Source organism: Phocoena sinus, chromosome 4 (genome assembly GCF_008692025.1).
Source record: "Phocoena sinus isolate mPhoSin1 chromosome 4, mPhoSin1.pri, whole genome shotgun sequence".
In the NCBI taxonomy this organism is placed as follows: domain Eukaryota; kingdom Metazoa; phylum Chordata; class Mammalia; order Artiodactyla; family Phocoenidae; genus Phocoena; species Phocoena sinus.
In genome coordinates, this window is record NC_045766.1 from 98,832,062 (window position 1) to 98,890,570 (window position 58,509).

Consider the following 58,509-nt stretch of genomic DNA (forward strand, 5'->3'; position numbering starts at 1 on the left):
CTAAATGAAACCCAAATCTAAACTACTTTTTGGAACAGCTTTGTACTTAATCACTTTCATGTAAAGGAGGTGTTAATTTATGTGGTGAAAGGGATAAGGATTTTAGTTCCTTTGAACTTTTATTATTGTTCCTATATGTATGCTCTAGAAAGAAAGCAAGTCAATAGCATTTTGAAATTATTTAGTCACTTGTCATCATATCCCACAAGCATTCCTTCTTGTTTGCAAGCGTTCAGTGTATTGTCATCAGACTGGGTAGAGTGAAGCTGTGGGGATGAGAACTTTGGGCATCAGGAGAGTGTATAAAGTTGGTGTAAAAGGAGACTTTGATATTAGAGAAACTGGTTTAGCCCAGTACAGAGGATAGAAAAAGTCAACTCAGTATTTTTCCAAAGCATCCACCTTAAAAAAAAAATAGAATTTTAATCAGGTGAACAGGTGGGACTTCAGGTGGAGTGTTTATTTTTTGTCTATTTATACATCCTTTATAATCACTCAGATCAAAGGGTTTGTATTAGGTGTATTACGCTTATGTATTTGAGCAAATCAATATCTGCAATGAAAATGTTATTAGATTATAGGAAATGCCAAACTGGGTCAGATCTATGATCCATCCATCCTAATTCCACCTGTTTCAGACTGATCCAGGGTTAATGTATGCAATGACCTGCTGATTGCCCTCCAGACAACTTCCTAAGTTTAGGAAGAGCCTATAAACAATGCCAATAACAGTGCCTGGCAAGTGTTTGGCTTAGGAGTGATTAACATTTGCTGAACAAATGAATGAGCCATGAAGTCAACCAACATGTAATTATCTACGTTCCCTTGAAGCTAATCTTAGTTTATGTTACCAACTGTACATGACAGGTTCTTTGTTTTAATTGTCTTATCTTAAAAATTACCTATCTTGAACATCAAGAAAGTCGTCGTCCACCCCCCCCCTCCCCCCCCCCTCCCCCCCCCCACCCCCCACCCCAGCTTTGGTATTTCACGGTTTGGTTTGTTTGGTTTTAAAGCTTAAGGCACAGAAGGAATGCTATACCCTCAAGCTGATGTTCTCCCTGCCTCAGCTGACCCTGTTTCACTCAGAAGTGGAAGAATGCTGGCTTTGGTTATAAACAACATTCCCATAAGAAAACACAATGATTACTAGAGTATTTACAGCATGACCTACCTGAAGGATAAATGTTAATTAGTTGTGACAACTCCTTAACACCAGGGATGTTACAAGATTAAGAGGCTCAGATAAGAAAGAGAAGCATGAATTATAAGTAAGCTGGCAGAAGGGTAATTTCAGGGAGTAAGCTATTATTATGTTGTAATGGTTTATTGCAGTAGACCCTAACAAGGCTTTTATACACATATTCATACCATTTTTTTAAACATCTTTATTGGAGTATAATTGCTTTACAGTGGTGTGTTAGTTTCTGCTTTATAACAAAGTGAATCAGCTATACATATATGTACACACATACCATTTTGAAAAACCTCAGAGGACTAAAAGAAGAAAGAAACAGAAGCTCATTCCTTTGGCCAACAGAAAATTTGTTGACAGAGACACTCACTACCATATTTTCCAGGAACTAGAAACGGTGGATTAGTCACATCTGTTGTGAGTGTACTGGAGTGAAGAGTGGAAACACTTTGCTATATATTGGCTACCCCAGGTTAGACGCTGAATAATTTGACTTATTCTTTTGGGTAGAAACACAATTAAGAGAATAGATCCAACTGGGGTTTTAAAATAAAGAAACATACCAGATAAAGCAGGACACAGTGTAAGATTCTCAGACTGAAGTAGCTCTATGGTAAGACTGTAGAAGTTTGACCCTAATGGCCTTCTGAAGCAATGCTGGGCATTCAAGAGAGAGCTCTAGAGTGACTTCCCCCATTTTAAATCTAGGCGTTTGGTCATGGGTTAAGTATATTCACAGAGTGTTTCTGAATAAAAACCAGTCTTTCATGTATTTAATTACAAAGAATAACAAGTAGCAAACTTTTAGAACTTTTTCTGGCCAACCTTTTCATCTCTGGTAGAGGAGTACATTCTGGAGGTAAGGAATCATGTTAGATTTGTATACTTACACCTATTCCGCACCAAAAACTTTGCATTGTTTTGAGAGTGCATTGGTAGATACCAATTTTCTACCTCTGCCTCTCCTCAGTAGGGATACATTTTCAGCAGATTGAAGATATTAAGAGAATTACTTCAGGAAGTGCTTCAACTAGCAAGGATTGAGATGTTTTCAAAATGCCGTGTATTGGCTTCAAGAGTATTTATTCCCCGGGCTCCCCTCCCTTTGCGGTTGCTTCAAGCTGGCAGCCCTCTCTAGAGATGGTTAGAGAGGGCTGCAAAATGCTCCTCTTTCAGGGGCTGGCAACTGCCCCCTCTCCTCTTCCTTTTGGACATAGATATAAGCTCTGCTGTTACCATCCCAGGCTAGTGCACTAACCCTTGTGATCTCCCTTTATTAAGTCCCCCTTAAATTATACAAATTTTGGGATGCCACCTTTTTCCTCCTGGGATCCTGATACAACACCTAAGATCATGAAAGAATATGACTCATTCTCAGCGCAAAGTGAGAGTTTTGTAAGTAAGAGCAACCTGGGAAAGAGAGAGAGAGACAGAGAAAAAGAAAGAGATTCCACTAATGGATCACCCATCTTGTGATAGAGACACCACCTACTGGCCCAGTGGGACCCACTGCCTGGGAATGGCTTGGTCGGCTGCAGTTGGAAGTCTTCTCTATTTCCAAGTAGGATCATTAAATACTGTTAGCGCTTGGGAATCTACCACAAAACCCCTCTTCTTTGATAACATCACCATCTTTTCAGTCAGGGTTCTTCTCTTTATTCTTCTTAAAATTAACCTAAGGTGTGAGATCATTGTAGCATCCATGCCCTGCTCCCTTGGGAGTTTAGAATCAAAATTATAGGATATCTGTCTGACTTACTAGTTATCTATTTTATATACAGTAGTGTGTATATGTCAATCCCAATCTCCCAATGTATCCCTCCCCGCCCTTTTCCCCCCAGTAACCGTAAGTTTATTTTTTACATCTGTGACTCTATTTCTGTTTTGTAAATATGTTCATTTGTACCATTTTTTTTAGATTCCACATATAAGCAATATCATATGATATTTGTTGTATAGCACAGGGAACTCTATTCAATACTCTGTAATGACCTATATGGGAAAAGAATCTAAAAACGAGTGGATATATGTATATGTATAACTGATCCACTTTGCTGTACAGCAGAAAGCAACACAACACTCTAAATCAACTATGCTCCAATAAAAATTAAAAAACAAACAAAACAAAAGAATCAAATTCGTAGGATTTTCAACTTGTAAGGGTCGTTTGAAGCCATGTAGTACAACTTCCTCTTTTCACACATAAGGGTCTGAGGTTTCTGTAGCCGATGTTGAAGGGCCTCGTGCAAAGACCCACAGCTCGTGGTTCTTGCGAGTGTTAGAGCCCATGAAACCCACAGCCCTGTTTTCCCTGGTCTTATCTTTCTGTCCAGAGACTTTGGACTTAACATGTGATACTATTCAGATTAGAGGCCTGAGGGGCAAAGGCCACTGTGGGGAGTTCTGCAAAATGAATAGGGAGGAGTACAAAAAAGGGAAACTGTTTTTAACTCCTGTGGGAATTTTCTGAGGTATGCTTTGAAGACTGTGCTTTACCAGGAGTCCTACAACAATCCAGCCACCAAAAATTCCTGCCATTTTTTTTTCAATAAGGTGGACGTTTTCAGCAAATAGGGTGATGCATGAGGCAGGTAGTGAGAAAGCAGTTCACTTCCTCCCCTGCCTTGCTTAAGTCATGCCCAGCAAGTGAGGGCTCCAGTGGGACTCAGAGGCTAGTGTGTGCAGGAATGAGCTGGGCTTAAGCTTTGACCTGTTAGTTTCTGGAAATAATCCTCTGAGTGGGGCCAATAAATGTTGTAGGTTTGCTATCATTCCTTGGATCTGAGGGTTATTCATTATAATTAAAATTTATTCTTAGTGTAACATGGATGGTCTCCGACACTAATATTTTACTTTTAAATGTGGCACTCTCAGAGACAGAATAGGCTTGTGACCCCCTTCAGTAAAGAGATGCTTCCTTAACCATTTGGAATAAAAATTGGGAATACAGAAATGGCATTCTTGCCATTTTATCTCATTTGTTTCTTCATTTTGTGGGGTTCTTCTGTACATAAATTTCTACTAACTTCAAAGGGCAGATCCTGAGGTTTGATGAGCTATTAGAAGTTAGCAGAAAAAAGTACAGGACAACAGCTTTTAGTAATTTGCATGTTTGGAGGGACATACTTTCATACACTGTATTTGTTTCCTAGGGCTACCATAACAAAGTACTACAAACTGGGTGGCTTAGACAGAAATTTATTGTCTCATAGATCTGGAGGCCAGAAGCCTGAAAGCAAGTTGTGAGCAGGGCCATGCTCCTGACGTCTCTAGGGAAGGATCTGTTTTGGGGCCTCTATTCTAGTTTTTGGTAGCTTCTGGCATTCCTTGGCTTGTAGATGACCATCTTCTCCCTGTGTCTCTTCACATCATATTCCCTCTGTGTCTGTGTCCAAATTTCCACCTTTTATAACGACATCAGTCGTACTAGAACAAAGCCCACCCTAATGACCCTATTTTAATTTGATTATCTCTGTAAAGACCCTGTGTTCAAATAAGGTCACATTCTAAGGTACTAGGGGTTAAGAAGTCAACGTATCTTTTTGGAGGGCACAATTCAACTCATAACAATACAGTCTGTTGAAACTGAATGGAATTGATACTCAACGTTGCTGAGCTACTCAGACCCAAACATTCTGACCGGGACTTTTCACCAGCTCATCTAAGGCCCACCTTTGCTCGGTGTGCCGCTTACCACAAGTTAGGATCCAACTGTGTGTTTAAAATGAGTGGTCTTGAGATATGTGCTGGTGGGGCTTGCTGTTTTTCTTTCTGCCCTTTCTGAGTTTCATGTGCAAGTGAGACCGCTCAAAAATTGATGACAATGGTGTGCTTGTGTTGTACTCTAAGTCATAAGATCGTGGCTTCAGGCACAGCTGCAAGAGTTGAAAAATCACAAAACAAAAGTGATTGCATGTTTTTGGAAATTTCGTTGTAAAGTAGACAACTTTGTGTTTTGTAATTACTATATTCTTATCCAAAGTTGCTAATAATGTTTTTTCTTTTAGATTAAGCATCCTCCTTTCTTTAAAAATAAGAGCTAAAGATAATTCCTAATTATATATCTTCTAATTATGTGAAAATGTCTACATTTCAAAAAAGGTTTTATATGGCTAAAATGCAAGAGGATACAAAAATTATAGTATTATTTAAGGACTCTGGAGGCATTTTGATCCACTTGGCCATATTCAAATGTATGGAAACATTTGCCTTTTTAGACCTGCAAAATCAGAAACATATGAAGTTGCAAAATGATGCATCTCAATGTAGTTAAAACTCTGTTCACCATTTTATAATTATCACCCAAGCAGCCTCAGTACTACTACTTATACTGCTGCTAATGTTGATACTATTACTAGTAATGATAACAGTTGATGTTTATTGAGCATATATTGTGTGTCAGGCACTGTTCCAAGTTCTTTGCCATGTTTTGATTAATTTCACTTCCACAACAACTCAGTGAGGTAAATACCATTATCTATAATTAAAGAAACTGCAGCCCAGAGCTTAACATTACACAGTAATGGCAAAGCCAGAATTCAAATCTGGACTCAGAGCTCTTCCTCTTAATCATTAAAAAAATCTTCTTGGGCAGAACATTCCAAAGTCTATGCCACAGAACACCGATTTTATTAAAAGCTCCTGAAAAAAAGGAAAACATTTATATAGTTAAATACATGTGGGAAGTGCTGCTATCTATGTAGACTCATAATGTAGTCTATATTAAAAATTGTGAGAGGGCTTCCCTGGTGGCGCAGTGGCTGGGAGTCCGCCTGCCGATGCAGGGTACGCGGGTTCGTGTACCGGTCTGGGAAGATCCCACATGCCGCGGAGCAGCTGGGCCCGTGAGCCATGGCCGCTGAGCCTGCGCATCCGGAGCCTGTCCACAACGGGAGAGGCCACAACAGTGAGAGGCCCGCATACCACATTAAAAAAAAAAAATTGGGAGAATTTTCCCAGAAAAGAAACCTGTATAACAGAATGTAAGATTGAGGTTTCAACTAAGCACAAGATAAAATAAATGTGAAATTCCCAAGGGAGTTGCTAAGTCATCATATACAGACTGTACAAGCATAGTATCTGGGAGCCTAGTCCATAACTTGGATTTTTTTCAGAGAATAGAGAGGTTTTGTAAGATTTTCTTGGGAGAGACTAGTAGCTGTGCTATGGGGCCCCAAACTTTTCCACTTGGGAAAGTTGCTACCTCCTATACCAGCCTAGTGATCAAGGGCTTAATGGGACTACTTGTAGAGTTTAATGTATGTCCCCATATGTTGGGGACACTGCAGGCTAGAATTGCTTCTCTCCTGGGAAATGTGGATGCAAAAGTTGGCACATCATCACTTTGATGCCCACTCTGTATGGAGCCACAGATGTATGGGGACAAAGGTTTCATTGCTTCCCCTGGATCAAGGGTGGGCTGGTGTGGAGTCTCCCAGTTGATGGGCTAGGGGATAAGGGGGGTAGACAACCTGAGGGAATGAGGAGTATCCCTCAAATCTTGACAGTTGATGCTGGAGAGTTCCCCTATGATGGAATGTTCAAAGAACCCCTAACATTGGCCCATATGAGTCACCTTCACCATCTCCCATACCCAAAGAACATGAAGTCATTCAGCAAAGTAAGGACAAAAATCCCCTTACCTTTTCTCCCTGCTTTCACCTACGATTGCTAGATAAAATACAAGGTCTTCAGTTAAATTTGAATTTCAGGTGTACAATGAAAGCTTTTTATTATACATATATCCCATGCAATATTTGGGACATGTTTATATTAAAAAATATTTGCTATTCATCAGAATTTCAAATTTAACTAGGCCTCCCATATTTTTATCTGTTAAATCTGGCAAGCTTATCCCACCCCACCTTTCCCCAAAAAGCTGGGGAGTAGGTGAATGGTGAGAAGAAAGAAAGAAGTTATTATGTTTTTCTGAATTAATGCTCTGATTCGAGATTTAAAGCGCTTCCCCCCAAATAAGTAGAAAAGTCAAGAGACCTGCCAAGGTCTTCAGGCAGGGGCAGGGGACAATTACCGTAACGAATAAATTTGAAAAGATTAGAGAAGAATAAAAAATAAAAATTATATTTTGAGTACACCACAAATCTTCTTTGTTAGAGGATCCAGGTCTATTTTACTGACTTTATTGAGCTGTTCCTCTCCAGGACCACAATAACTATTAGCTTTGCCTGGAATTTGTGCTCTTTGGAACACATTTTGGGAAATTCTACTTTGTTTTATAACTTTGTGGTGTAATTAACTAAAGTGGCATACTGGAGAATTCTGGCAAAACCTCTGGGGCAACTTTGAGATCTTTTAAGGTTTCGAAGAAAACCCAAATCAAATGGGCTTAAAACAACAAGAGAAGACAACAAACGGGCTTAGGATCAGGTGACTGGAAAGTCCAGATGTAGGGAGGAGTTAGGGTTCATTGATCTAGCAGCTTGGCCATGCCAGTAAGAACTCAGTTTTTAAACGGGCTGCAAGTTTCAATAGTGCCCGGATGGGAGAGAGCAATGCTGAGCCGGCGTTCTGAATAGCCTGGTTGGCTGGTCACATGCTCACCCTGTGGTGACTGTGGCCAGGGGGTGGAAGGTACTGAGGACCTGAAGTCTGTGAAGGCTTTTCCATGGGGCTGAGAGTGGGGTCAACTTTTACCAAAACACATGAGCTGTGCTTTGGGAAGAGGCAGATAGATGACTGCCTGGGGGTGGGAGTAAAGCTCGTGAATGGATGCTGGCTCAATCAACAAATGTCCAGTACAGCTGAGAATTTAAGTTTCTGTTGTTGACTGCAGGCAGGGGTGATGCTCAAAACTATTTAACAACCTATACCCTCGTGGGCACCACTTCTGTCTGTGCGGGAGCCTGTCTCCCAAAGCCCTCCTGCTTACAAAGTGTTAACCCTTGAGTTGGTTGATGTTGAAGGGTCCAGGAGCTCCTAGAGAAGGTGACAGAAGGCCATGATAGGTGAGCACTCAGAGTACTCAGGGCAGTGGCCACTGACCACCTGGAACTGAAATATTTCACTATCTTAACAGCATTTATAATTGTACCCATGTGTACAGGCTCAATGAGATTTTAAAAAGCGCAAAGGATTTTTGCTTCTGAATAAGACCCTTCACTTAATTTCCTCATTTGAAAAATGAGTGGGTTGAAGTAGATGATTTACAACTCCTTTGAAAGAAATGTTTGTGTTATATTCTATAAAAAATTATATAAATAAGCCTTTAATTCGATCTATCATGCACATTGTGATATGTCTGTATTAAACAGAATATTATAAATTTTATAATTATAAACAGAATGTTATAAATTTTAAAATGCAGAGAACCAAATTTCCTTTTGAAATTTGGCACATGAAATTTAACTGACTTTGAGTCTGAATTTAACTAGATTTTTACCTTGAAAATTTCAAATACATTATTTCTAAAGGTCATGCTTTCATCGTTTCTCACTTCTGTGTTTTGCAGTAAAGCAAGGGAAAAAACCACTTAACATGTTAAAAAACTCATGTTTTTTAACATGTTAAAACTCCTAGAGGAAAACATAGGCAGACAAAAATAGCAGCAATATCTTTTTTTGAAGTCTCCTAAAGGAAAAGATACAAAAGCAAAAATAAACAAATGAGACCTAATTAAACTTAAAAGCTTTTGCACATCAAAGGAAACCATTGACAAAACAAAAAGACAGCCTACTGAATGGGAGAAAATATTTGCAAATGATATGACTGATAAGAGGTTAATATGCAACATATATGAACAGTTCATACAACTCAACATCAAAAAGAAAAAAAACCCGATTAAAAAATGGGCAGAAGAACTGAATAAACATTTTTCCAAAGAGGAAACGCAGATGGCCAACAGGCACATGAAAGATGCTCAGCATCACTAATCATCAGGGAAGTGCAAATCAAAACCACAAGGAGATATCACCTCACATCTGTCAGAATGGCTATCATCAAAAAGAAGACAAATAACAAATGTCAAAGATGTGGAGAAAAGGGAACCCTTGTATACTCTTGGTGGGAATGTAAATTGGCTCAGCCACTGTGGAAAACAGTATGGAGGTTTCTTAAAAAACTAAAAATAGAGCTACCATATGACCCAGCAATTCCACTCCTGGGTATATATCTGAAAAAAACAAAAACATTAATTTGAAAAGATCATGCAACCCAATGTTCTTTGCAGCATTATTTATAATTGCCAAGGTATGGGCACAACCTAAGTGTCTATCAACAGATGAATGGATTAAAGTGAAATAAGTCAGACAGAGAAAGACAAATATATATCACTTATATGTGGATCTAAAAAATATAACAAACTGGTGAATAAAACAACAAAGAAGCAAACTCACCGATATAGAGAGCAAACTAGTGGTTACTAGTGAGGCGAGGGAAGGGGAGAGGGGCAAGATAGGGGTAAGGAGGAACAAAAAGGGTTATTATGGGATTATATGAAATCATGTGTGTGAAACTTTTGAAAATTGTAAAGCACTATAGAATTTAAAGCATCTTTCATTCAGTTAAAAAAATTAGTGCTGTTTTGAATTTAATGGAAAGCAGAGAGGCACAAAAACAGAAATGACTGAAGAAAAATTAGAGTTAAAACGGAAGCCACGCATTCATGTGAAGATGGTTCAGTGGCTGAAGTAATCCAATCACGGCAGCTGCTGTTGGCAGGGTTTGCCAATGGTGGAGGATAGGGAGGGAGTGGTGGCCACGAGATCATTCCCCTCTCCCACTGGGTCAGTGTACTCACAGTGCAGAGCTGAAGTGCAGTTGGGGAACATGAATTTTTCTCCCAGGCTTCACGTGCCTGTTCTAACTCTCCCTGAGAAGCCTTCCCAACAGCTTAGGTTCTCAGCTGGCTAGTCATTTTAGATATAAAAAAACCACAAGGGAAGAAATTTTTCCCTAAAATAAATGGAAAATCAGCAACAATGATGACGCTATCTCCCATTTCCTTACATGTCCCTCTGCCAACCCCACCCCTGCCCCAAAACAGAGTTGATTTTTCCAGAGGGCAGTGTTGTAGGCACCACAATTATAGACAAGTGGGAAAAATATTATATCTATTTCTTATTTTTTCTACATAGAGAAATAAATAAAATGTTTGTGATATTTTGATCTTTGATGGAGCATTTTAAACGTTTGCAGATCTGTATTTGTAGATTTTTCTGCACTTTAAGTTATCAAAAATGTCAAAGTCAAGGCTTTGACTTTCAAAGAGAGAATTTCTTGCCTATAGCTAGTGCTTTCTCCTATCTTCAGAGCAAAACCGTGGCTTGGTAGATCCTTAAGTCCGTCCCTCCCTCTTTATATATAATTTCTGATAGAGTTACAGGTATACACACACAGCTGTGTTAATTAACCCAGCTGAAAAACTTTACTTACAGAGACTTCTAAGGAAAGACATAGAGTCACACGGATAAGGACTGATTGTCTTATCTCTTTAAAGATATTTTCTGTTATAGCACTAGCTAGAACTAAATAATAAATGTCTTATAATGCTTTGAACAAAAATAGTTCTCAAACATAATTGATAAAACTTGCTGTCCAAGAGCTAAAATAAATTTATTATTTAATAAATTTAAATAATTTATTTAAAGAGTAAATGAGGATGCTGCTTTTTTGGGTCTGCATATTTAGGTATGTATATATTATGCCTAATTTATAGAGTTATATGTAGTTTATATATACTTCAACAACAACTAGATAAATTTTAAGTCCTCACAATTAAATTGCTTTAAATTAGTTAAAATATATATTTGTGTTTATGCATATAGGATTAATAAAGAATATAAAACCAAAACAGACATTACTGTGACCTACCTCAACAACTCCATGGAAAACAGTGTTATTTAACAGGTTAGAAACTGAGGCAGAGAAGGTCAGTAACTTGTGCTTTGTTGTTATGGTTTCCAACTCAAATTTTTCTGATTCTAAAGCCTTTATGTTTCCCACTACGTCACATTATAGTTTTGTAGTTATGCCATTATTTTAAGACCACTCTTCCTTTAAATTTTCCAGGGAAGTGGGAGAAAGGTGCAAATAAACTCTAATAATAGCTACAATATTACTCATCATTATAGTGCTAAGAACTATTACCTATTACCTAAGGTGTCATCCAGGGCTTTTCTTAAGCCAGCTAATCAAGATACTTCTCAGAGGCACGCTTTTACAATTCTCTGCTTTATATATGACTTTAGCAGTATGAAAACGTATAAAATGCTTGTTATCCCACTGTGTAGAATGCTGCATTTTGACATGTCTGAAGGAAAGCATTTCCCAAAAGAATTCTTGAACCCTCCGAAAGTTTATATTCTCTCAGAGAAAAAAAAAACTTTTCTTCACGTGTTAGTTCCAGTTTGCAGAGAAGCAGCCCTCATGACAAGAGTAGGCAAGAGATTTACTGGGAGATGGAGGTAGAGAAGCTGGGGAGAGACCCTAGGACTGAGATGGAGGTCTGACCCCTATGGGAAAAGAGATGGAAGGAAGGTGGACTGGATTAAATTAAATGTGATAATACATGTTAACCACTTAAAAGTTCCTTGGTACCAAATGAATACTCAGTAAACAGATTTCATTCTTAATCTCCATTTTTAAAAAGTCATTGCAATGAGAATTATAGATATTTATTACAAGTCATCTTCCCTGTGCATTTTTCTTGCTAATAGAGCTGTACCGTTACAGTGGAAAACTGACATCAGGCCAGTGGTTCTCCTTCCTCGAGAGCTTCGTAAGCAATCTTTTGACGTCTTCGATACTAGAAAACTTTCTAGGTAAATCCGAGTGAAAGAGAAAAATGTTAAAAGTCAACATTCATCCTCGTAAGACTGCTCAAATAAAAAGTTCATTACTTTAGAAGATTTTCACTTGGAAATATTTGCACTTTTCCGGAAATATCATATTATTTTCAAATGTTTTAGAAGAGAGCATTTGGAATAAGTTGGTAAGTCCCAATTTATTCCAAATGCTATCATTCTATTGAACCAATTCTAATTTGTACTTAATTGAAATGTTTAAATATTTAAAAATAACATAAAAACTGCATCTACGTACTCAAAGTAGGCTGACATTTGACTTAATGGGCAAGTCAATTTAGTAAAAGTAAATTGGAATCTTTGAACTAAACAATGACTTGCTGCATTTGATATGAGAACAAATACGATTTGATTGAGATTTAATTTGATAAGGCTTTGTCCAAAATTAAATCATCCCAAAGTTATAGATATGAAATTTAAAATTGTATATGACATTTAAAAAATCCCTATTTTGCCTTTAGAGGAAGAGGCAAAGTTGTACTGAAATATTAATATGTGTTGTATGCCACACGTGACATTTATTCCAGCACCCTTTATTTTAAAGTTTAAAAAAGAAATACATATTCATTATAGGAAATGTAAAGTATTCATAAAAATGTAAAGAAAAATAAATTAAAATGAAAAAGTGAATTTGTTCTTATTTCTACTGTCTAAAAAAACCATTATTAACATTTTAATATATTCCCTAAATAAAGTGAGCTGAGGTAATTATTCTTTGCTGTTAAAAAATAAATGTTTTAATACTCGAGTACCATGCTCTCTTATTCTTAAATATTATGTTTTCTTTTCTCCTTGATTGTGGGCCAGTAATTTTTAACCTTATTATCATTTTACTTCCTAACATTCTTGACTCTGCCTCCTAAAAATGCTGGATGGTAAATATTATTTCTTATTTAATGTAAATTTCAATCAAGTTTTTACGTTATGTTTGGGGCAGTTTATACTGTTCCTAATCTGAGAAACTCCTGTGCTTCTCAAAACTACATTTGGGAGTCCCTACTAAAATTAGGAAGTCATTTGTACAAACATACGCCCTGAAAAGTGTAAACAAAGTCCCTGAAAGACAGGAGAACTGGCTACTGAATGTTTTCTGCACACAGACCAGTGCAGCTTCTTGGCATAACAAATAGCACTTAATAAGAAAGATGGTGAAACTTTAAACCTCTGGACCGGTTTAGGCTGCATTGCCCAGAGACACACAGCCTATAGTGTGAGTTTTGGCATTAGATTTACTTTTTCTTCTTGCTGTGGGTATATTCTAAGAAATCAGGGACTAGAAAAATTTTCAGGGATAGAGAAAATGAGACTCTGATTCTTACTTAGTACATATATGCTCTTGAAAAAAAGATATTTTCCTGTGAGAGCCACTGTCATAAGTGCTACTATCTTTTAATGAGGGGTTGGGTGTGAGGGGGAGTAAAATAAATAACTGTCCATTTCTTACATGAGCACATATTTGTTTTTCTAGATAAGTATTTTAGTGACTATTGGATGGAATATGCCATTTCGGATAGGTCAAAATTAAGAGATCATGGTAAACATGTTACAAGAAAACGTTTTTCTTTTAAAAAGAAAAGTATTTTTGGGACTTCCCTGGTGGCGCAGTGGTTGAGAGTCTGCCTGCTGATGCAGGGGACATGGGTTCATGCCCCGGTCCAGGAGGGTCCCACATTCCGCGGAGCGGCTGGGCCCATGACCCATGGTCGCTGAGCCTGCGCGTCTGGAGCCTGTGCTCTGCAACGGGAGAGGTCACAACAATGAGAGGCCTGCGTACCGCAAAAAAAAATATATTTTTAATAAAATGGGCTTCCTCCCCCCTCAAGTAATGTTAGTCATGAATAGGCAAAGGGTTTGGTGATTTGAGATATTTGCATTGGAAAAAATAAGAAATATAGTTTGAATTTGAGAAATTATTATATAGAGAGAATAAACTAAACCAAGAGAAGGTTGTGATGTTGAGTCTATTAAAGAGCCTGGGAATCAGAGAAAAAAAATATGGTGATGTGGAAAAAGCATGAGCTTTGGAATTGCATAGACAATTTTAAATACTTTTAATTGAAATCAGGTTTCATTTTTGGTTCAGTCCATTAACAATTATGTGAAATTTGATTTCTTTGAATTCTATTTTCTCCATCTCTAAAATGGAGTTATTTCTCAGCTATCACTTATCAAGCTCTTAATATGTACCAGTCACTTTTGCAAACAATGCTGCAGTAAAAATGCATGTATGTATATCTTTGCACTTGGCCATAATTACATTCCAGGGTAAAGTCCTAGAAGTGGATTTCTTTTCAAAGATGTTTCTAAATATCCTCTAGAAAGCTTAATCAAATTATTCTCAATCAATAGTCCAAGAAGTCTTGCCCACACTCCACACCTCTTATCCTGCCCAGCTTCAGTATTTAATGTTTAAATCTTTGCCAATTTAATAGGTAAAATTATATATATACATATATATATATATATATATTTTTTTTTTTTTTTTTTTTTCCCCGCGGCATGTGGGATCTTCCCGGACCGGGACACGAACTCGTGTCCCCTGCATCGGCAGGCAGACTCTCAACCACTGTGCCACCAGGGAAGCCCAATATTTTGAAATTTTAATTTGGCCATCTTTGATTATTTATTTTGCTAAATATTTTCATAAATTTACTGTCAGTATTTTTTCTCTGTTTGAATTATATAAGTGAAGTTACTGTAATTTGAAATCCTAAAGATTGTGTAAATTATGCAGGTTTGCATTGACTTTTTTTCAATTCTTTACTAATTTTAAACTATTTTTTATTAATGCATACAAGTCAAGTTTGCATTGCATTACTTTAAACTCCTCTGAATCTTTTTTTTTGTTTTTTTTTTTTTTTTTTTTGCTTTAAACATGAAACCACGGGCAAGTTTCGTTTCTCGTTTACCACCTCTCCACCTGAGTTGTCAGTTTTGCTTTTGGTCTAAACTGAGGGTAAGCAAGAGGGCATCTCATTAAATCACAGTCTTTGGGCAAGGTTAGAGTAATCTACTTTGCATATCCTTTTTAGTTGTTTGAAAATAAATTTAAAGCTGATACTGTTCAGTTGTGTTCTTATGTTTAAAACACACTTTTACACCTAAAAATCTTTAAGGGCAATAAAAGTATTTTCATTTGGGGTTGCCAGTGTTGGGGGCACACATTGTACATTCCTTTAAGAAAATGCAACGATATTTAGGAAATAGCCCTATCAAAATGGTAGCTACCTGAAGTGACTTGTGTATGGACAAATATGGGCTTTTCCCTGAACATTGGAAAAGATCAAAGAAAGTGATTTGGTTTGTTCTTGGGGGCCGTACTTCATTCTTTGATTCAAAAAATAACTCGGGGCTTGTAAACTCCATGAGGAAACAAATTCCATTTCTACCTCTTTAAATCCTCCAGAGACTAATAGTGCCGTATATATAGTAGTTGATTGTAGGAATGGGCTACTTGTTCAATTTTAATAGGATATTTTCATCCATTTATGTTTTTATTGTAATTGTTGATATTTTTATATATGCCATTTTATTTTGTATTTTCTATTTACTATATATATATTTTTATTTTAAAATAAATTTATTTATTTATTTATTTTTTTGGCTGTGTTGGGTCTTCGTTTCTGTGCAAAGGCTTTCTCTAGTTGTGGCGAGCGGGGGCCACTCTTCATTGCGGTGCCCGGGCCTCTCACTGTCGCGGCCTCTCTTGCTGCGGAGCACAGGCTCCAGACGCGCAGGCTCAGTAGTTGTGGCTCACGGGCCCAGTTGCTCCGCGGCATGTGGGATCTTCCCGGACCAGGGCTCGAACCCGTGTCCGCTGCATTGGTAGGCAGACTCTCAACCACCGCACCACCAGGGAAGCCCTACTATATGTTTTCTTTGCTTTATTTTCTCCTTTATTGCATTCTATCAAGTACTTTAAACTGAATATTAGCAACAAGAGTCAATAGATGCTTATCAGCTGTGTTTGTACATTGTGTTTGTGAGACAGAGAAAGGGAGAGACAGAGGTGGAGATGTGGGATCGAGGGGAGGGGAGAGAGAGAGAGAGAGAGAGAGAGAGAGAGAGAGAAGTTTTGTGAGCGAGTGACTGCAATACGCCTGCTTCAGAATCCAGTTATAATAAGGAACCCATCAGTCATAATAACAAATTTGTGGCTGACATAGCGCATTGTGTACGACAAACACTTTGCATTCACAGTTTGATGTTTGAGATATTGAATATTTTCAAGGAACTCCACTGGTCTAGGCATAAGAGTCACAAAATTAAACCATTAATCTACGATGGGATGAGTAATGACTGACTTAACTAGCAGGTCAGGCCAAACACCTAGGGTTGACACCTCAATTCTGTTTTATTTTCTACACATCATGCAGTGTCTCTGAGGAGGTTAAACTTTACGAAATTCATGTGGAGTAAATTATATGCTACACTTGAATTTGCAGATTTAAGAATTTGTGAAAGTTTTACAGTAGACAGTTTTTACATATGTCTATAAGGAAAAGAGCAGAGTTGCTGGCTGAAATTTTCTACCACAGAAAAGTTTTTAAAAATTAAAAATAGTCTTTAGCCACACATAATTTTTGATGCATAAAATTTTATTTGATTTAAGAACATCAAAATTTAGAACATCAGATTTAAGAACCTATATCTTCTGCAAATATAAAGTATTCTAGCAAGAAGAACTTTTTATATTTCATTTTGAACTAATAGTAGTAAGGAAATGAAATCTTGCTAATCAGAATTGATAGAGGCTAGCAGATAAAAATTCTAAATTTCCCATCAGTGTTGACAAACATAAAGTACTCATAGATGAAGCCTAACTCTTGTTAATATGGGAGTGATAGTAAACTAGCTAATTATTAAATCTTCTTAATTAGAAAATGAGAAAATCACTGAATAATGTCAGATTGATGATACCCTTTACTCAGTCTGCAGAGCGTTATAAAAATGATATGAACATTGTATCATATATCCTTTACATGGGCCACTTGCCTAAATTAGCCACGGTTCAACTTAACCACATGTGGCCAACCCAGAAACAGTTCCACTGTAATTTTTTTTTTTCCACTGTAATTTTAAAGTGCCTTTGGATCTTAGAAATTTGGTACTCATATACATAAGCCAAGAATTTTTTAGTTTAATAACGTCTGCCAACTAACAGAGTACCTCCTTCCACTTTTAGATTAATAAATGGACATTTCGTGTGAGTTTATATTTGATTTAACTTATCATAAGAACTTTCACTTTATTAACAGTTTGGCACATTGGATATTTAAAGTGGTTTTTTTTTTGGTTGGTTTGTTTATTTGTTTTAATGCTGTAGGTTAATCAATCTTAGGATGAAATTCCCACTTATCCAATACATTTAGGAAATGTAGCTTTATTAAGAAAATGATAAAGGTAACAAGAGACAAGAGGAACTAATCCTAAGGTGGATTTTTGCATCTGAAATTTAAAGTCAAGTTGCTGGAACTATTTTTTCCTGTACACTGGTATGTAAAGTCTTGTCATAACTGCTTATTCATAGAGTTGATAAAAGCAAAGAATGTTGACTGAGAGAAAAGAACTTAAAATAAGAAAAGACATTTGCAATGGATAAATCCAACCCACAAGCTCTGCGGGAAGCAAAACCCACTACCCATTTCTGGTAGTTAGCATTATGTTCCTGCTTTTTCTCTGGACAGCACTGCTCTCATGGGGCTGGAGGCATCATCTTGCTAGCAGGCCACACCAGGGGCTCTTTTAGAAATAAATTTGTAATTCTTTTATTATTGTTTGACTTTTGTGAATGAGCCCTGCAGGAAAACTGAGGCTCGCTGTTCTCTGTGGCATGCACATTTGACAAGTCATTTCTCACTTCTGAGATGTCTTGGGGGAATAGAGAATGATTTGAGGAGTCAAGATGAATCAGAGGAAGATTTCTTTTACTCAGCTTCCCATCATACTGTGCATTTCTTTGTCTATTTAAAAATTAACTCATGACCCCTAGTAACCGTCCCCTCTCAGTCACGCACATAGCTTCCTTTAAGACTGTTCTTACTTAGTGTTGTTCTCACTCAGAGGTGATTTTGACTCGTTAGAATGGATGAATTGTGGGGCTCCCAGGAATATCAGGTTAGTTTTCTTCTTTCCATATGGCCCAAATGGACTAAATGTGTGTTTGTGACTGTGTGCCTTAATTTTAAAATTAATTATAAGTTAACAGACAACTTCTCACCCAGGCTTTAATGAAGAGCTTTTCTGTGGTAAGTTCTCATAGTAACATAACACTAATCACATTTTGAATTTTTTTCTGTCAGCGTTATGCTATCTGTAAAATTATGCCTATTTTTCCTTTCCTCACTGGTACCTTATGAATATAAAATATACCAAGATCTTCATAAGGCACACAAGTAGTATATCTACTTAAAGTATTAAAAAGTGTAACAGTATGTTTTTCTTCCATGTTAAAACGAAAAAATGAAAGGGGTGAAACAGAAGTAGGATAGATTCTAATATTCGTTAAATGAGAATGATTAAGTGTCATTTGATAATCTAGTTTGGAAACTTTTATGTAACATTCAATAATTAATGATAGAAACAGAATTGTTTCATATAACTTTTTATTCAATATTAAAAAAAACCTTTTACTTATATTTATTACCCTTACAATATCTTTGAGGATTCTATAGACATAGATATTACCAATGACATCTAGGTATGAAAGATTAAAATGACTTGTTCAATGTCCCAACATTGAGGGTGAAACTAAACCAATTAACCTAGGTTTTCTCATTTTCTCACAAATACCTTAGCTGATTGACTGGGCTATTTTTTAAAGGTAGCATTTCTCAAAGGCTCTGATTTTGTGATTAGTTACAGTGCTTTTGTTGATTTGTTTTAAAAAAGTGAATGTCTTCTATTTTCTGTATTTTTGCTTTTTTTAACCTTTGGAGATCTATTTAATTATATTGAATTCATTTTTGAAGTTTTCCCAGAAACTTTATTTCTTATGATTTACACAGTCTTTTTTTTCTATATCTATGATAAATTATTAAATGTCTGTTAGAATATCAGTATTAATTGATATGTTAATAGAAATTAATACAACATAGAAGAATACTTTTATAACAAAATTATATTTTTATTTAATAAAAGTTTAAGAGAAAGTAATAAATTTACCAATTTATAAAACCAAAAACTTCTGAATAGACTATAAGAAGATGCACAATATTTGAGATTTCTCTTAATATGAAAGATACATAGGATGAACTTGAATTACCTAGTCTCTGAAAAGATTCTAAGCTTTCTCTGATTTTCAAATCTAATATTTAAAAATAAAGCAATAATTCATTTGTGTAAATAGTGGGGGTAAAAACATAACCTACTTTATCTTGAACCAAAAGATATATTACAATAGTATGTTTGCTGCTGCGAAGCCTTTCGTGGTTGCTGCTAGTTACATTTTCCACTTCAAATTCTTTAAAAGGAATATAGGTACAAATTGACTCAGTAAATATTTATCAGGTAAGGAAGTCCAGAAGGTCTCTGAGTTTCAAAAAATGTAAGTAAAATACCAGTAACATCTTTGTTATGGATTTTTCCCTTCAGCTGAATACAGAGCATCCTGTCTTCCTATGTTATTGGATCAAATCATGAAATTACATACACCAAGCAAATGATGCTACAGGGAATGTGTAGCACTAACACTTTAATTAAAATACAAAATGATAATCTGCACGAGGGTGTTGCTAAGCATTTGATGACCTCTAATTACAGTAGTAGTAGCAGTTTTATTTTATAACTAGATAACTAGGTAATTAAAAACATGTAATTAAAGCCATATCCTAATTTGTAAAGGCAGTGAAAACAAAGAGTACAGTAAAACCCCATTGAAAAGTAGTTACTACATCATTATAATAAGATACATTTTAACCGACATATCGTATAAGGAAAATAAAAGTCAAACCTTGTCCTATGCTTTCTTGTTAAAATACTCTTGAAGACCAAATGGTAAAGTCCCAAATCATACACACAATACAAAATAATTTTATCCCAGTGAGCTTTCGCCAGTCCAAAGTTATTGTGAATGGTATAGGGTGAAAGATAATGTTGGAAGATGGTGTAGGATTACCATATAAAGTTTTAAAGATTAAGGCCAGAACCTCACTTCATTACTCAGGAATAATTAATTACTGAGCACAGGTATATTACATTTTTTACTACCTGCATTGTCACCACGTTTCTCACCAGATACAAGTGAGCAGAATCCTTTAAATGTTGTCCACTTTGGAGCTCGGTATGAAGGGTCGTGTGGATCTAGGTTCCTGAGAGAGGAAAAGGCTTGAATGTTCATTAACAACCATGAAGGAAGGAACTGGCCCAAGCAGGAGCCTTTATCTTAGAGTTCACAGACGTAAGAGTTGTATTTTGCCTGGTAAACTTGATTGGCAAGGGTCAAATAAGGCCACTCAGCTAAGAAAAAAACCAAAACAAAACAGCATATGGCCTAATTACATCCATGAACACAGAGACTTTCTAGATGCCTCTTTAAAAATGAACACTTCCTTGTGTTCATGAAGCAATATTACCACTAGCAATACTTTTCTTCTTTTCTTGTCTCAGACACAAATGAACCCTCCGATCCACCAACAGAGCTTGAAATGTTACTGTCCCTTTCAGAGTGACACAGACCTCTTCCTCCTTCTGGCAAAATCCTCTGCCTGAATGAAGTTGGAGAGAGCCTTAGTGAGGTCTGAGGTCTCAGTGCTGCTCCCAAAGTCATACTTCTTCAGGCAAGGGCACAAGCAGTGCACGATGGCTCGGCGGATGTAGCTGTCAAAGATATAGTAAATGAAAGGGCTGATGCCGCTGTTGGCAAAGGCCAAGGGCCCACTCACCTCCATGCCCCACTGGAGAAAAGCTGAAGGAAAGTAGAGGTCTTGCTGCAGCCCAGAGACAATAGCCAGGAGCTTGAAAGTATTAAAGGGCAGCCAGGAGAAGACAAAGGCTGCCACAACGATAAGGATGACCTTTATGGATTTCCTCAGCTTTCTGTTGTGCTTTCCCGACTGCTGGTAACGGACACACAGCTTCCTTGTGATACAACAGTAGCAGGTCACAATGCTCACCAAAGGGGCAAAAAATGTAAAAATTAAGGCCACCAGGCCCCAAGTCAGTTTAACTGGAGTGGCCCTCTTCTCTGCACAGTATGGCTTACCATCAATCAGGGTGAGCTCCCGGGACAGAAGAGTAGGCAACCCCAGGAGGCAGGAGATAAACCAGACACTGGCACAGACTCCATACGCGCAGTCTCTATTTCTGATTTTCCTGGATACGGCCGGACACATGATGGCCAGGTAGCGGTCAACACTCATGCAGGTGAGCAAGAAGACATTGCAGTGCATGTTGACTGAGATCACGTAGGAGCTGCCTTTGCACAGGAAAGAGCCTGTCCTCCACAGTCCTAAAGATGCTTCTTTATCCACCCAGAGAGGCAACGTGATGATGAAGATGAAGTCAGAGGCAGCCAGGTTGATGATAAAAATGTCAATCAGTCTTCGGCTGCCCCTTTTGAAATGCAATGCACTCATGAGGATGACGTTCCCCAACGCTCCAGTCAGGAACACCACTGTGTAAAAGACTGGAAGGAAGACTGATGTATAAGGAACGTGGGAGTGGGTCTCGTCAATATCAGGATTTTGGCTTGTAACATAGAAATATTCCAAGTAAACTGCGGTTGCTTCTGGGTCCATCACTGGGTCCAGCAGGTGCCAAATCTGGTAAATTTTCTTACCTAAGAAGTTTTTGTATGAATTTTAGAATTCTCAAGGCAGCTTCTTTTATACAGTGCCTGCCTCTTCTCCCTGCCCCACCCCCTTCCTTAGAAGATCTTGGGACACGCATTAAAAACAGAGATTAAAAAATACAGTTTCTACCAATCCTCAGAAAGGCCCACAAGGAACACCACCCTGATTGGTATTGGGTAGTTGTGGTTATGGTTTTCTTTATTTGCATTTGCCCAGGAAACTGAGGTGCTTTTTAACTTTTTTCTTCAAGACCTTCAATTTGTTTCTTTAAATCTCCAGAGATTAGGAAATGAATTAACTTTTTCTCCTTACCTACCTTAAAGATATCTTTGCTTTTCTGACACTGAGAATCTTTTCGATCTAGCCTCCTGTTTCACATACAGTATACTGTTTTACTTTTAGAATTTTAAGGTGGTGATGTTGAAGATACTGTTTTCATTTACATCATTGGTGAAATGTGAAGAGAATAGTCTTCCATTGCATAAAGAGTAAATTTCCCCAAATCATACCAGTCCACATCTATGGCAAACATAATGATTCCAATTAGGGTACTAGTTTCTTCTCATTTATTTCGCTCTTTCAGTTCATGCATAATTGATCCTGTCTTGTTCAGTAAGTTTAAAAAAATACCCAGGGCTTCCCTGGTGGCACAGTGGTTGAGAGTCCTCCTGCCAATGCAGGGTACACGGGTTCGTGCCCCGGTCTGGGAAGATCCCACATGCTGCGGAGCGGCTGGGCCCGTGAGCCATGGCCGCTGGCCCTGCGTGTCCGGAGCCTGTGCTCCGCAAACGGAGGGGCCACAGCAGTGAGAGGCCCGCGTACAGCAAAAAAAAAAAAAAAACCCAAAATGCTGGGACCATGTCTTGTGCTTTTATCATTATTAAAAAAAAAGTTTTCACTACAATTAGCTCAGAACCTTGCATGTAGTAAGTGCTTTGGAAATGTTACTCATGATCCAGTATAATTTAGCAAGGATGAATTCATTGGGGTTTAACTGTGGGCATTGCTGTTATTTATGCAGCTTACAAACACAGGTTTAAAAGTCACAAACTGCTCTTTTTCCGCTATTACCTGTTATTATAATTCAACCAATTAAGTTCCCTTTTGTTAGTGTTAATATCCTTGAGCAGGAGATTTTCTCCCTACTAACCCTCAAATAACTATCCTTCATCAATCTCTAGATCCCCTCTGATCTTTTCTTCTTTACGCCTCACCTTGATAGCAGTGATTTTTTAGCTTTTTTTTTTTTTTTTTTTTTTGCGGTACGCGGGCCTCTCACTGTTGTGGCCTCTCCCGCTGCGGAGCACAGGCTCCGGACGCACAGGCTCAGCGGCCATGGCTCACGGGCCCAGCCGCTCTGCGGCATGGGGGATCTTCCCGGACCGGGGCAAGAACCCGTGTCCCCTGCATCGGCAGGCAGACTTTCAACCACTGCGCCACCAGGGAAGGCCCGATTTTTTAGCTTTTGAGCTCTGACTTTTCAGTAAGTGCCTGCACACATCAGTGAACTTCACTTTTGGAATTACTGACTTGGCAACAGGCAGAGCTATACTAGGTGACATTACAAAGGAGTGGCCAGTATAGGCACTATAAAAGGAAGATTTTTGGTTCATTCAAAACACTTGAGAAACAGGCTAATATCAAAAAGATTCTATCATATTTTTCTCTCATCTGTTCCCTTTTATTTATTTATATTTTACCATAGTAAAATACAACAAATTCTGAAACTGACTCCTTTTATTTCAATTCTTTACTGGCCAAAGTGGCTCAAGCCTCCTTCATACCCTTCTGCCCTTACTTTCCCTCCATCTCATTTCTTCGTCAAAATTACAGTTTCAGGTTGATACTACTATTGCATAGATGAAAATATAATTGTTAAACATTTGAAGTCCTTTCTACTGAATTATTTCTCCTGTAATTAATATACTGAAAAGAATGATCCTGCCTGCTGTGCTCCTTCCTTCTGTCTTCTTCCTGATGTGTTCTATTGCCACCTCAGTCTCAGGCATTTAGTCTGGGTCAGGGGAGGATGAGGGCTACCCTGATCTGGGGCAGCCCCAGAAAGTCACTCGGGAGTTAATTTACGGGCCTGCGTCTACCTTCTTTTGTGTCCTAGGCTGCTCTGTGTTGTTCCTGGAGAGGGAGTGGGAGGGTATATTCTTCACTAAGTATAGGCTGCAGAGGAGATAAACTAATTAACTTTTTGACATTTCTTGGATAGAAATCTTTCTCACTGGGTAAGCCTTAACTATTTAATAGAATATTTCATTTTGTCAAATAGTTTGAAGTAGGACAATGTTTACTTGAAAAGGACTGATGGGGTAAACATGGAAATTTTAAATATTTAAACACTATATGTATGTGTGTGTGTGTGTGTGTGTGTGTGTGCATTAAAGAAGCAATTATATGTATATATTTTTAAATTTCTTTGTAATTGTATTAATTGTATTATTACATTTAATTGTATTATTGTATAATACAATTGTATTCTTTAATTGTATTATTAGAGTTTTGCATTCTGCAGCCAGAAGTTCTTCTGGTATTTGAAAAGATAAGGTTGATTCTGGGGCTAAGATACTGAAAAAAAATTTTTTAGATATGTCTCAAGAATTCCACATAAAATAATTATAAAATGGAAAAGAGTTCATGCTCATACTCTAGAGGAAAACATCTGTCTGCACATTTATTCTGTAGGTCTTAAATTTTCTTTCAGCATTCCAAAGCTGTTAGCCTACTGATGTAAACGATCTCAAATCTGACTTCCTCAGTAAATTTTGAAGCAGCTGTAGACAAAATGATTTGCTTTATCATATATAGTCACTTTGGATTATGGTAATTAGTGGTGGAATGCTGCAGTATGAGAATATCCATCATGGATCAACAGTATCTTGGGACCCAAGTTAGAAAATAAATTAAGTGTTTTAAGCCAAAGAAGGGAACACACAGCATAGTACTGGTCTTTTAATAGCTCAAAGAGTACAGAGCTATTATGAGACAGAACCCACAATAAAAGCTAACTAGATAGAGTAGGGGAGGTCATAGTTCTAAATAAATTAGGAACTACAATCATTTTTAATTTTGAATGCTCTTTGAAATAAACATGAGGAAACTAACAGTAAAATAACCAGCTACGCACAGACCAAAACTCAAAAACAACACTGGACACCATAAGCATATGAAATGGCAGTATGAACAAGGTGATGACCAAAAAAAAAGAGTAAACCATAAATATCAGTAACTGAATTACAGGACACATGTCACCTCTTAAGAATTGTTTTTTCAGAAAAAAAAAAAAAAAAACACGCTCAGCTTTCCTCCTTCATTCCTGGCAGAGATCATTGTTTTCAGCTTTGTGTTCTCTAAGAACTTTTACAACACTGCTTCTAAAGTACTTATTATCTCATTTTACACGGTAAGTTGTTTTGGCGTCTGACCTCCTGAGCTGATCATGAGCAGCTTGAAGGCAGAGACCATCGATAACTTTCCACCGGCCTCTAGCTTATAGTATTTTTCTAACTAAAGTCTTTTTTGGCCTCTTAATGTCATTGTTTTGAACCTGTGGGTGCCAGACCACATTACCCACGTTAGAGTCACCTGGGATGCCTACTAAACCGTAGCTTTCTGAAGCTGGTCCCAGATCTATTGAATCAGAGTTGTTAGGAGTAGAGTCTAGGACTTTATATTTAATAAGCCCTCAAAATGATTCTTTTTTGTGTGTGTGTGTGTGGTACGCGGGCCTCTCACTGTTGTGGCCTCTCCCGTTGCGGAGCACAGGCTCCGGACGCGCAGGCTCAGTGGCCATGGCTCACGGGCCTAGCCGCTCCGCGGCATGTGGGATCTTCCGCGGCATGTGGGCTCTTTCCTTTTAGTAATTCCTGTCAAATGTTACACAGAGCAACAAACTATAGTTGTTCAGATGTCCATGCTTCCGAAAGACAGAGAATGGACCATACATAGATGAGAATTTTAAATTTAAATTGTCCTTTATTTTAAAATCATCAATGTGAATCTTTGGTAGATGATCTTTTTCTGGGCCCCAGTGTCCTCATTAGTAAAATGGTTGTACTAGATGATCGCTAATGTCATTTAAATCTCTAAAATTTTACGACTTATACTTCTGCTGGAAGAAGAATAATGTAGCTCTGAAATATGGTTGTCATAGGTCCACAGCATTAAAGTTTTGTTGGGTAATTCATGTATCCTACACCTCCAGCCAAGGCAATATGCAAGAAGACAGAGATAGTGGGAAATGCAGATGGACAAAGAAAAAGGAGGAAGGCTATATACATTCTGATTAGAAAAGATGCAGCAACTCAGACCTTTGCTGTTTCAAAAAAAACAGTAATCATGGAAAATAGAAGCTGTTGGAGAAGTTTGTGAAAAGTCCTTATTCATTGCAAATGGCTCAAAACTCAAGCATAATTCAGTCCAGATCTACAAACATTTATTGATCACCTATTGTATGCCAGACACTGTGCTGGGTACACTGACCACCTATTGTATGCCAGACACTGTGCTGGGTATGAGGGACACCAATATAAATAAATACAATTTTTGCTGTACACCACCTAAATCCAGATGAAATCAACTATTATGAAGAAGCCTGAAGTGTGCCTAAAATACTAATATCACTGCTGTTTACATAAATATGAGGTACCAAGGGAAATAATCCAACAAATAAAGTGGGGGAGAACACTGATAATAGCAAATAGGTTCCACTTAATTTGGCATGATATATTGCACTAAACTCTCCAAGTTACTGTCAGAATAAAAAAAAAATCACTAACTCTTAGACTATAAACAGAGCTCTCAAACTGGACTATTTAAATGGTTATACATGTTATGATACTCAAGTAAGAGTGTTTCTAACAAATGAATATATAATCACTCTGATTGATAAGATTTATGAAAAACATATAGTTTGCTTCATGATCTTTGCCTTTTATTCTGGGACATATCAGTAGACCATGTACGAACAGAGGTTTCTTTCTGCTGTGCTATCTGCTACCTAATCTAATGAATCCTTTCTAATATGGGGTGAGAGTGGTTGATAGAGAAAAAAAAGAAGTAATATATCATAGTGCTAGTTGGGGTGGCTGTATTCACACAAAACCTTCAATCCACCTGTGCAGCAGGGGCTTGTAGTCACAGCTTTGGCTGAATGATGATAGTATATCCACTTGAGCAGGTGCCTCAGTGGACAAAAACTTACTCTCTCCTCATTTTCAACATTTCAGCCAATTCTGAACGTATCTCAGGAATTGGGACACAGAATAAGAGAGGGTTCAGAAGTCTAAATTAATTCCTAAAAATTTCTGAGATCCAGGCCAGAAGACTTCTAAGAAGTTCAAATTTAGAGGTGATTTTTAAACTTTTTTAAAAGTTAGCCAAAATAATAACAAAGCATAATGTATAAAGTTGGTTAAGATGTATAAATTAGAACAGGGACTCTAAACTTTAGTGTGTTTAAGAATCACTTTGGGGCTTCCCTGGTGGCGCAGTGGTTGAGAGTCTGCCTGCCGATGCAGGGGTCACAGGTTCGTGTCCCGGTCCGGGAGGATCCCACGTGCCGCGGAGCGGCTGGGCCCGTGGGCCATGGCCACTGGGCCTGCACGTCTGGAACCTGTGCTCCACGGCGGGGGAGGCCACAGCAGTGAGAGGCCTGCGTACCGCAAACAAAACAAAACAAAACAAAACAAAAACAAAGCTATATGAGAAAAATATAACGTAGATACCGCAAACAAAACAAAACAAAACAAAAACAAAGCTATATGAGAAAAATATAATGTAGATATATCTTGCTAAACATAATTTTTAATTTCTAAAAAAAGTACAATTAAAAATAATATGTAAATATATTAGGGAATTTGGTATTGAAGGGAATTCTTGCATAAAGAGTTGTTTTGTAAGCACATAATATAAACAAGTTATAATACCTGCATATCTAGATTTTCAGTTATTTGGTTTATTTAAAGTATAGTGTAATTATAACACCTTCTTGCTGAAACTAGAACCATCCTTAACAAATTAAGCCAGAGGTCTAGTTCAACTTTGCCTTTAAATCTAAATTTTGTAATCTGTATTTGGTTGTACTAAATCATCTTTAATATTTGTGAAAATATGTCAGGCAGCTACTGTTTCCCAAACAGTGCAGTAAGAAATGGAAACAGACATTTAACTCCATTAATTCATTAAGGATTTATTTTGCCTATCCACACGACCAGCTGCACAAATAGAAGACAGAAACACCCAAGATGTAGAGATAAATCAGAAATACCATTGTGTGCTTAGTGGTACTGGGTATGACGAGATGGTTCACGTCCTCTGGGCTGAGTGGGCCGGATGGTCACAACCTCAAGCATGCAGACACTTCCAGGTCCATACCAAATTGCTGATTGAAATGTGTCTTGTGCGTTTCCTAGGCATTCTGCAGACTTAATGGATGGAAGTGTCATCGTTGTTTGCAGGTCTCCCCAGGAACATCCATCTTCTGAATCATGAGGACTTACGTATGCTATGAGCCCAGCCTGGGAATCTCCTGAGCGGAGGTAAGGATGCCTGAAATCTGGTCCTGGAAAGTCTTTCCTAGTCATTTGGCAGTTAGTCCAGAGGTTCATAAACCTCCTCATGTGAGCAGGGACCAAGATAAATGGCTTACTTCCAGCCTCCAGGGGAATTAAGAGCTTTAAAAAGGTGTTTATACAGTACTGATCCTACTCAAAGATTACAGGTGTTGAACAAATATTTGCAAACACTAATAATTTAACAATTGCTTACTACGCTCCAGGCTCTGGGCTGGGTATTTTATGTGTATTTTCTCATTTAATCCTTACAATGATCACGCAGGATAGGTGCTACTGTCAACATCATAATTAAGAGAAAAGTAAACTGAGACTTAAAAGAGGCTAAGTAAATTGTCTAACGTCACAAAGCTAGTCAGCTCGCCCCAGTATTCAAGCTTGAAGTCAGTTATTCCCTGGGCTCAGTTCCCTTGTTTGTGAACTGAGGTGCTGTCTTCCTCTTCCTTTTTTAAACTTCTCTTTAACCTGGTTTTATTTACCATGTCACTTCACTGGAGAGATAGTTCCACTCCACTGGAGAGAGAAGGTAGGGGATTTCTAATGAAGCCAATGGATGAAAACATTTCCTGGTGAATACACGCATTGAGGAGTCTTACTGCATATTAACAATTTGCCTGGGCACCTCCTCCATTTTCTCTAGTTGGTGTCTCTGACAAACTTCTCCTATGACCAGATATTCTACATGAAAATTCAGTCATATTTGAATATTATATTCGGCTATTACTTTATTTTAATTAGGTACTGGATGTGAATATCAGTTCAGCCATTCAGGCAAAAGAACTATAGCTAAAAGTAGAGAAACAAATGATATGCCTTCAGTCTGTCAGGGGGGTAGGAATTTAGTATCCACTTGGGCCTCCCACCTTTCTCCTGTGCTGTGGCCAAATTCTAAGGCATTTGGGGGACGAGGAAGGGTTTGAGAGCCCCTCTGTTCCTTCAGTTGGCTGCCTCTGTAGGTATCTGTTGAGAAACCTGTCATTTGCTGGTCTCAGAGCACATTCATGAGTCCACACACATCACTAAAAAGATGTCCCTGCTTCCTGCCTGTGGATTTCTATGCAGTACTTGAAGGCTTAGAATCATTTTGTTGCCTCTGTGCCATACAGTCATCTGCAATCTCTGAGGTTGTCCATGACCTTATCTGCTTAAGGCAATATTCTCCAAATTTCAGTCTTTTTCATACTACATAAATTTCTTTATTCACTTTTTTGACATATCTGGGACCCTCAGTATTAACTTAATATTTTTCTTCAACAAATTGTAATTTATTTTAAAATTAATTTATTTTAATATTTTTCTTCAACAAATTGTAATTTATTTTAAAAATAAATTATTATTTTGTAATTTATTTTATTTTTATTGACTGCAATAAAGAGAAAACTAATATCACTTGCCACAAAGAGAAAGCAGCCACAAACAAAAACTATCTGAAACCCGAAGAATGTCATTACATTCTAGCTGGATACCTTCTGTCAGGTTACATCCTTCTTAGTCTAAACGTAAACAGTAAAACCAGAAAGACTATCTGCTGCAATGGGAGTGAGGTTGTGGGAGAGAAAATCAATGCGTTAATATTTTAAAAGTACAATCACATTGCTGTTCATAAGCAGGGTGGTGGTAGGGACAGCACAGGACTGGAAAAATCTGAGTCATATTCGTCACAATTAATGACTAGTAGTGACCGGAAATAGGTCGCCTTACTCGGCGGACCTTCGTCCCTTCCTTAGTAAAATATTAAGAATCCATCTGCTCAGACTTCGCTTTTGCTCACCTAGGGAGCGGAACTACATCTCCCACAATGCGCCGCGCGGCACCGAGAATGCCGTCCACCGCCTCTCGCAGCTTTTCCTCTGTCCCTCCTACAACTCCCACAAGCCCCCTCGGCGCCGGGGCCAGGCCGGGCTCGGGGAGGAGGCGGAGGCGCAGGAGTTATGGAGGGGGCGGGCTCTGCAGGGAAGTGCGTCAGAGAAGGCGCGGGGAGAGTAGGGTGCTGTGGTTTGAGCTTGAGGGTGAAGCTGGAGGAGCAGGAGGATGGGCGGTGAGTGAGCGGGGCCGACGTCGCCGGGCGGGGGTCGCGTAGCCGTTCGGTGTTTCCATCCGTTTGAAGAGGGGCCCCATCCCCGGGCGCGGCCGGGGCTGTGCGGGTTCTGCGCGGGGGCCTGGGGCGGGGCTTTTCCCTTGGCCGAGTGGTCCGGGGAGGGGCCTGCTCGGGTACCTGAGGCCCCTGGCCGGGGACCGCGGAGGGCTGCCCCGCCGCAGCTCCGCCTGGTCTCGACCACCCCCGACCCCAGGGTGCGCCGCGCGAGGTGACAGAGCCAGGCGTCCGGCCTGGGCGAAACGCCGCTCCCGGTGTTCGGGACCTTTTAAGGTCATTTGAGAGCCACCGGGAGGAAAAAGGATTAAAAAGAATAAAAATACAAACCCAACTTCTGGAGTTATCGTTAATTATTGTAATTGCTCTGATCTCTCCTGAGTCACTTGCCATTTCCCAAACTCAGCAACTCCAGTTTGCGAGCCCGTTTTCGTGCTCCTTTTTAAGGTGTTTGGCGCGGTCATGGTATATACTTGCAGTATTTGACTAAGCTTGATCCGCCTTGAGTCATTTTACTGCGGCCATTTACTACTGCCAGTGAGCCCTGTCCACGCCTTGGGAGTGTTAATATTTACCTAATCCAGAGTTTTCTTTCTGACTGAGGAGGGATCATTTAGTTTGCAGATGAGGAGGTTCAGAAGTATAAGGAATGGGTAGAGTAGATAGGAGTGAAGACTTTGGCAGCGTAAAAGAGCTTGGCTTAGCTTTAATGGATTAGGGGCAGATTAGAATCTAGCATTATTATATGTTGTTATTCTCTTTGCTATGCCGTGCGCCTGGAACAACCTTTCTTTCTGGGTTAACAAACATTTTCACCTGTCTTTTAAATAGCTCCTTACTCGTAACCTTGTTTTAGAAGGTTTCCCTATGCAGAGGAAACTGGGAGGAGCCGATTTCCTCTGCTTCCTTTTCCTATGCTTTTTTCACACTCAGACCCAGAACACTTAATGCTCTGCAGTCTGTCATTAAAAATGTATGCAAGGTACATTGCTGACTCTGGGCATGTCTATTGTTTGTATCTGTAATGTGTATGTCCATTTCAGTGTTGTCTGTTTTAGTGTGCAGGTGATAGACTAGAGAACAAGACCTCTGTCTCCGTAGCATCCTGGGTATGTGAGCATTCAATAAGTACTTTTGTGATAATGAGTTTTGTTTTGAACTTAATTAAAAAATGCTTGCTTCCTTTTTTTTTTTAAATTCATTAATGATTATACATTACTTTAAAGAGCCTTGGGAGGGGGAATAGGGTAAAGGGTGATTTTGACATAATTCCTTTCAAAATCTGTGTTTGTCCTTGAAGTCTAACTTTTGTTCTTTCTTCAACTTTTAAACAGAGCAGTCTGAATGCCAGAATGGATAACCGTTTTGCTACAGCATTTGTAATTGCTTGTGTGCTTAGCCTCATTTCTACCATCTACATGGCGGCCTCAATTGGCACAGACTTCTGGTATGAGTATCGAAGTCCAGTTCAAGAAAATTCCAGCGATTTGAACAAAAGTATCTGGACTGACTTTGCTAGTGATGAGGCAGATGAAAAGACTTATAATGATGCACTTTTCCGAAATAACGGCACAGTGGGATTGTGGAGACGGTGTATCACTATACCCCAAAACACATACTGGTATAGTCCACCAGAAAGGACAGGTATTTCTCTTATTTTAAGTTTTGTCTCCTTTACCTACTCTATAATAGAGAAAGTGATGTGATGATGGCCCAGTTATGTATAAGCAGGTTTGTGGGTTCTTTCTCTCCCCAAAAAAAGAAATCTTATGTATTTCTTTTCTCCCCGTCACTTCCCTCCCCAGCTTCCATGAATTACCATCATACTCATTAATATTGGTTGGATGAGTAACTGTCCTTATCTTGGGAAAATCATTGTAAATCTTTGTACTTATTTACCCACTCATTAAAATATTTGTATTAAACTCACATGTCATGAGAAAATAATTGGAAAAGAACACTGGAAGATTTCAAATACTTAGTGACTGGTAAAAAGAACTAGTATCCAAAATGAAGTCAACACATATGAATTGATAGTCATTTTATATGTAGCTGTGTTTTAGTTGATATTATCATTTGCCCACTAAATCTTAGAGGGTATAATTCCACCAGTTCTGTGTTTAAGTCTGCATATTTGAGACTGTTTTACAACAATCTTGATGGAGTTTTTAGGTTAAAAATATCCATTACAGAAGTAAAAAAAAAAAAAAAAATCTAAGAAACTGCCTCTCAGGTTTATTTTGTAAGCATTCTTAACATTTAAAATTTTTAATTTCCAGTTATTAAGATGGAAGCTTTAGAGTTCTCTGTAAGGAACAGCTTTATAATTGTTTCTGTTTATGCCTACTTCTGTTGGGCTCTTGGTGGGAAGCACTATATTCAAATCACAGCACAACAGGCTTGAGTTACCATACATCGGAAGGCTGATAGTTGTGATTTTGTATGGAAAAAAGAAAGTAGTTTGGAAAGAGGTGAAAGTTGGTTGAATTTTATTTAAAATGTTCAATTCTATTTATGAAAGCATAGGAGCACTTGATATTTGAATCTTAGCAATCGTTTATTATTCAGTCAACAAATATTAGTGCATTCTTTCATGTTCCACGGCCTAGGATCTTGGAGTACATTAGGGGAAAAAACAAATAAAAATCCCTACTCCTGGGGAGCTAATATTCTTTTTTTAAAGCTCCAGTTAACACTATTGCTCTGCTGCTTTTTTTTTAATTTAATTAATTAATTAATTAATTAATTTTTGGCTGTGTTGGGTCTTCGTTTCTGTGCGAGGGCTTTCTCTAGTTGCGGCGAGCAGGGGCCACTCTTCATCACAGTGCGCGGGCCTCTCACTGTCGCGGCCTCTCTTGTTGCGGAGCACAGGCTCCAGACGCGCAGGCTCAGTAGGTGTGGCTCACGGGCCCAGTTGCTCCGCGACATGTGGGATCTTTCCAGACCAGGGCTCGAACCCGTGTCCCCTGAATTGGCAGGCAGATTCTCAACCACTGCGCTATCAGGGAAGCCCCCGAGGGGAGCTAACATTCTGATAAGGACTGACAGGCAATAAACAATAAGTATAATAGTATAAACAGAATAAGTAATAAGATAGTAGAAGATGACATGTGCTATGAAAAATACAGCACAATAAAGGGGGTTTGGAAATACATAGGGAAGGGGATGTTTGTGGGCATAAGTTATGCTATGGAATAATAAAGGCAAGATACGCTGCAACAGGAAAATACCACTTGAGGAAAGACTTGATAAAGGTGAAGGAGTTGACCATATGGGTAGTTGTGGAGGCAGGGAGAATCATTTAGGTTGGAAGGAACAACTGCAAGGGCCCTGTGGTGGGAGCATGCTTGAAGTATTCCAGAACCAGCAAGGAATTCCCTGGGCTGGAAGGAGGGGGCTGGGGGAAGAGTTGGGTATGTGTCAGAGACACATCCTGGGAGAGGGAGTAGGGCAAATCACGCAGGATTCTCTAGGTGTGACGAGGGCTTTGGTTTTTACTCTGAGTGTGATGGAGCCACTGGGGAGCTTTGTGCAGAGGAAAGATAATCTGGTCACCTAGGAAGATGTGCTGAAAACAGACAGGTGGCTGGCCAAGACAGAAGCCAGGAGACTTAGGAGGCTATTGCACCAATTCAGGTGAGAGATGATTATGACTCAAGACCAGGATGGTAGTACTGAGCAGTGCCTGATTCTGGATATATTTTGAAGGTAGAGCCTCTGGGATTTCCTGATGGAATTGCATATGGGCAAGAATGACTATAAAGTTTCTGGTCTGAGGAACAAGAAGAATGGAATTGTCATTACCTGAAATGGGGAACATGGCTGATGGAGTAGGTTTGGGGGAGAAGATCAAAGTTTCTTTGTCCACTGCTTCTTCCTAGTCTTCTTACTACCTATTCTAATTCATTTTACTGCTCCTCCCTGAACCCATGTCTTAAGCCTGCTGCTGAGAACCGTTGGTCCTTTGGGCATTGGTGAAGCCTGTGTGTCACTCAGGACCAAAGAGGTTGCTGTCTCCCCTGAGAACATTTTTCCATATCACTTTTTATTTCAGAGAATAATTACTAAAAGAGATTTTTGTTAAATGTTTAAAATTAAAACAACAAGCAATCATTGTTATTCTCGTTCCAGAGTCATTTGATATGGTCACAAAATGTATCAGTTTCACGCTAAATGAGCAGTTCGAGGAGAAATTTGTTGATCCTGGAAACCACAATAGTGGGATCGATCTGCTTCGGACCTGTGAGTAGTTTGAACGCAGCAAGACAATTGGGAAAAAAAGAAAATAATTTTATTTCCCTTTCGTTGAACTCTTTTTGGAACAGGATGACATTGTACATTGTGTCAACTTGAAATAAGGTCTTTAACATTATCCCAACAAACTCTGTTCTGTTGATAACACATTTTAGAAGTTAGATACATACTTACCAAATCACAACTATGAAGTTGAGCAGCTAATACATTGGGTGACAGAATCCAGACCATCCAAAAGATGTTATTAATGGGCCCATTTAAAGAGGAAGTTTAACAGGGATAAATGATACATTTTTATATTTAAGTTAAACACTTCATTTATCTGAGTTCAGATCGGGATATGTGAAAAAAGTTGACTGCAGGCTTTATATGAGTCAACAAGTATCAGGCCTGCTGAAGTACTGATCCAGTCTTAGGTGGTAGTAACCAAGGTGTAGATGTCAAAAACAAATGAAAATAATTATTACGAGCATTCTACTCCTTGATGGTCAGGCGGCCTAGGAAATGCTGTCTTCATATTTGGACCTAGTTTCTAGGCTATATAGAGGGTTACTGGAGCTTGCCTGGAAGAATGACCACGTCATGAGAAGGAACATTGAATAAATGACAAGTATTCAATTTTGCATTGTAAATGCATAGGAAGAAGTTTATTACTAACAGAGTTTGAAGGGAAGTTAGAGAAAAGACTTTTATATAGTTCCAGAAAGTAAAACTAGCACTAAAAGGTAAAGTTTGGTTTGAAGTTGATGTTACTACATTGATAATAATTAAAATAATTTGAAAATGTAATGGGATGCTTTGTAAAGTCATCAGCTTTTTTTCCCATGTTGTTGAGGGAATTTATGATAATTAAAACTGTGATTTATTGAGTGCTTGGTATATACCAGATCCTCTGCTTTGTGCTTTATGTATATTTGTTTAACAGGTCTTTTATAATCTCTATTCATTTGCTTGTTATTCCTGTCTTAAGATCCTATGAGGACTTAAATTTGTTTGTATGTAGAGCCAGAATGTTTTGCTTCAAATCTGGTTCTACCACTTATTGTGTTACCTTGTACAAGTTATTTATACCTCCTGTTTCAGTTTCCTCATTTATAATATGGAGATTATAGTAATAGTACCTACTTCATAGAGATTTTGGGGGTTTAATACACAAAGCATGTATAGAACAGTGCCTGACACACAGGAAGCCCTCAGTAACAGTTAATTGTTAGTGTCCTTTTACTTTTATCAGGAGAAAGTTAGCATTGTTTTGAATAATGTGCTTTAGGAAAAAACCTCAATGTTAGCATACTTTATTCTCACTTTTTGAGAAAAGTTCTAATTAGAATATGAAAGAAATTGCCATTATGAGAAAACTGAAATCATGGTAACATTTCTTTTTTCTCTCTCTCTTTTTTAAAATCAGATCTTTGGCGTTGCCAGTTCCTTTTACCTTTTGTTAGTCTAGGTTTGATGTGCTTTGGGGCTTTGATTGGACTTTGTGCTTGTATCTGCCGAAGCTTGTACCCCACCATTGCCACAGGCATTCTCCATCTCCTTGCAGGTGGGTCTTGTCATCACACTTAGTTTTACCTACTTCTTGTCTCCTTAGGGATCCCATATTACTGCCCTGTTGTGTTGCCTGGAAAGCTCTTACCATGATCTTATCTAGCTATGTTTTTTTGTTTTTGTTTTTTTCTAAATTTTCCTCCAAGGTCTGTGTACACTGGGCTCAGTGAGCTGTTACGTTGCTGGAATCGAACTACTCCACCAGAAACTAGAGCTGCCTGAGAATGTGTCTGGCGAATTTGGATGGTCCTTCTGCCTGGCTTGTGTCTCAGCTCCCTTACAGTTCATGGCTTCTGCTCTCTTCATCTGGGCCGCTCATACCAACCGGAAAGAGTACACCTTAATGAAGGCATATCGTGTGGCATGAGTGGGAAGCTGCCTGCTTTACAATTGCCATTTTTATGATTTTTTGATATTAATATTTTCCCTTATCTGCCCCCCAGTTGTTTTTAATTTAACTCTTTTTTAAATTTTCATTTTATCCTGAAAATCCATTTTATTTATTCACACAGACAGTTGTTTCTTAATACCACTAAAATTTATATGGAACCTGAGTGATTCCATCTTTCAGTCAAACTAATCTAGGTTCAGAGTCCAGACAAAAAAATTGGGTAAACTCTTGGCACAAATTTGTGAAAGAAAATTGGTAGTAGGAGGCTGACCCAAAGCAAGTTCTGCTGAGGTCTGTTGGATAAAGTATCTGTTTAACTGGAAACTCTAGTTTGTTTGGGAAACAATCATTGTCAAAACTTACGTTCACTTTGCTGTTGTAGATAGCCAGTCAGCCAGGCTATTTTCAAGGACTTAGGCTATCTAAAATAAGGAAATTATCTAAGATCTTTTTCTCTAAATATTGGCATATAACTTCATCTGAGGTGAAATATCTTCAGTTGTTTATCTGTACTGTGTCTGTTTACAAGAAAGGAAGTGTTTACGTGGAATTTTAACTTTGTAACTGCAAGAATTCCAGTTCAGCCAGAGAAGGGGATTAACCTTATTTTACTTTTTAAAAAAAACTCTCCTTAATACGTCAATAGGATTTTTAGTATCGCCAGACTGTTTTGGATTTTTGTTCCTTCCCTCCTCACACACCAGACTTACTAAAAGAGTGCTTTTTTTAAACACTACGTTGGGGTCACAGAGTAAAATTCTCCAACTGCCATACGTTTATTTCAGCTAAGTACCATAAAGAAGGTTACAGCATAATGACCCTCTGGAGCTAGGAAAACTACCACAAGATCTAAAGCTTTGGCTGGTCATTAACTTCCAACTATGGTCTTTATTTCTTGTGGTGAAATGATGTGCCTTTCCTTGCCTAATCCCTTCCTGGTGTGTATCAACATTATTTAATGTCTTCTAATTCAGTCATTTTTTTATAAATATGTCTGTAAACATTGAACTTTAAAAAATCTTATTTATTTATTCCATTACTGTAGTACTTGACAGATTTTAAAAAAATGTAACTTAGTAATAATTTCTTACAAAATCCTAGATCTGTCTTTTTTTAAAAAATAAAAAAATGAGAAGAGACTCAGAATTGTGTATAGTGTCTGAGTTGATTAAATCTCAGTACCTTAGGATAAAGAAGTACAGGATTCTGAATGAGGATTTTGTGATTTTCTGTGGGAAATGCATTGTTGCTCTATAGGCCTACTTTATGTCCAGTGTTTGGGTCTCTGTTTTATCATCCAGAAAATGTGGGAACCCCTTGCTCCCATTAGAAAATAAGAGACTATTTCTTATGCTTCAGCGTTTTAAAGCATGTTTTCAAAGTAGTTTTGTGATCATTGTGTATCATACTTAACATGGCTAGTTTTTCATAAAGTCATTTAATGGCTGTGGGTGTTTATGTTGTGTATTAATCAAGTGGGCTTCTGACTTACAACAAAGCCAGTATTACTCTGCAGCCGATTATTGCCTGTGAAATGGCTAGTTACTCAGTTTTCTACCTCCTCCTAACTCTTGAAGTTTCATTGCCTTTCAGCACCTTTTGTGGAAGGTAGAAAAGCTAAGTGAACAAAACACAGCACACTTTGGGGAATGAGATTTTAAAATTATTGACCAACATGACATTTTTGGATTTGGAAGTTATTTATTTTATCCCTGCCTCTTATCACCCCAGAATTACATGTGACTTACTCTAACACCCGTGTTTAGTGTGCATTGAGGAAGCTTAGTCAGGATCTGACTTTTGAGCCTCACCAGTAGCACCCTTAAATATGGAAAGCTAGCACCATAAGCCCTGGTGCTGAGTATGTGTTGTTTAAGCACATTTCAGAGTAGCTGAGGTCATTCTCTCCTGCAAAGATTTTTTGGAATACAGAGGCTTGCATTGTTTCACTTGATGTGTAAATATTACGGTTTTTCATCTGTCTAATGATTCTAGTCAAGTAGAACCATATGAAATTACTGACATTTGACCATTTTTGATTAATACATAAAATCAGTGGCAAGGAAAGTGCTATTCTCTTTTCACATAATCTTTGAAAGCAACCCCCGAAGTGTAAAAAAATAATTTTCAGATTTTTCAGAATGTGAGTTTTATGGCAACTTAAGAAACATGTTTTAAGATCTTAATTTTTTGGTTCCTGATCTCATTTCATGATGTGAATAAATGTCTTCTATATCCTTTTTAGCAAAGACTCATTTTAGAAAATTTCTTAAGGATAGCCATAAACACAGTAAAAGTTAATACAATAAAAAAGGCAGAATTTATTTGTTCAATTAATATTGTGTGCCTGCTGTCTAGGTCATAATATACTAGGGTCTCGGGAATTTAATTGTAATGTGTTAAAAGTTTTACCTGGTCTAAGTATTGGGGTGTGTGTGTGTGTGTGTGTGTGTGTGTGTGTGTGTGTGTGTGTGTGTTGGGGGGGCGGAGGCAATGGATAGAGTTAAGTCACAGGTGAACTGATTGGTGACCCCAGTGAGAAGGAGTTGACCATACAACAAATCAATTTAGAGTTTGTTTTTCCATTCCAGAGACATCGCTGAATTGCAGACTAGCACTGTTAAAACTTATGTAATATATATCCAGTCATTTTCAATTATTGTAAAGCAGTGTGAGGGCATTTTACAATTTAACACTTATGTAAGCTTTCACCAGAAATGAAAACAACCTGTTGATTTAACCTGATTTTTGCCAGTTGCAACACTTTGAAAAGTTTCCCAGCAGCTAAAGGAGCAGGTAATGTGTATAGTGTTGAAGATGCAAATTGTTACTTCACAAGCTCCACCCAGCTCTGTCCTGGCACAGATGGGTGAAGTCTCTTGTCCTCCTTTCAGCCCTCTTCTCTTAAGGGAGTAATGATTCAGACTTGAGAGAATAAAACAAGGAAACACATCTGTGTATAGGAATTCTTTTTCTTTTGCTCATCAGGTGTTCCAACACACTATTGTAATGAGATATATTTTTCCCTTGGATCAAATTATGATATATGCCAGTGTCCTGCAAATTCATTATGTGAAAAGAATAAATTAGAGTACTTATTTGCTCTCTAGAAGAAGAGATTTAAATCCTCTTCAGTGTTAAAATTTCTGTTAGCAAAATTAATACATTGACATACTAACACTTGCACACTTTCAGCAAACTTGTATAAAGCAAGATCCAATTTATATTACTTTTTACCTTTGCAGAGTTCTAAAAAGATGGAATAAGGGGAGAGAGAATTCTCTTTTGTCTTCACCTTTTAAAATATTTGAGTTATGGGGTCATGTGTCACCTTTCATCTTCAGACTGTCTCAGGATGTGAAATTTACCTCACGTCTCCTACAGCCTTCCAGCCCCTCCTAGTCTTCTAGCCTGTGTTCTTGTTTTTCTCTGCTCAGCTTGTATTGTCACTGGGACGTACACAAGCAGCTTTGAGTCTCGTTTGCATAATCTCCCATGGCACCTTCCTTCACAGTCCTTAGTCTTATCTTCACAGCAGAACTATGCCATCCAGTTTTCCTATTCTCAGTCTCAGGGTACCAAAGAGGGCTGCTCAAAACTATTCAGCTGATTCTGTTTAAAAAATTGCTGTTTGACTTTAGTTGCTTGACAATTAACCCCCACTGCCTGTTGATTTAGTACCCTGTAACACACATGTTTTTCAAATCGCTACAAATGTTAGTTGTTGGAAACTTGTATTCTTTTTCTTCAACTTCCGCAGATGGGGTTTATGCTCTCTTTAAGGAGCACATATTGGAATGAACTCTTCCAGTTTCTCCAACACTTGTATGTTTCTCCCTACAAAAGAAGAAGAACGTATTAACTGATTGGAGAGATTGCTGGGAGCATGGCAACCACAAAAAGCAGCAAAGTGTATAGTGGTTCAGTATCCAGCTCAGGAGAGACAGCATACTAAATTTGTAATCCCAGGTCTGTCACTTAGCCTTTCCAAGTCCCACTTTTCCCATCTGTGAAATGCTATGATTATCATACCTGCCTCACAGAGTTGTAATGAGGATATTGCTCAGCATAAAGTAGCCACTCAGAAGTGCTTGACTGGCTGCATTAAGAGTGGATGGGGTTACCCCTAGTGACCTGGCCACCCCGTGGGGTGGTTCTCAGTCTATGCTGCGTATTGGAATTGCCTAGAGAACTTCAGAAAATACTTGTGCGCTAGAGATTCCGGTTCAGTCCGTCTGGGGTGTAGCTAGGTCACTGATATTTTTAAACCTTTCCAAGTGATTCCAGTGAGTAGCTATGTTTGAAAACTGTTTGAAAGCTACATTTAAAAGCAAGAAACAGTATTCTCTCTCTTCTTGGCAGATTGTTAGAAAGAGACAGTGGGCTCTGTAGAGTAAACAGACCTGGCATGCTGCCTGCCTTCTAGAAGCTATTTCTTTCCTGTGCTTTCAGGCACTCTCTTCTGCTGACATCTGGCTCTTTGAGATGGGCCCCAATCCATCACACCACTGCTAGCTGGAGCTGTACCAAGAGTCTACCTGCAGCCCAGGACACTCCAGTGGCTGGTCCTAAGGTTCAGATTTGGCCGGAGGTAATAGAAAGCTTCGTTTGTTTTGGCTTCAATTCCAAATTACTTTAATTCAGTACTTTCAGGGACCCTGTAGTCGGGGGGTGGGGGGGGGAGTGACTAGGCCTCCATAAAAAAGGTGAGTACTGTGATCCTTGTCTGTTTACCAGTTCATTGCATTACTTCTCTTTTGATTAGAACCAGAAAGGACAGAGGTATGAGTAACTGACATTAACCTCTACACAAGCCAGAAATGCTTGAGAATGAACATATAAAATGAAGATGAACTAGTACTTGCCTTGATAGGTTGTTGTGAGGGTTAGATAAGAAGGTACATAGATCCTGAAACATCAGAGGTCAGTAAATACTAGGTATTGTTAGGAGACGAAGGCAGCACGGGGAGGAGGTCAGCCTTTGCCCGGCCTGTGTGGTCAGTCTGTGCAGGAGCTGGAGCTGCTGTGGCTTGTCCTGTGGCTGCACTCCAGCAGGGCTTAGCGCTGGGCTGGGGGCTACAGTATCAGGGAGAATCTAGTTTCCTGTTAATGTTCACTTCAAAACAGGTAGAGCTTCAGTACAGACAGGCTCTTTAACCATTCTTGCATGTCAAAATGGAAGGATTTTTTAAAAGATTGTGTTGTTATCCTTTTTCCCAAACAGGTCTGTACCAGTGTGGGATTTTTTGGTCTTTCAATGATTTTGCTAAGCATCGGTTGGTGAGTTAAGGTTAGCTGCATCAAAAATCTGTCTTTATCTTGTTTAAATTAGATCCAGGTCCACTGAGAGAACAAGAGGAACTTGGATTCCTGTGGCTTGTTCTCACGCTCCTGAAATGAACTACTACCACATGCAATACAATTTGGTTTGGACAGTTCATTTTAAGTGCTGAGGGTGGCAGTGGATTTCAGGGACACACACCATAGGGCCAGACACTGAGCGTTATTCATGAACACTTATAATAAGTTGCAAAGTGGCACTTTTCTTGCCCTGCCTGGACTTAAAGGAGCATTCAAAGGTATGAAAGATAAGAAATTATCTAAAAAATATCTAGAAAGAATTCAAACACTCGGGGCTAAGACTTCTTCCAGGACTTGTTTAGGGACAGCAGCATCCACTTTTATTATCATAACTATCCAACCATCCCCCATGGCAGTGGTCCCTTTCTCTTCCCATTTGAAATAAAAAGATGACAGGAGGAAGGAAAGGGAGGAAAAGGCCTTGAGTCTTTGCGTGGAGGGTGCTGCGGCCCTTCTCTACCTCCACCAGAAAAGGTGGGTACGGATCCCACCGCCCAACTACTAGACAGCCTCCTAGGTGGACAAGCAGAGCTACTCTCTTGTTAACCCATGACTTTCACATCTAAATCACATGCTTCGGATTTAGACATTTGCTTATAACTCCAGCTCTTCTTTTACTGCGTCAGAACCTTTGGGAAAATTCTAACACTTCTGATGTCTCAGTGGGATAATAAAGTCCACTTTTCATGTTTGTTGTGAGGCTTAAATAACATAATACATGTAAAGCACTCAGCGTGGTGTCCAGCGCATCTCAATAAATGATAATCATAATTGATCAGCAGATGATTTCAGGTTCCCAGCCCTGCCTTCTCTCCTATGCTTTAGGTTTAAATTTCTAACTGCCTTCAAGGCAGCTCCATTTGAATCTTTCCATGGTACCTAAAACTTAATATGTCCAGATTTGAACTCATTTTTCTTTTTTTTTTACATCTTTATTGGAGTATAATTGCTCTACAATGGTGTGTTAGTTTCTGCTTTATAACAAAGTGAATCAGTTATACATATACATATGTTCCCATATCTCTTCCCTCTTGCATCTCCCTCCCTCCCACCCTCCCTATCCCACCCCTCCAGGCGGTCACAAAGCACCGAGCTGATCTCCCTGTGCTATGCGGCTGAACTCATTTTTCTTTTCATCGTTTCTCCAATTCCCATTTTCTTTGTTTTCCCTATCAGCTAGACTTTCAGTGGTGACATCATCTTTGATTCCTCCTGTTCCCTTGCCTTAACCAAGACTTTCTGATTCTATGTAATGTCTATCTCACTAAACCCCTGCTATCCTACCCTGGTTCAGGCTACTGGATGATGACAGTAGCATTGCTGCCAGCTCTCTCTGTAATCCATTTTACATATCCTGCTAGTCTGATTTGCAAAAGCATAGATCTGATCACATCAACCTTTTGCTAAAAAACATTCAATGACTCCTCATTGCTTATAAAGCAATGATTCTAGAAGCAATCTGGAATTGTCTAAATTTAGTCTCACACCCAAGATCTAGCATTAGCTAGTTCCATCTTTGAAACATTTCCTGTTCCCATTCTTTTACTTCAGTCAAACTCACTATTAATTGTACCCAGTTTGCACTTTCTTAGATCAATGCTTCTTGTTATATTGTTACTGGAATACTGTTCTCCACATACTCAAAACTTGTCCATATCACTTTGTTGAAATTATGTCGTTTCAAAAATCATGACCATTTATTTACCAAATAGAATAAAGTTCACCTCAAATGTATTATTCTTTTGAATACTTATAGCACTCTGAGTAACGCACCCGCCCCCGTAGCTTTTGTCACTTTCTACCTTGTTTAACACTGATTACTATATATATTCTCTTCCCTACTAGATCTTACTGCCTATTTATTTAATCTTTGTATCTTGCAACATCTCCCACATAGCCTTGCAAAGACTCGTTTCTCAGGAAATCAGAGGGAAGTTTTTGAGTGAATAACCCTTGAAATTATTAGAAAGCCCTACTGTAAAGTGTATACATGAAATTAGATTATCTAGGAAAGAATTTGAACTGATAGACAAGAGCTTAAGTTTAATATTATGTTGCTACTTTGGAGGGAAAGCTCTGCAACAGTCCTTCAAGGTAACTTTGAGATTTATAGATACAACATTTTCCCCCCGAGCTAGCAGAGGAAGAGGGTTCATTTTTTTGTCAGTTGGGATGCCACGTGTACAATTTAACTCAATCACTTAGGCTTTTGTGATTTTTGCTCATTTCATATGAAGTGCTATACCAGAAAATAAAAGTTTTCTGTTGCCTTGGTTAGGATAACGCCTATTTATTTTTCTAGTCAAAGCTTAATATTTATTTCTTCAGCACAGTTTTTCCTGACCATCTGTCTTGAGTTAGCTCTCCCTCTTATGTGTCCACAGTGCTCTGAAGTTCTTGAATATGGGAAACAGTAAAGTCCAAGTTTGAAAGTGACTCTGTTTAAACTCCATGGATCTGTTCTTCCCGTACCTCAGTAAAATCTCGGGTAAGGGGGCTTCCCTGGTGGCGCAGTGGTTGAGAGTCCGCCGGCTGACGCAGGGGACATGGATTCGTGCCCTGGTCCGGGAAGATCCCACATGCCGCGGAGCGGCTGGGTCCGTGAGCCATGGCCGCTGAGCCTGCGCGTCCGGAGCCTGTGCTCCGCAAGGGGAGAGGCCACAACAGTGGAGAGGCCTGTGTACCAGGGGGGAAAAAAAAATCTCGGGTAGGCCGTGGGGTTACTTAAGAAAGTAGTTCTTTCTGACAGCAACATGAAAGAGTTCAGTCCCGTCTGATAATCACATTCCAGGCCAGTTAGTGAAATATTAAAACTAAAACACCAAAGTTAAAACTCCATTCTCTCTTGGCTTAGTTTTGCCTCCAGCTGGGAGGTCTGAAACTTGAACAGCTTCTTCTCTCTGTCCTCAGTCACTTTTTCCTGAGACAGTGACTCCGCTATGGTCAAAACCTGGGAAGAGTAGATTAGGAACAAGTACGGTTTTGTGTGGCTGTACCAGTTGTCCTCTGACCTTGGGGCTGCAGAGGCCCATGCATGTTGCTGCTCTTTCTCTCCTAGGGGCCACTTCGGGGGAGTTTCTCAGAGACCCCCCCGACCCTCTGCAGACTTTCAGACTGCAGTTCTTTTAGCATGAGAAGTCAATGTCTCTCCTTCAGCTGTCTGCTTACCCCTTCCCCCTCAGTGCCTGTGTTGCTGGCAGGCTGGCTCGTCTCCGTTGGGGTCCTAGTGATCTCAGGTTGTTCAGGAGTTCTCATTTACTAGGATCCCAGGTCAGCTCCTTCTGGGGGGAGGACATCTAGTCCCCAGGAAACAAGAAGAGCTAATGAATAAATACTTGGATGGTGGGAATGCAGGTCTCCCCCAACTCAAACTGGGGTCTCGTTGCTTTGCCGCATCAGTCCCATCCAGCCAAGCCCTTACAGCTTTTAGCTTTTCAAGGGTGAGTCAGATATTCTTCCATAGGTTTCTCAAGCTCCAGTGGGCACTTGCCCAGCTCCCTGAGTAAAGCCCCTCTCAAGTGACTAAGCCCAGTGAGGGGGAGGCAAGCCCCTCCCACCACAACGGGTGGGACTAGGGGAAGCCCAGAGCCTTCAGCTTGTCTCTCCAGAGATGTCTGTCTTCTATTTCTCCAAACTCTCATGAATCCCCGAGGCTCTTATAAATCTTTGAGGGGAGTCATGAGCTAAAAGTCACAAGATCTGTTTTTAGACCATCCCCTGCAAATCCTCACAGGGGTCCAACATCTCAATTTGGAACGTGGAGCTTCTGATAAAACTAAACTGAGGTAACAGTATACATTACATTTGAATCCTGTTAAACAGTATTAAATTTTAATAATTTTGTTTAACATCTTCCTTCCTTGGACAACTTAAAACCCATGAGAGCAGAAATCTTGTCAGACTTAACTCATAGAACCCAGTGCTTGGCACAGTGCCTAGAATATAATAAGATGCTCAATAAATACTTAGTGAATGATGCATGAATCAATAAATAAAATTCTTATCTTTCTTGAAAGATACGAACTAATCTTGTAAGTCTGGTGAGCCACAATACTCATTTTTCAGAGGTGAGTGCATAGAGGTACACACAATTATTAAATTTTGAGACTCGTGTTTCCTTTAATCAGTCCTCAAGTAAGAGTTACTTTCTTGGTGTGTTATTTCCTCAGGAGGAGAGTAATAAATCTATTTCAAAAATTATTATCTCCCTCTAAGTAGAGGCTACATATTTAAATATGGTTAGTTAAGTAGAAGAAAAAATTGAGAGGGAGAAGGATTGTGAAGAATGAAGTTCTACTTAGTTTAATATTAGTCAATTATATTAGCCAGTTAATGTTAATTATAGTTAATATTAGTCAATTTATACACTATAAATAGGCTGTACCATTTTCTTTCCTTTTTTAATGTCCTGCATTTGATAAATTTCGGAGGAGCAGGGATTGTGCCTGTGTAATTCTTTTTACTGTGTGTTGCCCTATATCATTTCCCACTCTAAGAGGAAGTAAACTCAGTACATACTTTCCTGATGATGACAGGAAGAGACGACACACTTTACAGGAGGGGATGAAGAGGAGAGAGTGGAGAGTGTAACGAAGGACAGCCCTCAGGTTGCTGAGGAAACTCTGCCAAAGCTGTCATCTCTTTGGTGCTCATAGCTTGCCCCTGCAAGGATTCTTGTCATGATAAATTTCAGGCTTACGTTTTTCTTGTGACAATGTAAGACTAAGAGAACATTCGGGTGATGCATTCTCTGGGGAGTCGCACTCCTAGTTCAGCCAACATAGCACCGAGAAGATAACTTGTCTCATGGCCTTTCTCCCTGCCACATCTAGCTGTGATTCTTCCAGTGCAGCCTGGCTTCCTCAGGCTGCCCTGGCCTTCCAGGAACCACATTTAGGGCATCATCTTGCCTTCGGTGTGTGAGAGTAATGGCTTCCTAGAATTGTGCCTCATTCTTCTGGGCTGCTTCCTGCTGAATAGCTGGTAAAGTAGCGATTGAATTGATTTATGCTACTGAGATAATGAGTCACACCTTCCAGGTAAGTTATTTCCATTTCAATACCTGGACTTTCAATACCATAATCCTAATTTTTTGCTTCTGTCCTTCTCCCTTTCTTCCTGCTTTTCTTTCTTAATATAATTTTTGAGCACCTCACCTGCCGCCAGGCATTGGAGTAGGCCCTGGGGATGCAGACTGCACCCCTACTTTCATGGCAGTCATGTGGAACATAGGCTACCACTAAACTATGGAAGCATAATATATTTCATTTTTGAATCCATGAACAGTGTCCCCAACCATTCAATCATGCTCTTACTTGCTCATCTGGCAGGAAAGATAAAATCTATTCACCATGTTTGTCTCAACAGTCTAATGGTGGAATATGTTGTTGCTATGGAGATGAAGAAATATTTTGACTAGGAGAATAGTTTAGAGCCCCTCAAATTACATTTCTTGGCCTACCCGTAGAGCTAGTCTCTACATAGCTGTCTTCCAGGGATGAATAATCCAGTTTGCCCTGTCCTGTTGTCTCTAGCTGTGATAACCTCAAGCAACTCTTTTAGAGTATGTTCCACATTTATTGCAAATATGCTAAATGTATGTCCCCCACCCTCCACTTTGTAGATGACATACTAGGAAGCTTAAGTACCTGGGCTTAGATGCCCTAACCTGCCCATCAGAATGTCTCAGTGTGTTCCCTCTCATTTACCCTCTCTGGTTTTATGAAGAACTAGTTCCACACAAAGGCATATCTCTCCATGAAATCATGTTTTTTAAATTTCTCAGAAATTTTTTCTTTTAACAGAAAGTTTTGGATTTTTATTTCATTTTTAAAATTTCATATATATTCTTTTATCCTTATCTTCTAAAGGGAGTATCAAAGAAAATAGATCTGTAAGTAATATCAGGATGCAATGACTCATTTCTCCAAAACTAGCATACTAATTTGAGAATACACTCTTTCCCACATTAGCATTTGGCTTTCCTTCCTGTATAAAAGGGAGTTTACTTTCCTGTTAACACATGAAACAGGACTAACTGTTTTTTTGTTTTTTCTGTTCCCTGGGATTGATATTGATTCACCAACAAAAACTAAACATAAAATTATAATAAAAAGAGATGAATATCATTTAAGTAAAGTAGTAAGTTCGTCTTTAATAAAAAGATAACATACACTTGCTTAAAATGAATTATATTGACTATTATTCCATCATATTTCTATCAAGTTCATACTTAAACTCCTGCCCAATAAAAATTTATTTTTAAAAAAGAAATTACAGCTCAACAGTTATCTACTGTATAAGATTTTCCTTTTAAAAACTGAATTAATGTATTTAGCTTATTTATTGTTGGTTATTTTGCTTTTTAAATAACCATTATATATATGACTATATATTAATTAACCAATGAATTAATAAATTACCCCTTCTGGGCCTTTTTGCTCATTTCTCTTCTATTTAACATTTTCACTATAAAAGGTGACCTGAAACAGTGAGAAATTGTTCAAATCAGTATATTTTATAGTTTATAATAGCAAGTTGGTAAATGTTTTTACTACAAGTATGGAAATAGTGAAGTATAATGAGAGGCAGTATTTTGAAATGCAAGTTACACAGTCAAATATTCAGAGAGGCCAGGCAGGTGGCACAAAAAGAACTAATTGTTGCCAGATATCCCAGTTTTTCAAGAGCAGCTGTAATTTGCTTTTATAAATTTTCTCCTGATTTTTGAATCTTGGAAATTAATGTTAAAAAATACTGTGCTGTTCTGCACTGCCAACAGTTCTAAACTGTTCTGTGCAACCCTCTGGATGATCTGTTGTGACTTATGTGATAGTTGAGAATGTGGGTTTTGTAGTTGGCTTGGGGTTCAGAACACAAATACTACTGTGGGACCCCGAGCAAATGACTCGCCATACTGCACTTCATTTTCTTACCTGTCACATGGGGGTAATAACTGTATCTCTCTCATAGTATTTTGGCTTATTGGGAGCATGGGAGTTAGGGGACATGTGAGGCACTCCAAGTCTGAAAAGCTGAATTCTCTTGGAGTTCACTGCTTTGTTCTTTGTTTCACAACAGCCCTCTTAACATTTACCCAGGGGAAAACAAATTTTATGAAGAATAAGTGAGCTAAGCTGTCCTTAACATTCTCCCTTCAAACTCAGCCCTTGAGGTACCCTCAGCCCTGCCTTACCATCTTTCTCAACTCTTCTAAATTGTTCTGGCCAACACAGTATATCTCAGTCCACAAGCTCTTCTTCTTTTTTAAAAATAAATGTATTTATTTACTTTTGGCTGTGTTGGGTCTTCGTTGCTGTGCGCAGGCTTCCTCTAGTTGCGGTGAGCGGGGGCTACTCTTCGTTGCGGTGCACGGACTTTTCATTGTTGTGGCTTCTTGTTGTGGAGCACAGGCTCTAGGCGTACAGGCTTCAGTAGTTGTGGCACGTGGGCTCAGTAGTTGTGGCTCACGGGCTCTAGAGGACAGGCTCAGTAGTTGTGGTGCACAGGCTTAGTTGCTTGGCGGCATGTGGGATCTTCCCGGGCCAGGGCTCGAACCTGTGTCCCTTGCATTGGCAGGCGGCTTCTTAACCACTGCGCCACCAGGGAAGCCCCACAAGCTCTCCTTACAGTGTAGTGTTGACACTCTTCCCATCAACTGTTCTATGTTTCCTCTCCTTAAATGAGAGTAAAATGTAGTGACTGCCTACAGCAGCCATGCTGTAAGGAAACCCAGGTGTATTTGTTTCCTGGCACTGCCATAACAAAGTACCACAGAAAGGTACCTTAAAACAACAGAATTTTATCATCTAACAGACCTGGAGGCTGGAAGTTTGTAATCAAGGTGTTGGCAGGGCCACACTCCTGCCGGAATCATTCGTTGCCTCTTTCTGTCTCCTGGTGGTTTGCTAGCACTCCTTGACATTCCTGACTTAGGTGTATCACTCCAATCCTCCATCTTCACAAGGCATTCTCCCTGTGTCTCTCTGCATTGTCTTCCCTCTGCATATCTGTCTCTGTGTCCCCTTTTTATAAAGGACACTAGTCATATTGGATTGGGGTCCATCCGAATGACCTCATTTTAACTTGATTACTTCTGTAAAGATCTTATTTCCCAAAATTCGACTTTTAGCACCAGATCACAAGGAGAGGCCACATGTTGGCTTAGGTCTCATCTGACAACCAGTATCAATGGCCAGTCACACAAGCGAAGGAGCCTTTGAGACGACTCTGGTCCCAGCCACCATGTAACTGCAACAAGATGATAAATATTGAGCAAGAACTTGCCTAGATAAGCACAGGCAACCCCCCAAACCATGATAGATGATAATATAGTGATTTTTTTGTTGCCGTAAGTCATTGAGTTTTGGGACCATGCAACAATAAATAACCGGAGCATAAGTCACGGTGAGATGGCAAAATTTTGTCCCCACAGGGGCCCAATATACCCCACGGTTACAAAGCTCTTTTAGGACCTGTGGCTGCATCAGGCCAGCTCTGCTTCTTGTCTAGGCCTGCTCTGGCATTTTTCAAAGTCTTACCATTTTTAGATGCCTAAAGCCTCATTTTTCACCTTTGGCCAACAATTCTCTCATTCCTTGTAAGCAGCAATCAATATGCACCTTTCCTTTAGGTCCTTGCTTGGCATTTATGGTGTATAGTTGATTTACAGTGCTGTGTTAATTTCTGCTGTACAGCAAAGTGATTCAGTTGTATGTATATACATTCTTTTTCATATTCTTTTCCATTATGGTTTATCAAAGGATATTGAATAAAGTTCCCCGTGCTATACAGTAGGACCTTGTTTTTTATCCATTCTATATATAATAGTTTGCATCTGCTGGTCCCAAACTCCCAATCCATCCTTCCCCAACACTCCTTCCCCCTTGGCAACCGTTAAGTCTGTTCTCTATGTCTGTGAGTCTGTTTCTGTTTTGTAGATAAGTTCTTTTGTGTCATATTTTAGATTCCACATGTAAGTGATAGAATATAGTATTTGTCTTTCTTTTTCTGGCTTACTTCACTTAGTTTGATAATCTCTAGTTCCATCCATGTTGCTGCAAATGGGACACAGAGACCGAAAACAGCTTGGAATTTCAAATGTTTGGAACTAACGTACCCTTCCTCAAAAATGCTAACTTAGTTTTCTACTATAAATGCTGGAAGTGGAAAGGAGCAAAAGTTCAAGCTTAACATAATGTTATCAATGTTTTAAAATTCATATTTTCTTTTTATCAGTGTAATTTGCAGAATTTTGGAAGTCAGATAATTTTAAATGGCTTAAAATGAAAAATAGCATCTGTACCTTCACCCCAATTTCTGCCCTCTCCAACCCTCAACCATTTTCAACTCTCCTAATTTTTTTTCTGGATTCACTTTTATATTTCTAAGTGATGTGGTTATACTGCTATTTTATAGTTTCTTAGTTATAGATGTTTCTGTAGAGGAGTATATAGCTCTCTCACTATACAACAGCGCTCCTCAGAGAATACTCTTTCACTCCCCTTACCCACTCAATAAAATTAAATCACCATTTTGGTTAAATCAGTAGTCATTATTTCTATTCATATGGATATGTATTTATTGCTCATAGTTATGCCATGTAATGGACTATGATATCACCTTTTTCTTATTCAAAAAATTTCCCCTTAGGTTAATAAGGCCTTTTTTTCCTACCATTTTGACACAAAATTGTTTGCCAGAAGTATAATCAACTAATTAATTAATTCTAACATTTTTATTAAATAAATTCGACATGTAACATCGTGTAAGTTTAAGATGTATAGTGTATTCAGTATATTTATATATTGTAATATAATTGCCATTGTTACAATATTTATCACATTACATAATTATACTACAATATTATTGTGTATATTCATTATACTGTGCATTAGGGCTCTATATGCATTAGATCTCTATTTGTTACAAGTCTGTGGCCTTAAACACCATCACTGCCCCCCACTCCCACGCCAACCCCCTGGTAACCACCATCTTACTCTCTGTTTTTTACAAGATTGATTTTTTTGGGGGGTTCCGCATATAAGTGATAATATTTGTCTTTGTCTGACTTATCTCACTTAGCATAATGTACTCAAGGTCCATCCATATTGTTGCAAATGGCAGGATATCTTCCTTTCTTATGACAATGGAATCCATTGTGTATATATACCACATCTTTTTTTATCCATTCATCCGTTGATGGGTATTTGGGTTGTTTCCATATCTTGGCTATTGTGAATAAAACTGTAATAAACGTTGCATTGCAGAGCAGGTATCTTATCAAAATCCTGTTTTCATTCCCTTTGGATATATATGCAGAAGTAGAATTGCTGGGTTGGTAAATCTACTTTTAATTTTTTGAGGAACTTCCATATTGTTTTCCACAGTGGTTGGACCAATTTACATTTCTATCAACAATGTAAAAGGGTTCCCTTTTCACTACATCCATTCCAGCACCTGTTGTCTCCTGTGTTCTTGATGACAGCCATTCCAACAGATGTGAGGTGATATCTTGCTGTGTTGTGTTTTTTTGTTTTGTTTCGTTTTGTTGTTTTATTTATTTAGTTATTTATTTTTTGCCGTACGCGGGCTTCTCACTGTTGTGGCCTCTCCCGTTGCGGAGCACAGGCTCCAGATGCGCAGGCTCAGCGGCCATGGCTCACGGGCCCAGCCGCTTCGTGGCATGTGGGATATTCCCGGACCGGGGCACAAACCCGTGTACACTGCATCAGCAGGCGGACTCTCAACCACTGTGCTACCAGGGAAGCCCCTTGCTATGGTTTTGATTTGCATTTCCCTGAATGATCAGTGATGTTGAGCATCTTTTTAAAACCTTCAGCACATAAAAGAGGCAATTAACAAGATGAAAAGACAACCTACAGAATGGGAAAACATTTTTGCAAACCATATATCCAGTAAGGGCTTAATGCCTAAAATATATAAAGAACTTGTAAAACTTAATAACAAAAAACAATCTGATTTTAAAATGGGCTGAAAAACTAAATAGGCATTTTTTTTTTTCCAAAGAGGATATCAGAATGGCCAACAGCAACATTAAATATTTAAATCAAAACACTTCTCTGGAGCTCTCTCACTCTACTCCAGTTTTAATCATTGTTTTCTTTTGTCTTAAGATTTCACTTCACAATTATCCTGGGAATTCATCTTGTATTTATTAATACATAAATATTTTCCAAGAAGGAATTATTTCTATGATAATTTTTTTCATATTATTTGATAGGATAATGATAACTCTTATTATTTGAATGTTGGAGCTCCTGAATATAAACTGCTGGTCTTTTTTTCTTTAATTTTCAATCATTTTGTTCCACTTTCTAAAATATTAGGCCAGCTTTACCTTTAAACTCAATTGACTTTTAAAAATTTCTGCTATTATAATTTATATTTTACATATAATATATTTATAATATATAATATATATAATCTATTTATAAATATATATAAAATATATTTATATTTTACTGAATGAATACAAAAAATAGAATTTCTGTTAAATAGCTTCTCTTCTACTTTGGATGCCATATCTTTTAAATTTGCCATGAATTATAATTTTATTGAAATTTTATTTTCTTACCTGATTTGTTCCTTTCTTTAAAGTTTTTTTTTCTTTATTGGAGTATAATTGCCTTAAAATGGTGTGTTAGTTTCTGCTTTATAACAAAGTGAATCAGTTATACACATATATATGTTCGCATATCTCTTTCCTCTTGTGTTTCCCTCCCTCCCACCCTCCCTATCCAACCCCTCCAGGCGGTCACAAAGCATGGAGCTTATCTCCCTGTGTTATGCGGCTGCTTCCCACTAGCTATCTACCTTACGTTTGGTATTGTATATATGTCCATGCCTCTCTCTCGCTTTGTCACAGCTTACCCTTCCCCTCCCCATATTCTCAAGTCCATTCTCTAGAAGGTCTGTGTCTTTATTCCTGTCTTACCCCTAGGTTCTTCATGACATATTTTTCCCTTAAATTCCATATATATGTGTTAGCATACGGTATTTGTCTTTCTCTTTCTGACTTACTTCACTCTGTATGACAGACTCTAGGTCTAGCCACCTCATTACAAATAGCTCAATTTCGTTTCTTTTTATGGCAGAGTAATATTCCATTGTATATATGTGCCACATCTTCTTTATCCATTCATCCGATGATTGACACTTAGGTTGTGTTTCCATCTCTGGGCTATTGTAAATAGAGCTGCAATGAATATTTTGGTACATGATTCTTTTTGAATTATGGTTTTCTCAGGGTATATGCCCAGTAGAGGGATTGCTGGGTCATATGGTAGTTCTATTTGTAGTTTTTTAAGGAGCCTCCATACTGTTCTCCATAGTGGCTGTATCAATTTACATTCCCACAAACAGTGCAAGAGGGTTCCCTTTTCTCCACACCCTCTCCAGGATTTATTATTTCTAGATTTTTTGATGATGGCCATTCTGACTGGTGTGAGATGATATCTCATTGTAGTTTTGATTTGCATTTCTCTAATGATTAATGATGTTGAGCATTCTTTCATGTGTTTGTTGGCAGTCTGTATATCTTCTTTGGAGAAATGTCTATTTAGGTCTTCTGCCCATTTTTGGATTGGGTTGTTGGTTTTTTGTTATTGAGCTGCATGAGCTGCTTATAAATTTTGGAGATGAATCCTTTGTCAGTTGCTTCATTTGCAAATATTTTCTCCCATTCTTAGGGTTGTCTTTTGGTCTTGTTTATGGTTTCCTTTGCTGTGCAAAAGCTTTGAAGTTTCATTAGGTCCCATTTGTTTATTTTTGTTTTTATTTCCATTTCTCTAGGAGGTGGATCAAAAAGGATCTTGCTGTGATTTCTGTCATAGAGTGTTCTGCCTATGTTTTCCTCTAAGAGTTTGATAGTTTCTGGCCTTACATTTAGGTGTTTAATCCATTTTGAGCTTGTTTTTGTGTATGGTGTTAGGGAGTGATCTAATCTCATACTTTTACATGTACCTGTCCAGTTCTCCCAGCACCACTTATTGAAGAGGCTGTCCTTTCTCCACTGTACATTCCTGCCTCCTTTATCAAAGATAAGGTGACCATATGTGCATGGGTTTCTCTCTGGGCTTTCTCTCCTGTTCCATTGATCTATCTTTCTGTTTTTGTGCCAGTACCATACTGTCTTGATTACTGTAGCTTTGTAGTATAGTCTGAAGTCAGGGAGCCTGATTCCTCCAGGTCCGTATTTTGTTCTCAAGACTGCTTTGGCTATTCGGGGTCTTTTGTGCTTCCATACAAATTGTGAAATTTTTTGTTCTAGTTTTGTGAAAAATGTCAGTGGTAGTTTGATAGGGATTGCATTGAATCTGTAGATTGCTTTGGGTAGTAGAGTCATTTTCACAATGTTGACTCTTCCAATTCAAGAACATGGTATATCTCTCCATCTATTTGGATCATCTTTAATTTCTTTCATCAGTGTCTTATAATTTTCTGCATACAGGCCTTTTGTCTCCTTAGGTAGGTTTATTCCTAGATATTTTATTCTTTTTGTTGCAGTGGTAAATGGGAGTGTTTTTTGATTTCACTTTCAGATTCTTCATCATTCGTTTATAGGAATGCCAGAGATTTCTGTGCATTTATTTTGTATCCTGCTACTTTACCAAATTTATTGATTAGCTCTAGTAGTTTTCTGGTAGCATCTTTAGGATTCTCTATGTATAGTATCATGTCATCTGCAAACAGTGACAGCTTTACTTCTTCTTTTCCAATTTGGATTCCTTTTATTTCCTTTTGTTCTCTGATTGCTGGGGCTAAAACTTCCAAAACTATGTTGAATAAGAGTGGTGAGGGTGAGCAACCTTGTCTTGTTCCTGACCTTAGTGGAAATGGTTTCAGTTTTTCACTATTGAGGATGATGTTGGCTGTGGGTTTGTCATATATGGCCTTTATTATGTTGAGGAAAGTTCCCTCTATGCCTACTTTCTGCAGGGTTTTTATCATAAATGGGTGTTGAATTTTGTCAAAAGCTTTCTCTGCATCTATTGAGATGATCATATGGTTTTTGTCCTTCAATTTGTTAATATGGTGTATCACGTTGATTGATTTGCATATATTGAAGAATCCTTGCATTCCTGGAATAAACCCCTCTTGATCATGGTATATGATCCTTTTAATGTGCTGTTGGATTCTGTTTGCTAGTATTTTGTTGAGGATTTTTGCATCTATGTTCATCAGTGATATTGGCCTGTAGTTTTCTTTCTTTGTGATATCCTTGTTTGGTTTTGGTATCAGGGTGATGGTGGCCTCGTAGAATGAATTTGGGAGTTTTCCTCCCTCTGCTATATTTTGGAAGAGTTTGAGAAGGATAGGTGTTAGCTCTTCTCTAAATGTTTGATAGAATTCGCCTGTGAAGCCATCTGGTCCTGGGCTTTTGTTTGTTGGAAGATTTTTCATCACAGTTTCAATTTCAGTGCTTGTGATTGGTCTGTTCATATTTTCTATTTCTTCCTGCTTCAGTCTTGGCAGCTTGTGCATTTCTAAGAATTTGTCCATTTCTTCCAGGTTGTCCATTTTATTGGCAGAGACTTGCTTGTAGTAATCTCTCATGATCTTTTGTATTTCTGCAGTGTCAGTTGTTACTTCTCCTTTTTCATTTCTAGTTCTATTGATTTGAGTCTTCTCTCTTTTTTTCTTGATGAGTCTGGCTAATGGTTTATCAATTTTGTTTGTCTTCTCAAAGAACCAGCTTTTAGTTTTATTCATCTTTGCTTTCGTTTCCTTCATTTCTTTTTCATTCATTTCTGATCGGATTTTCATGATTTCTTTCCTTCTGCTAACTTTCGGGTTTTTTTGTTCTTCTTTCTCTAATTGCTTTAGGTGCAAGGTTAGGTTGTTTACTCAAGATGTTTCCTGTTTCTTAAGGTAGGATTGTGTTGCTATAAACTTCTCTCTTAGAACTGCTTTTGCTGCATCCCATAGATTTTGGGTTGTCGTGTCTCCATTGTCATTTGTTTCTAGGTATTTTTTTAATTACCTCTTTGATTTCTTCAGTGATCACTTCATTATTAAGTAGTGTATTGTTTAGCCTCCATGTGTTTGTATTTTTTACAGATCTTTTCCTGTAATAGACATCTAGTCTCAAAGCGTTGTGATTGGAAAATATAGTTGATACAATTTCAATTTTCTTAAATTTACCGAGGCTTGATTTGTGACCCAAGATATGATCTATTCTGGAGAATGTTCCATGAGCACTTGAGAAAAATGTGTATTCTGTTGTTTTTGGATGGAATGTCCTATAAATATCAATTAAGTCCATCTTATTTAATGTATCATTTAAAGCTTGTGTTTCCTTATTTATTTTCATTTTGGATGATCTGCCCATTGTTGAAAGTGGAGTGTTAAAGTCCTCTGCTATGAATGTGTTACTGTCAATTTCCCCTTTTATGACTGTTAGTATTTGCCTTATGTATTGAGGTGCTCCTATGTTGGGTGCATAAATATTTACAATTGTTATATCTTCTTCTTGGATCAATCCCTTGATCATTATGTAGTGTCCTTCTTTGTCTGTTGTAATAGTCTTTATTTTAAAGTCTATTCTGTCTGATATGAGAATTGCTACTCCAGCTTTCTTTTGGTTTCCATTTGCATGAAATATCTTTTTCCATCCCCTTACTTTCTGTCTGTATGTATCTCTAGATCTGAAGTGGGTCTCTTGTAGACAGCAAATATATGGGTGTTGTTTTTGTATCCATTCAGCCAATCTGTGTCTTTTGGTGGGAGCATTTAGTCCATTTCCATTTAAGGTAATTATTGATATGTATGTTCCTATTCCCATTTTCTTAATTGTTTTGGGTTCGTTATTGTAGGTCTTTTCCTTCTCTTGTGTTTCTTGCCTAGAGAAATTCCTTTAGCAGTTGTAAAGCTGGCTTGGTGGTGCTGAACTCTCTCAGCTTTTGCTTGTCTGTAAAGGTTTTAATTTCTCCATCAAATCTGAATGAGATCCTTGCTGGGTAGAGTAATCTTGGTTGCAGGTTTTTCTCCTTCATCACTTTAAATATGCCCTTCAAGTCCCTTCTGGCTTGCAGAGCTTCTGCTGAAAGATCTGCTGTTAACCTTATGGGGATTCCCTTGTGTGTTATTTGTTGTTTTTCCCTTGCTGCTTTTAATATGTTTTCTTTGTATTTAATTTTTGACAGTTTGATTAAAATGTGTCTTGGCGTATTTCTCCTTGGATTTTTCCTGTATGGGACTCTCTCTGCTTCCTGGACTTGATTAACTATTTCCTTTCCCATATTAGGGAAGTTTTCAACTATAATCTCTCCAAATATTTTCTCAGTCCCTTTCTTTTTCTCTTCTTCTTCTGGAACCCCTATAATTCGAATGTTGGTGCATTTAATGTTGTCCCAGAGGTCTCTGAGACTGTCCTCAGTTCTTTTCATTCTTTTTTCTTTATTATGCTCTGCAGTAGTTATTTCCACTATTTTATCTTCCAGGTCACTTATG

At 38.4% G+C, this 58,509-nt stretch overlaps 2 protein-coding genes across 5 annotated transcripts; one reads left to right on the forward strand and one right to left on the reverse strand.

Annotated features, from left to right (window-relative positions):
• Positions 1-19,130: 19,130 nt before the first annotated feature.
• GPR15 (G protein-coupled receptor 15) lies at positions 19,131-21,872 on the reverse strand. Its single transcript, XM_032631702.1, has one exon. It carries the CDS (start codon positions 21,750-21,752, stop codon positions 20,676-20,678), a length of 1,077 nt encoding a protein of 358 aa, XP_032487593.1. The 5' UTR covers positions 21,753-21,872; the 3' UTR covers positions 19,131-20,675.
• An 8,420-nt stretch (positions 21,873-30,292) lies between these two features.
• CLDND1 (claudin domain containing 1) lies at positions 30,293-39,012 on the forward strand. Of its 4 annotated transcripts, none has more exons than XM_032631368.1 (6): positions 30,327-30,425; positions 31,538-31,588; positions 31,814-32,123; positions 34,611-34,721; positions 36,142-36,279; positions 36,431-39,012. In XM_032631368.1, the coding sequence occupies exons 3-6, from the start codon at positions 31,832-31,834 to the stop codon at positions 36,649-36,651; spliced, it is 762 nt and encodes a 253-aa protein (XP_032487259.1). In that variant the 5' UTR covers positions 30,327-30,425; positions 31,538-31,588; positions 31,814-31,831; the 3' UTR covers positions 36,652-39,012. The 4 variants fall into 4 exon arrangements, with proteins under 4 accessions (XP_032487258.1, XP_032487259.1, XP_032487261.1 ...); XM_032631370.1 differs by having other exon boundaries at positions 30,349-30,425; positions 31,819-32,123; XM_032631366.1 differs by having other exon boundaries at positions 30,364-30,425; positions 31,545-31,588.
• The last annotated feature ends 19,497 nt before the right edge of the window (positions 39,013-58,509 follow it).

What these genes read in the sequence shown, in the direction of transcription:
- GPR15 (XM_032631702.1), bottom strand. Translation starts at nt 21,752, where the DNA reads ATGGACCCAGAAGCAACCGCAGTTTACTTGGAATATTTCTATGTTACA.
- CLDND1 (XM_032631366.1), top strand. An exon ending in CTGTCTCCGTAGCATCCTGG is followed by an intron (nt 31,589 to 31,813) that starts GTATGTGAGCAT and finishes ACTTTTAAACAG; the next exon opens with AGCAGTCTGAATGCCAGAAT. An exon ending in GATCGATCTGCTTCGGACCT is followed by an intron (nt 34,722 to 36,141) that starts GTGAGTAGTTTG and finishes TTTTAAAATCAG; the next exon opens with ATCTTTGGCGTTGCCAGTTC.